This window comes from Pinus tabuliformis, chromosome 3_1 (genome assembly GCF_031772625.1).
Source record: "Pinus tabuliformis cultivar Carrire ecotype Pingquan chromosome 3_1, CPIR1, whole genome shotgun sequence".
NCBI lineage: Eukaryota > Viridiplantae > Streptophyta > Pinopsida > Pinales > Pinaceae > Pinus > Pinus tabuliformis.
In genome coordinates, this window is record NC_142301.1 from 341900858 (window position 1) to 341972946 (window position 72089).

The 72089-nt window shown below is 36.9% G+C and overlaps 1 pseudogene; it reads left to right on the forward strand.

Annotated features, from left to right (window-relative positions):
- The first annotated feature begins 20455 nt into the window (after nt 1-20455).
- On the forward strand, nt 20456-26433 carry LOC149187126 (exocyst complex component SEC6 pseudogene; annotated as a pseudogene).
- The last annotated feature ends 45656 nt before the right edge of the window (nt 26434-72089 follow it).

Below are 72089 nucleotides of genomic sequence, written 5' to 3' on the forward strand. Positions count from 1 at the left end.
ATCAAAATTTGTGTCTTCTTCAGGAAATTCATAATAGAGGTGAAGGAATCGATTAGAGAAATCCTATGTTGATTCATTAGGCTTCATTCTTAGTTGATTGATTTTTTTATAAACATCTTAGTAATCATACCTAGCAAAGTCTTGATGAAGCTCCTTGAGGAAATGATGAAAAGAATGGATGGAAGCAGATGGTATGGTATAACACCATCGATTAACATGAACTTCAAGTGTGAGGAAGAATGCAACACATGTAAAATATCCATCATCAATTTCATAATATTCACAAAATTTACAAATATCAGAGATGTGCTTGGTTATGGATGTTCCATCATCACCATCAAACTTCAATTGAGACAAGTGATAAAGAGGCTCATCAAGGATTAAGATGTTACCAAGGGATAGATTAGAAAAACACCCTGGGAGTATGATTTCAAGATGAGCCATTTAAGATCAGAGATTCAAAACAGACTCAACAGGCACAACTTGTCATATGGCCCTCCGTCCAGTGCCATTTGTTGACTGTGTTTGTAATTTGTCAACCAAGGGGGTCTTCCTAATGTGAAATCCCAATTATACCTCACATCATTTGGAATAGGAGCCCTATCTAGAGTATCAACCCAGTTGCCATATATTGTTATATATTTTCCTTAGTTGTAGCTATTAGCAAGAGAGAGAAGTGTATATGTGCCTTTGTGAAAAGAAATTAAGAGTACTTGGTGAATGTTCGGTTGTAGGTGTTTCAAGGTTCTTATACTGTAGAGGGAGGAAAGGTGAGCCTCTATGACAAAGGTAATAATACCACCCTAATAGGGGTGCACACAAGTGAAAAGATAATCACCTAACATCAGACATAATAGTCTGCATAGATGTCACGATTTTTACAACTATTACAACACATTTTCAATTAGGTAAGCACTAAAATAAATAGTTCAACTATTTTAGTACAAGTGAAAGAAAACATGAATCATAAACATTCACAAAACAACCTTACGAATTTTCATAATCCATGCATGAAAACGTTTTGGCCATTAGGCTTTAAGTATTAAGTAAAAGTCCCAAGATACATGAATACAAAAAACATCACTAGCTCCAATAGTGGAGTGTTGGAGCCATGACTTGATCCCCAAAAATACTGACTTTCTCTTTTTGATGCCTTATGGGAGAAGCCAAGGTGAAAATTCCTTTTCTTGTACAATGAGGATGTATATATAACAAGTGGGGTGATCCTTGTTGGGTGCAGGAATTACACTTAAGAAAACTCCTCAACACTTAAATTGTCAACCCGAGGGATCTGTAAACTTAGATACAAAGCACAGGCAATGCCAGAGCTGGTATGAATATTTATAATATAAATCCCTACTTTGTTTAAAGGAAAGATTGCAGAATCAAACTAAGAAGAGAAAAAGAAAACTTGAACCATCAAAATAATCTACGACTAGAACAAGGAAGAATGAATTTGCAAAAGGGATTTAGAAATAAAGGGGCAATCACTCTAGCTAACTATTGTTTAACTACTGAGTGTGTGCTTTTCTTTAGCAGAGACACTTAGCAGTCTCATCAAATGGGCCCTTTAAAAACTTGCTCCTTTAGAGATTTCCTTCTTGCACTAATCTGTCCTGCACTATCACAGTCTACTTGCACTAGTGTAGGAAGATAGATTTATGCAGAGGGTATAAATGGTGTCTTTACTAAGGCATTTTACTTCCTGCAAGGGCTTGAACTTTTCCAGGTTCAAAGCACTCAGATCCCGTGGCAAGAAACTAGTTCTTGCACCAGATCAGAGCTTCTTGCACTTAGCATTTAATTCTTAAAATAAATGCTTAGTTGCTGCAAGTGCTATTACATTGTTAAATCAAATTGTACGCATAAAAAAAATGATTTTTTTTTATTTTGACAGAGTGCAGAAATAAGGAAACAATCCATATGCGTTTATCTTGTCATAAAGTGTTTAATGAAAGCAAGAAAATTACGAGAAGTAAACTAGAAAGGCTTGCTGCATCACACCAACGTGCACTGGTGCAGGTTCATTTCTCCTGCTTGGACCAGGCGGGGAAAACCAACCAAACAAAACTGCAAAAAAGGAATATCACACCAATGTGCACTGGTGCAGGTTTATTTCTCCTGCTTGGACCAGGTGGGGAAAACCAATTTGAAATTAGGTGCAGGAAAAGGAAACTTAGCTACTTCACACAACAGATCCGCTTTCACTTAGATAGGAATGCATGTGCTAGAAATTAAATCACACTTGACAATATATAAACACAAATTACAAGAAATAAGAAATAGTGTAAATGTGTTGGGTTGGCTGGGCCCTAGCCAACCAGTGTGTTTCCCTTTCAAATAGAAATGTTGCTAAATACTTTAATCAATTCATCAGCTTCAAACACAGAAATGCAATTTATAAAACATGAGGTGGAGCTCCTTTTTTATTAATTCATTGAGGCAAATACATGCATGAATACATAGTCCAGCCCAGATTCGGGCGATAACACAATACAACAACCTGTTACCGCCTCTTTGGCTATATCTCTATTCTGTACAAAACTTCTATCAAAAACTATCTCGTCCTATTTACATTCTTCGTTATATAGATCTTTGGCCAAAGGCCAAAATAGATTGTTTAACCAATTACATAACTAAATGCATAATTTAGCTTTTTGGCCTTCAAAATTAGACAATTCAACAAAACTGGCTGTAGCCAATTTCCAGCTGTTTGTTCTTCATAAATTCGATCTTGGATGCCCTTGGATCGATCTTGCTGTCATGGATGGAGCTTGGCCGCCTTTAGATTGATCTTGCTGTTGTGGTTGAGGCTGCTCAAAACGAGACATTGATCAAGGAGGTTCGGATCTACTGCAAGGATTTGCTGTGCTGGCATTGGTGCAAGATTCGATCTTGCACTAGGATCAACGGTCACGGTAAGTAATTTGATTACCAAATAAACATTAGAGATATCGATAAGTTACAAAGAGTGATTATAAGCAAGAAATCATGAAATAAATAATTAATTAATGCTAAGTTAAGTTAAAAATATGAAAAATAATGGGCATATGAAATATGTCATCGTTCTTGGATTGGTGCAAGATGAGGGTGTATAAGAGAAGTAAAACAATGGTAAATGGTTATGATTTAGGAAGGGAAAAATGGAAAAAAGAGAGAAAATTAGGGGGCTAACATCCTCCCATCCCTAAACTGTTGTGTGTCCTCACACAACTCTTTACCTCTGCAAAAAACTTCAAAACTTTGAGCGTTCCAGCTCAATCCTGCTCTGGTATACTGTCATCAGCATACAACGTTTCAGACATCTTCTTTTTGATGTTATTTAGCTTCTTTGTCACCTTTTTAATTCACTTGAAACATTGCTCAGCTCGGTACTTCCAGACTTTAACTTCCCTTTTCTTTTTCTGGATCTCCACCATCAATTCTCCTCTATTCTGTTCTTTATCCTCTTGCGCTTTAGCTATAAGCTATTCTAAGTTCTACACTTGAAGCTCTAGTTCCACTACTTGAGCAGCAAGAGTTTACTAATTATTTTTCTTTTTTTGTTTCGGCAAGGGCTATGTCTTCCTCAGGGACCTCAATATCCCTCATGGTTACATTAGGAAATTCTTCTTCCTCTGGTCCCTCTTCTTCTGGTTCTTCTTCTCCTGCCTCTCCTTCTTCTGCTTCTTCTTCTTCGGGTTCTTCTCCTCTTGCTTCTTCTTCTTTTGCTTCTTCTTCTTCGGGTTCTTCTCCTCCTACCTCTTCTTCTGCTTCTTCTTCTTCTTCTTCTACTTCTTCTTCTTCTGCTTCTTCTTCTTCTTCTTCTACTTCTTCTGCTTCTACTTCTTCTTCTTCTGCTGGTGCTTCTTCTTATACTAGTGCAGGAGGGAATTCAACGCCCTGTGGGGACTGTGGTTCTTTGCCTACATCAGATACTTTATTCTTTTTTCGAGGCTTTTTAATGAAATCGGCCAACAGAGCATCATCTTTGACCTTTGTAAATTTTGTTGCATCCACAAGGATTGATAGGTTATCATTTTCGAGGGTCTGTGCCTGTACTGGTGGTGTAGAAGGAGTCTCTTTAGAAGGTGCGCTCACTGTCTTCTTATTTGAAGATGGGGCCTTTTCTTTTATTGATTTTTCTGATCGTTTCCTTTTTGCACTGGTGCAAGAAGGACTCCCTTTTTCATTCTTACTCGGGCCCTTGCTTGTGTTGGCGGGGTCCTTTGTCTCCTTTCCAACAGCTATCTCTTTATGCCACTTTTTCAACACCGCCTCCCAGGTCATGCCTTAACTTCTAGCTATTTCAGGACCAGAATATTTATCAGGACATGGTGATATAGCTTCATGTCAGCCTGGTCGACTCGTCCGTCCTGCACACCTTTGGCCATTTTTTCCAAGCTCTTAAGCAGAAAATAAGGGAAATCCATCCACCACCGGACGTGCTGGCCGGCTTCAAAATGTTGTAACATCCTAAAATGATATACAAGAGTGCGGGTGTATATTCCCTCATAGGTTACAAACTTCTGTAGGATGAAAAGTAGGTCTTTCCACTGTCCTAGCAGGGTACTGTGCAGAACTTCTTCCTTCCAGTCTACCTCCATCTTCTTGTTGACGACAAAATGCTGCCATCACTTCCTTTCTAGTTTCTGATTTTTAAACCACTGTTCACCAGTATTTTCCAAGCCTGTCGCTACTGCCATAAATTCTTCTGTTACTTTAAATTTGAGAGGCCCAATTCTTACTTAACCGTTTTTGAAATTTCTAGCAAACTATAAAGCCACTTCTTTATCATGCCCGTCAAAATTTTGCAAAAACTGAAGAAAGCCCGAGTCTCGCAATAGTGCGAGACTATTGTGATACTCGGCAATATGTTCTACCTTACTGAGAGATGAGGGTTCGTTTCAAATAGGTGGCATCATTGCTTAACAGCTATGAACAGTCAAGAATTTTACATGCAACACTAGGGAAATCCGCTCTTATAAATAGGGACCCAATTGTCCACCATCCTTTCCATCTTATCACCAGTTCATTCGCCGTAACTGCACGGCATCTTTGAGGTCAGGCCGGATTGGTACTTGCGGCGAAGTTTTAATGGCTAGGTGAGGTAATCATTATGAGTGAAGGACATATAGGATTATGGCGGAAAGGGGGCAATTATGTCCAAGCAATAGATAAACACTTCTGCATTCCTTCATAATTCAAAAAACTTAGCATTCATTAAAAAATGATCATGATTCCTAACTTAAAAACACCTTGTACTTTAAATAATTTTCTCCTAGTTAGTATGATAGCACAAGTACTCATCGGCTAAGTGAAAGGACTTCATATAAATTTTCATGATGACCACTTTCCTATGATGTATGCTATGAAAAGAATAAATTGTACTATGTTTCTGACAGGGTGCATGCTTGCACTGGTCTTCTTGCACCGCTTAAATTATGCTGGCACCATTTTTCTTGCTTTATCATATAGGACAACATGCTTGCACTAGTGCAAGCATAATATCTAAAAACAGAGAATTTAAATATAGGTTGGACTTCCACATGACTTCCTCAACTTATACTGGAAATTTTCTTTGCCCTTTCTTGATGCTTCAGAGCATATCCTTTTACTCTCTGTGTGTGAGATCGTGCAAAGAATTCATGAGGGAATAAAGAAGTGGGAAAAATGGAAATTTTAGAATGGGAAGGAATTCTGTTACAGGGATTCTAGAAACAGTACCAAAAGAGGGAATAAACAAAAGTGGGATAGGAAAAAAATTCAAGGGTAAAGTGGGATTTTTTTCGAAGCGGACAGGGTAAATTTAGAAGAATGTGGGAAGGTTAATCATTCTAGGATTGAAGAAGAAAAGTGAGGGAATATTACGGAAGTGGAATATGAAGAAAGGCAAAAAAATTCTGGAAGGTCTGCCTGCACTGTTGCAAGAAAAAAATAACTGCAGTGAAAATTAAGCGTTACTTGAATAAAAATGTCCATGCTAATTACCCCAATTGTATAAAGGTTGGTTCTGTTGAACCTGCTTTTACTTGGTGGTTGCTAACATATCTAAAGATCAAGCAACATTTTCTTTTTATAAGAAATTTTGATCTTCCTACCAGTAAGCTAGTTTTCAGGTTGATCCTTCTGCAATCATGTCATTGAATTGATTTTCATAATTACAGGAAAATGTTTTTTCATTACTTTTTTTCTTATTTTTTTATTTTTATTTTTATTTTTAAGAAGAAAAAGAATTCATGTTTTCAAAAGGTTGGTATTACCATTCACCACTACCTTCCTGAATTTTTGTTGGACTTGTTGTGTAAAATCTTTCCTGGTAAGTGGCTAAAAATACTTCTTTAACCTGTGTCCATTTACCAAGAATACTGAATTTTGTCCATCAATAGTTTTAACTTCTACTGCTCCATTCTCAAATACTCAGATCACTTCATAAGGCCCCATCCAACGTGTATGGAATTTGTCTTTAAAGATTTAAAATCTAGAATCATAAAGGAGCACCCAATCACCTGGTTGGAATTGCTTTTTCTAAATAGACTTGTCATGCCACCTTTTGTGTGGCTGCTAAATTAATATGTTCTACTTAACAACATCCTTACAAAATTCATCTAACTCATTTAATTGGAGAAGATGCTATTGTTGTGCCTCAAAGAGATCTAGTACTAACTGAACTGCAGTCCTGAAAGTTTTGATTTGGAATTCAATTGGTAACAGAACTTGTTTACCATATACTAGATCATATAGTGTATGTCCCATGCTATTTCTCCAAGTGGTTCTATATGCCCACAAAACCTTTGGTAATCTTTCAGCCCAGTCTTTTCGATGCATATTTACTGTCTTTGTAAGAATGGACTCAATCACTTTGTTTATGGATTCCACCTGTCCATTCGCTTGCGGGTGATACATCATGGACTTCCTGTGATGGATCTTATATTGCTCCATCACACCCTATACCAGATTAGAAATAAACTATGGACCATTGTCAGAAACAATTTCTCTAGGCACACCAAATCTAGTAAATATTTCAGTAAAAGAAAATCAACAACAACTTTTTCTATAGCAAAAGAAACAACTTTAGCTTCTACCCATTTCGTAACAAAATCTATACAAACCAAGATATGCTTTTTACTTAATGATGTTGGATTTATTGGCCATATAAAATCAATAGCCCATTTTTCAAATGGCTCAATCATAACTTGGGGGCATAAAGGCATTTCATTGGTTTGATTAGGCTAGCCCATTCACTAACAGCTATCACAACGCCTGACATACTGTTTGGCATCCTTAAACAAGGAAGGCCAAAAGTAACCAGCATGCAATACTTTATATGCAGTCCGTTTATCAGCGAAGTGGCCTCCACAAGGTTCATCATGAGCAAATTTCAAGATTTCAAACACTTCCTCCTCTCTTACACACCTACGGATAATCAGATCTGGACCAGTGTAAAAGAGATCTCCTTGAATCCAGGAATATGCAGCACTTTTATGAAAAATGCTCCGCTTTTCACGAGCGGACAAGTGGTGTGTTGTTTTCCCAGCAACCAAGTAATTAGAAATGTCAGCAAACCACAGGGAATCTATTGACATAGCAAAAAGATGATCATTCAGAAAATCATCATTAATAGGAGTTGCTTCACCAGGATTATCTAATCTAGAAAGAAAATCTGCTACAACATTAGATTTTCATGGTCTATCAACAATAGTAATATTAAATTCTTGCAACAATAGTAACCACCTAGTCACTCTACCGCTAGTCAATGGCTTGTTCATCAAATATTTGATCGGGGAATGATCAGTATGTACAAATACTTCATATCCTGTAATATAGTGTCTGAACTTATTAATTGCAAAAACTACAGCTAAAAACTCTTTCTCTGTAACTGTATAATTTAATTCAGTAGAAGACAAATTATTATTAATATAATAAATAACATAGGGTTGGTTATTTTTCTCTTGTCCTAAAGCTTCACCAATAGCCAAATCTGAAGCATCAGAGGAAATGTGAAAAGGTAGGGACCAGTTAGGACCTCTCAAAACTGGTGCATGTACTAACTTTTCCTTTAATGTTTCAAAAGACTGTTGGCAAGCTGTGGTCCAAGAAAATTCACTATCCTTAGCTAGAAGTCGGAAAAGAGGAGCAACTATCTTAGAAAAATTTTCAATGAATCTCCTATAGTAACCAGCATCTCCTAAAAAACCTCTTACTTCCCTTTGAGTTTTGGGTGCAGGAAGATGCAGAATGATTTCAATCTTTGCTGGATCAACCTGGATACATTTACCAGAAATCAAATGGCCAAGTACCACTCTTGCTTTGCACATTAATCTACATTTCTTGTCACTCAAGGCGAGATGGGATTCCTGACAATGAAGAAGTACTTTTTCCATATTTTCGAGAACTTTTTGAAAAGAATCACCGAACACAGAAAAGTCATCCATATAAATTTCTACAAATTCTAGATCAACAAAAATGGCCAAGACTGCCCTTTGAAAGGTAGCTAGGGCATTACATAAACCAAAGGGGAGAACTCTATAAGAAAATGTACCCCATGGACATGTAAAATTAGTTTTATCCTAATCTTCGAGTGCAATCTGTATCTAGTTATAACCACTGAAGCCTTCCAAAAAGGAAAAATATTTCTTTCCTACAAGGGTATCAAGCACCTGGTCAATGAAAGGGAGAGGGAAATAATCTTTGAGAGTGGCTTTGTTTAATTCTCGATAATCAATACAAATATGCCATCTTCCATCTTTCTTAGGTACTAGCATTAATGGAGAGACCCACTGACTATCAGAAATAGGATAGATAAAACCAGCATCCAAGAGTTTCTTTACTTCTTCCTTCACAATATCTCTTAGAGATGGATTCATTCGCCCTTGGGGCTATCGGATAGGTCGGGTTCCTTCCTGAATATAGATATGATGTGTAAAAGTTTTAGGAGGAATACACTTCATATCTTCGTAGCCCCATGCAAAGGCACTAAGATGGTTTTGCAACAAATTCACGAGTTGCTCTGGCTGAGATGAGTCCAAATCTGAACTAATATACAAGGATTTACCGAGGCTAATCTCAACAAGAGTAGTATCAAGCTCAGGAGTACTCAAGGGGGTGGTCAAATGCAGTGGTACAGAAGAATGAGAATCATGATTATCTTGAAAATCTAGGCTGAAAATCTGGCTCAATAGCTCAAAATTAGGCATGGTGTCTAGATTATTCAGGAAATCTTGAATCTCATCTTCTTGTGAAGATCTAGTATATTGATGGATAAGGTAAATGGGCTGAGTCTCCTCATCACTGCTCTGATCCACCCATAAAGTATCTTGAAGGTCATGAATGGATCTGGCAGGGGGTATAAGGTAACTTTCTTCCTAGAATCTCCATGCGAAATATACATATCACCGAAGCGACACCCAATATATGCATTGGCTGTAGCAAGCCATGGTTGACCCAAGATCAAGGGATGTCCTCCTACTGGGTTCTTTCACTGAAGCACAATGAAATCAACAGGATATTCCCAAGAATCTAATGAGATGATCACATCGTCCAATACTCCTTCTGGCTTAATTTTAGATCTATCTGCTAATTCAAGCACAGTGGGAGTGGGGTGAAGATGAGATAACCGAAGTTGATCCATGGTTTGCTTAGTCATGACATTAATGGCTGCCCCCAGGTATATAAGGACATTAGAGACAAGGACATTACCAATCTGAACTGAGACAACAGGGTTTCCGGGCTCAGTATATTTTTCCGTAGACACACATCTTGTCATCAACACTGCTGCCCTACCAACAAATTGAAAATTTGAATGGTTTGGGGTTCCAATATCTTCCTCCTGGGTTTCTTGAGACAAAGTTCCTTAATAATCTTGGTACAAATAAGGATCTCTTTGATGGCTTGGAGCAGAGGTATCTTAATGAAAAGATTCTAAAGCTTTGATGCCAAGCTAGTATCAGAAATAGGCTCACTTCTTTCCATTACTAGTCTCTCTGTGGAGGGAGGTTGGTTCGAAGAAGATGACAAGGATTTAGAGGGTAAGGGCTACTTAGTGACAGCTTTTGGAGAATGATTAAGAGTTTCCTCTTCTTCTTTCTCTTCAACAATCACTCTAGGTTGCTTCTGATTTTCTGATGTTACAAGCCTTCCCGATCTTAATTGAATATCATGAACCCTAACTAGAATACACTGGTACTCGAATAAAGGTGGGTTTGCTACCAAAATAATTTGCACTACTTTATTATTTTTAGGATTGGGCATAGGTTGAGCAGGCAACTGAGGAGGTCAAAAAGGTGGAGCTAAAGGTAATGGTGGAGTAGACTGACTCGGAAGTTGAGGCATTGAATAAGGTGTCTGTGTAGATGGATATGACTGCATGGGTGGCTGGTAGGAATATGGAGAATGAGTTCGCCCTCTCCAACCTTGTTGCCATGGTTGAGAAGGTTGCCCATGTTGATATTCGTTCCCATATTTCCACTACTGATTAGTGTTAGGATAAGAATATGCATGTGAATTATAACCAAAATAGTGTGGAGAAAATTCCAGAGCCATACCTGTACCTACCTGAGGCCAATTTCTTTTTGCTCCCATAGCATACAAGTATTCAGCTTCGGGTTGTCCCCCTGTAAATACAGCTTTATGTCCTGGTATAGAGGGACATTTTTCTGTGACATGGTCTTTTGCAAAAATAGCACACTTATTAGTTTCTTTCAAATTAAGAGGACACTCTTTAGGAGGATGCTTGTCTCTACATCTAGGACAAAAAATACTTAATGACTCCTGTTCCTTCATGAGTTTTTGTTGGAATTTTAAAGAGTCCAACTATTTGGTAGCAGTGTTCATTATATCAATTTTCATGTTTTCCATTTTATTTTCTAGTCCAATAATCATAGCATCAGTAGATTTGGTTTTTCTATTTTTGTTTCGAGTCCCTCTACTGGATCTATACTGATTTCTTGAAAATTTCCTGCATAATTCACAAATTTGTTCAAAAGTTTTCTGAGAAATTTCACCTTGTCCTAACAGATTTAAATTATTTCTAGCATTATCAGTAAGTCCTCTTAAGAACAAGGTTCTAATAGTACTGGAATCAAGCTTAAGTTTCAACTTTTGTAAAATATATAGAAATCTTTCTAGATAATCTTCAAGAGTTTCATCATCATCTTGTATGATTGTAAAAATCTCATCCTGCATGTCCCAAGTTTTGCATTATTCTTGATATTTAGACAAAAACACTCTCTTCATCTGATCCCAAGAGGTTATAGTGTTTCCTCCTAACCCCATAAACCAACGTAAAGTTGAGTCCTTGAGAGTAACAAGAAATAATATTAACTTCTGAGTGTCAGTTGAATAATCATAACTTCTACACAAAATATCAAACTCGAATAAAAAAGAGTCAGGATCTTCATGAACTTTACCATGGAAATGAGGGAGAGTTGATGGTGGAATATTCTTCATTTACACCATAGTATCAGGGTCCACAATTGGAAACACAAAAGTGGATTGTTCCCTACTTACCTGGTTTTCACTAGTCCTTTCCACATGATCTTCATGGTTTGCCATTATTTTCCTTTTACTTCCAACACACTGAACCACACCTGAGCTGTTGTCACCAGAATCCAGGTGGACTGTTCCTGCGTGATGGGTTTGAATTGGATTGGTCTTCCTGCTCACAAAAGGAGACCCAATATGAGAATTGTTTTCAGAATTCTTTTGGCCCTTAGTGAGCTTTGAATCCTTTCCTTTTCTAGGCATTCATTTCAAAAAAGAAAGAAAAATAACAATACAACTTCTAATAAGAAATGCTGTCAGAAATCAATCAACACCAGTAAAATTCCTTCAAAGAAGCTTTTCCAAACAATACTGCAAAAATAAAGGAAAAATTACCTCTATTGTATAATCAGAAAATTCTTACCAAATCAAATCGCCTCCTCGGCAATGGCGCCAAAATGTTGGGTGTAGGAATTACACTTAAGCAAACTCCTCAACACTTAAATTGTCAACCTGGGGGATCCGTAAACTTAGAGACGAAGCACAGGCAATGCCAGAGATGGTATGAATATTTATAATATAAATCCCTACTTTCTTTAAAGGAAAGATTGCAGAATCAAACTAAGAAGAGAAAAAGGCAACTTGAACCATCAAAATAATCTAAGACTGGAACAAGGAAGAATGCATTTGCAAAAGGGATTTAGAAATAAAGGGGCAATCACTCTAGCTAACTATTGTTTAACTACTGAGTGTGTGTTTTTCTTTAGCAGAGACACTTAGCAGTCTCATCAAATGGGCCCTTTAAACCTGCTCCTTTAGAGATTTCCTTCTTGCACTAATCTGTCCTGCACTATCACAGTCTGCTTGCACTAGTGCAGGAACAGAGATTTATGCAGAGGGTATAAATGGTGTCTTTACTAAAGGTGTTTTACTTCCTGCAAGGGCTTGAAATTTTCCAAGTTCAAATCACTCAGATCTTGTGGCAAGAAACTAGTTCTTGCACCAGATCAGAGCTTCTTGCACTTATCATTTAATTCTTAAAATAAGTGCTTAGTTGCTACAAGTGCTATTACACTATTAAATCAAATTGTACGCATAAAAAAAAATGAATGTTTCTGATTTTGATAGAGTGAAGAAATAAGGAAACAATCCATATGCATTTATCCTGTCATAAAGTGTTTAATGAAAGCAAGAAAATTGCGGGAAGTAAACTAGAAAGGCTTGCTGCATCACACCAACATGCACTAGTGCAGGTTCATTTCTCCTGCTTGGACCAGGTAGGGAAAACCAACCAAACAGAACTGCAAAAAAGGAATATCACAGTAACGTGCATTGGTGCAGGTTTATTTCTCTTGCTTGGACCAGGTGGGAAAACCAACCAAACAGAACTGCAAAAAGGAATATCACACCAACGTGCACTAGTGCAGGTTTATTTCTCCTGCTTGGATTAGGTGGGGAAAACCAATCTGAAATTAGGTGCAAGAAAAGGAAACTTAGCTACTTCACACAACAAATCCGCTTTCACTCAAACAGGAATGCATGTGCTAAAAATTAAATCACACTTGACAATGTATAAACACAAATTACAAGAAACAAGAAATAGGGTAAACGTGCTGGGTTGGCTGGGTCCTAGCCAACCAGTGCATTTCCCTTTCAAGTAAAACCACTTCTCAGTACTTTAATCAATTCATTAGCTTCAAACACAGAAATTCAATTTATAAAACATGAGGCAGAGCTCCTTTTTTATTAATTCATTGAGGCAAATACATGCGTGAATACATAGTCCAGCCCAGATTCGGGCAATAACACAATACAACAACCTGTTACCGCCTCTCTGGCTGTATCTTTGTTATGTACAAAACTTCTATCAAAAACTATCTTGTCCTATTTACATTCTTCATTATATAGATCTTTGGCCAAAGGCCAAAATAGATCGTTTAACCAAATGCAGAATTTAGCTTTTTGGCCTTCAAAATTAGATTGTTCAACAAAACTAGCCGTAGCCAATCTCCAGTTGTTCGTTCTTCATAAATTCAATCTTGGCTTCCTTTGGATCGATCTTGCTGTCGTGGCTAGAGATTGGCTACCTTTAGATTGATCTTGTTGTCGTGGCTGAGGTTTCTCAAAACAAGGCAGTGATCAAGGAGGTTCGGATCTGCTGCAAGGATTTGTTGTGCTGTCACAGGTGCAAGATTCAATCCTGCACTAGGATCAGCAATCACAGTAAGTACTTTGACTACCAAATAAACATTGGAGATATCGATAAGTTACAAAGAGTGATTATAAGAAAGAAATCATGTAATAAATAATTAATTAATGCTAAGTTAAGTTAAAAATATGAAAAATAAAGGGCATACAAAATATGTCATCATTCTTGGACTGGTGCAAGATGAGGGTGTATAAGAGAAGTAAAACATCGGTAAATGGTTATGATTTAGGAAGGGGAAATGGCAAAAAGAGAGCAAATTAGGGGGCTAACAATCCTTCACCTCCCTTGTGACTCTTGGACTACCCTCATGACTATTCGACCTCTCTATGACCTTTTGACTTCCTACATGACTTTTCACATTACATGAATAACTCTTGGACTTCCATTTTACATTATATTTCACCATTATATAATTTACATAATTGAAAACATGATGTGGCACATGATGAATCATGACACAACATGACATGACACTGATGACATGGACTACATGATGACGTGGCAGTGTCAAGTCAATCTTTACTACTAGTTTCTTTGTGTCTTCTCGATAGATAGAACGTGGTATTTTATTTCTTCTCCTCTTAACTTGAAGATAAGGAGCCTTCAATGTGGATCTTCTTTCTTTTGCTATAATCTTATGTTCCTTCATCTTCTTGTCTAATGATCATCCAGTTTCTTTAGCTCCATAAGTGTCTCTTAGCATGGTCTCCTTCTCCATCTCCTTCATCATCATCCTGTCATAGCATGAAAGAATACCTGTGACTGCAATCCACTCATGACAAGATGACATCAGTTTGATAAACCCCTAATCTAACATGCTTCATGAAATCACTTGTTGGGGATGGAACTAGTGACTTATCGAGTGATTGACTTAAGGATTCCACAATTCTAGAGGTCAAGAACCATGATTAAGGCTTGAGATTGTGCAATGCACAGTTCTAGAGGCTTGGGCAGAGGGGCTACGTAGTTGAGGGACTCAAGAGCTCAAGATGGAGGTTTGAGGCTTGAAGTTACCCAATGCGTAGTTCAGATAGGATAACGGGCTGGGAATTTGCATAGTTGAGGGGTTCAAGGGCTCAAGCATGAGGCTTGAGGCTTAACAATTGCCAATGTGTAGTTCAAGATGGACATATGACACGTGATTTCGCATTTGCATAGTTCAAGAGCTCAAGGTGGAGGCTTGATGCTTGAGACTGTGCGATGTGCATAGAAGGTTGGATGGAGGCAAGGATTGCGTAGTTATGTAGCTCAAGGGTTGGGACTCAGCACTAAGATTGAACAATGCGTAGTTCTAGAAGGTAGAAACTATGCATTATGTAGTTCCAAGATACAAGGTTGTTGCTTGAGGGCTTAGACTTGGAAATGTACATTTCAGGTTGGCTAAAGGAGGATGAATGGTCCGGTCAGAGAGTTTTCCAAATTTTACTAAATGACAAGTCAATAAAAGGAAGATAAGAAAAAGCAAGACTTGAACATGATCACACACTTAGTTGACTTGACGACACAATAAAGAACACTCAAAACACATGAACAACATTCTTTCCTCAATGTGACAACATTGCGACAACTCACTCTAAGTGTGACACCAAAGATGCACAATGCGATGACAGTGACGAAACTTGTGTGACAGTGCTTGAAACTTTGTAAATAAGTGTGATGCATGTTTACATGATAAGAAAAAATCATTAACACGAATATTACCCCCTTAAAATAAAATTACGCTTTACACAATAAGAAACACTTCCCATGCCAAAATATGGCATTTGATATATGAAACAAAACATGTAAATGACACTTTCGATATGCGAACGAAGATGAAAGCGACACATTCTAGGTTGAAGATAACATGAAAATGAAACTAATTAAAGTGAAAGAAATAAAAAGAAATAGTTAAAAACATGAAAATGACACTCATGAAAATGACAATGTACAAAAGCGACATTTTGAAAAACTCATCAAAATAGAAGTACAAACGTAGCCAGAAGTGAGAGACTGTCAATGACAATGTTCACTGACTATCAACATGAATTGAAAATTTCACAGGCATTGTCTAGATGGGTTTTTCTAGGCCTATTCAAGATTTCATGATGAAATGTGCTCATGAATTCATTATGGACTGAGCATGTGTGAGTAAATGAATCTGACACTTACAATCCAAGAAGGGAGTTTGAGGACTTGAACATAGTATCAACCTACCGAGAAGAAACTATGGAACTACTAATCGTAAAATCCACAGTAGGTTCTAAAACTCAAGTATATGCAAAATTTTGGAGGGTGTTTTTCCCAGTGATAAAAATACTGTGACATATTTACTAACTTCATTTTCTATGAGGATCAAATATATTCTCTTCTTCCATGCAAGGTAATTCGATGTCCCAACAAGTTTGTTGTTCCCCTTGAAAAAAGAGGTCATTGTAGATTGAGAAAATATAAAAATAAAAATAAATATATATATATATATATATATATATATATATATATAATACTTAATTATCAAGTGAAGATGCTTCTTTTATGATGATTCCTTTCACTAGATTCCTTCTTGATGATGTTGACTTCCACAACTCCTTTGATAATTGAAGATTCCCCCTTGATGATGTATCTTTCTTGATGATATTGTTTCTTCAGAAAGGAAATGCTTCTTTATGAGGAGAGATGTTTCTCTTCCTTCAAAGATGTTTGAGATGTTACCCTTTTCTTCAATGAGAAGGAGATCATTTGATAATGAAGTTCTCTTTCTTTGATTCCTTTGATTTATGATTGTAGAATGTGTAAGCTTCCTAAGAATGCTTCAAGTGTAGAGTCCTTCTTTGGATGGAGGTAGGGTCTTTGAGGTCTTCTTCTTCTTTTTGATGATGTGATCCTTGTGATGTGATGAATAGTCATTCTTGATGCTCCTTAGTTCTCCTTGATGGTCTCCTTATGCTTGCCCCTTATGTATCCTTCTAAATTAGATGATATTCAAGTTGTCTTTCCTTGTTGTTGTCACCTTAGCTCAGATACCATGTTGAGAAATATAGGGCAGCTATATTAGGATGATTTATCTTACTTTGATAACTTCTTGTGAATTTATTTTACTTAACTTGATGAACTTGTACTTAACTTCTTCTTTTACTTGAGTATTATTTTGTTCTCATCATCAAACAACTAGAAAACTATGAAGATAAATGAGACAAGAGAACACAAAATGAAGGATACTAGCTAGCGCTAAACCCTCTCTTCTTGAGAGGAAAACCCACAAGAATTCTTCTCTTCTTATAGAATATTCAAATGATGTGACTAAAATTTGGTCTTGTTGCAGATTGAAGATGCCTTAATTCTTCTTCGCATGTGTGGGGGAGTTAGCCCTAAAACAGTCCTTGAAAATTTTATTTTTCTTCCATCTTTTCTCTCCTCTTCTTGCTTTTTTATTCGTGCCTTTTTTGCTTCAAGTAACTTTCTTGGATGATCCTTGATGATTTCGAGTTCTTCTTTATATATAGGCTTCATATGGAGGTTGAAAATCCCTTCATGAGGTCGACTTAGCTCTTCTTAGGAAGACTTATCTTGTGTAGGCCAACTTGGTCTTGGAGGGAGTCTTTTGACTCTTTTTGATGCATAATAAATTTCTTTGACTTGATACGTGATGCCCAATAGGGTCTTTACATATGAAAATGACTCAATTGACTTCTTGACTCTATGAAAAACCCTTGAAGCACTCAATGGGTGCTTGAATTACAAATAAATTAACCTTGAGCATGAAACCCATGCTACAATAATTTGGTTCAATATATAAAAATAAAGAGTACATTTCATTTTTATGAAGACCAAACCTACTTACATACTTCAACACTTCTTCCCCAGTTCACTTATCCTTGTGTTCTGACTTATGTGATGAATATTCTACCACTGGAATTGCTTTAAATCCTCTAGAACATCATTCTAACAAATTGAATCTTAAGCAAACACAAGTAAGTAAAGTTTCATCTTTGAAAGAGGAAAAAAATGGAATTATTACACATCTTAATTGTGGTTTGCAATCTCCAACATTGGAAGGAGTTAACTCTTTAATTCAAGTTGCTCATAAAATCCCTCTGATTGATAAATCTTCATTTATGAGACCAGAAGAATCTTACATATTGAATGATAAATTTGGTGATATTGAGATATTTGATCAAACCAATGATTCTAATTGTTTCCATCCTATTAATAATAATCTTGTTGTTATAATTGATGATGGGTGTCTACATGCAGTTGTTAATCTGACCAAGCCCTTGAAATTTGATCATCCGTCATTTGAAGGTTTAAGGACTTGTGAGGAAAGCGAAGCACTTCACCACTCACTAATGGTTATGTCAGGTTCTCATGAACTCGATAAGATCCCTTAACTAGGTCAAATTAGGGTCTCATCACAATATTTTCTTCGTAGCTCAATTACAATCAATGAATGCTCATATTTGCAAGTTTTACAAGGTTTTCAAGCTGATCATTTTTTTTTTATCATGATAGAATCACCAATTGGTTGGAATATTTATTTAAAAAAAATTCTTGTGCAAGAATGTAGCCTTTCATCTCTATTGAATTAATTTAGGGTTAAACATGAATGAATGCATATTTTTGAGAGATGTACATGGTTTCAAGACCTATCATTTAGAATATCATGATAGAATTGTTGATTAGATGGAATAATCCTTTATGTTAAATTTTTTGCAAATAATTAGCCTCATATCTTGTATGCTTAGTATGAGGAAAAATGTGAATGGATACATGCCTTTGAGACATTTCTAGGGTTTCATTTTCATCATTCTATATGTGACAATATAATTGCAGCTTGTCTAGAGCACTCGTTTTTGGAAAGCTCTTTCACTAGCAGATAATACCTTCTTTCTCTTGTGCATGCTATGAAGGTAAGTATTTTTGTTTTTGCACAAGCCTCCATACTGGTTCTAATTTTTGGCATATTTGTTTTTATAGGTCAACAAAAAATCAAATGGCTCCACTGGAAGTTTTATTTCACATGATCTCAATCTCTTCAAGTTAGATTAGGTTTCAGCTTTATTTTTAATTTAATCTCGTACTAGAGTATTTATGCTCGTATTTTTCTTTCATTGCTTGCATTTTAGTTTATGTCACATGAAGTTAAAATTTACTTGCATGTAGTTAATTATCTTGAATTGTTATTTTACCCTTCAACTAGTTTCGTTCCCCTACAGTGCATTTATGTTTATTCCATTGCAACATGCATTTACATTTTCATTTAGCTTCATCTCCCTACATTGCTATGTTATATTGCATGTAGTTTAGCTCATATTGCATGGATCATTTACTTCTTAGCCAATATGATTTTCTTGCATTTCTCTTTTTAGATGCATTTAGTTTTGCATTGAATGGTTCACTTATCCTTTCATTCAACCTTTGTTCTTTTCATTTCTTCATGTTATGTCAACTTGTACATGAATAAAACTTTAGAATAGCTTCTTTATCCATCTTTCCCTATGTTGGAATCCCAACAAATGGTTGTATAAAATTGTGGTGGTCGCTTTAGGAGGTAGTCATTATAGGTCGTGGCATCAATTCTAACATCCTTAATATATGTTTATGGGTCTAATGTTTAACGAGGAAAATATGGGTAGGTACTCGTGGGGAATCCTAATCAATTCACAAGACCTATATCTATAACTTGAGATTTGTTTTTGATCTAGTCTTGGATGTTTGATTTTGTGCTTTTACTATACAAATTTCAATTGCAGACATGATATGGAGATATGGCATGAGGGAAAACCTAAGTTAGAAAATATTTTAGTTTCTGCAAAGCAAGAAACAACCTCTCTTACCCATAAACTAAGTCAGGATCCCTCATCCGCCCTGCTGCAATGAACGCTCTAATAAATAAATCCAAGTGCATGAAAAAAGAAAATAATTAAATAAAATAGGGTAAATGCATGAGAAAGGATTCCTGTGTAGAGAGGTGAAGCAAGCAACTTTGTCAGGGCTATAAATGCTCACTGGAAGTGAGTAATGCTTGTAATTTCTTGAGTGAATCCATCGGGGATATGGATTCTCGCTAGTAGAAGAGAAACACAAGAAACTCACTTTAATTTTGAATATAATAAGCCTTCTATCATGTTATCCATGTCAGCAACAAAAACTTATGGTGTGAATTCTTGGTTTGTTTAAGGGATAACAGGACCTAGCTTCAAGATAGATGGATGGAACATTTGGAAATGGTTAAGTAACTCAAAGTGGTACCCACGTTAACTAGTTCAATAATTCCTCACATCACTATTAAGAATATATCAATTGAAGGGATGAAGGAAAAGTTGTTGGATTCTACTAGTGGTTCACAAATTGTTGTAGCCATTAACACCACCCAAAATATCTACCCTATGAGTGTATAATTTTGGGTCCCCTCTTGTTTTTCTAGTTTTCATAGTTTTCTATGTCGTTCCACGCCCTTTAAAATGGTCCTATCATTATGAAATGCATTCCCTGGTGTAATATTCATTGTGGCTTATTCTCATAATAACCCCTCATCATAACCCAACTTGCGTAAGATAGAATTTCTTGAAATTGTTAATCATATATATTTTGGGAATATGCGTGTTCAAGTTTATTTGTGTAAGTTCATTAAGTAAGGTTAATATGCATCCACGTGCATGGTGTATTTCTATCATATTTTACAGGTATGGATAGATAATATTGATGTGGACGAGGATCTTGATGGCAGATTAGTGGCTCTATTAGGGTCAAATAGCTCCCCAAAAAAGGACTTTGAATTTATCTACCTTCTGAATTTTGTGGGTCCTAATGGGTTTTTCAGCATACTACGTTCAAAAGACAGTTCAGTGGCTTCAAGAAAATTTTGTTCATATTGACAGGTTGTGTCGAGAATGCTAGCCACTGATTAAAAATCATGATCAAATTAAAATTCTTAGTAAGGCACACAACAATTTTAATGGAACTCTAAAGGATGTAGAGGAGATGATGTATATGTTTTTTGAAACATCTCAAGCAAGGGACTCCCTAAATGATGATAGAGAACAGTTCACACTTTTTAGAGATTGATTGCACTTGATGGAAAAATGAGGTTTTCTTTAGTTGTAGCCTCTTCTCACAAGGAAGAGGCTAGAAAGCTGACACAATACTTTGAGAAGGTAGATTATACATGGGGAAATTGAGGAGACATTATGGGGACACATATCGAATTTCTTTAAGTTTGCTAAGGAAAGTCCTCACATTTTGGTACATACATTAAGGAGATTCGTGATCAAAAAATATCATAGGAAGTAGATAAAGTTGAGGGAGAAGGGGAAATGGCTTCAATAACAAACCATCATAGAATCACAAAAGAAAAACTTCTTTTGATTCCACCAACATCTTCAGGAGGTTTAGCCAATGAATGAATGAATGGCCAAGGAAAGTGCTACAAAGACAAATTTTATGAGGATATTAGGAAATCTATTAAGGGTCACTTTGAAAATTTTCTCTCAAATATTTCTTTAAGGATTTGAATGTTGCATTAGAAGAGGAATGCATGGTTGCATAGGAGCTCTTTGATATCTATGACTTTATGCTAACCTATTTTCCTCAAAGATATGAAATATTTCAACTTACAGTGCATATTTATACCAAGAGATTCATTTAAATTCTTAGGTTATTGAGTGAAAAAGAAAACGAGTTATCAAACATTGATATTTTGAAGGTAACAAGATGGTTTTTTGAGTACCAAGATCTCCTTGTAGGTTTGGGTGTGGACAATTATCTAGCTCAAGTATGTGTTCAAAGTGGTGCAATGGATCCTTTAGTGTTGTGTTGGACGCATGCAAGATACAATGGAGAAAAGGTATACAAGCATATTGGAAGCTGGTAAAGGGAACTTAACAAAGAAAACATAAGATGAGAAGTTATACACTCTAGCAGTGATTGATTTATTCAAAATCCTTGGTGAAAAAGTATATATTATCTGAGAGAATAAAATTGATGTAATGTTATGTTAGGCCCCTATACTACTAGTGTGACCCCTTATTGTTATTATTACAACCCACTTATTATATTGATGTACCCATGTAGTGCCCATATTGTTATTATTGTGCCCCTTAGAAACCCACTATTGTTATTATTGTTCCCTCACATTATTATTGTTATGTCGGCTCTGATTATGTTATGACCCCTTAGACTCCTATATATAGAAAGGAGGTCTTTTCATTTGTATCATCGAAGAATTGCTCATTTGTGTAATGTAAAGGAGGTTGCCCCCTCAAAGAGGCTGGATTCTAAGGCGTTGATCTCTCTTTTATATCTTTTTGTGAGCTAGTTTCATAACATTTGGTATCAGAGCTTTGGATTCTAGGGTTTCGCTGCTCCAAAAAGGTCATCATGGAATGTTTGCTATAACATTTTTTCTGTGATGTTTCAGAAGAGAAACAAAAAAACCCATTTGAGATGAAATCGTACTGAAGCTAGGGTCCGAATTTCAGAACTTTTTGTGCTATATTTGCGGAGATATGATCTGAGGAAGTTGGTCTTTTTGCAAACTCCTGAATTACATTCAAAACCGTTGACCTGGGGAAAATCGTCATAACTTTCTCTCTGAGCATCGGATTCACATTTTGTAAGAAGGTACATAAAGAGGATGGACTGTAGTTTCCTGTATATATTTTTCAATGCCAAAGGTTGAAACAATGACACGTGGCACTTCATACAAGTTCGCTCTTCTGGAATGGCCTATAATTAGGTCATCTTGGGAGATTGTGCATAACTCTTCCTTGGAGAATCCAATTTGGATCAGACTGGTGGAATTGGAAAGAGGACACAGAGGGCTACTACAGATCAAAAATTCAGAACTGGATGATCCGAAATTGCAGAGACACATTAGCTTCAATATCAAGCTTCTACAAAGTGAAAAAAGGTGTGTAGTTTTTTTTTTTTTTGCATAAGCTTGGTTTGAAAAATTAGTTCGAAGGAATTCAAAGGGAATAGTAAAGCATTATTATCGGTAATTGATGCCCCGAGGAAAGAAAATTCAAACACCTAGTAAACAACCTGAAATCTCTAGCATGACTCATGAAGAAGAGGAAGAAATGCAACATGATATATCAAAATTACGAGACCAAGTGCAACAAGTGTCACTTGCACAAAAAGCAACAGAATCTAAGATGCATGCTTTAAGGAAAGATGTAGAAGCTAAAATGGATGGTTTAAAGAAAGATGTAGAAGCTAAGATGGATTGTTTAAAGAAAGGTGTAGAAGCTGAGATGGATGGCATGGAAGCTAAGATGAATGGCATGGACACTAAAATTGATGGCATGGATGATAAGATGGAAGAATTGAAGATAAATATGAATAAGTTGCTACAAGAAATGGTCACTAATGGTGAAAGGGTAGTAAAGGAAACTCATGATGAGAACAAAATAAATGTTAATCATGATTCCATAGATTCTAATGTTGGATCGAAGACCCACCATATTCCAAAAATTAATATGAGGAAGTTTGATGGCAAGGATCCCACAACATGGATATTACAGATGGAGCAATTTTTTGATCTCAATAATGTGCAAAACACACAAAAGGTATGTATTGCAACTTTATATTTGGAACCAAATCAGTTTGTATGGTATCAATGGCTTTGCTCTCGTAAACAAATTATCACTTGGGCAATTTTTATGGAAGAATTGACAACACATTATGAGGATACAGAAAGCAACATCTTTTTTAGACAATTGATAAGTCTCAAACAAAAGGGTTCAATAATGGAGCACATTGAGGAGTTCCAAAATTGAACATAAGGGTAAAAAATATTCCAGAGGAGCATAGGATTGATGTATTCATAGGGACTTTAAAGGATAATATCCAACATGATGTCCGCCTTTGGGAACCTGATTCATTAAAGAAGGCATTCAGGTTAGCAAGAAAAATGGAAAGCAAAATTATGGTAACTAGGAATCATACCACTCACAACTATAAAGATGGAAGTGTTGTTACCCTTAGCCTTCCATAACCTATAAGGTTGACACTACAACAATTGGAAGAAAAAAGAGTAAAAGGGCTTTGTTACAGTTGTGATAGCAAATACACTAAAGGTCATAAGTGTGCTGAGAAGAAATTATTCTACATAGATTGTGAAGAGGAAGAAGAAAAGGAGTAAGAAAGGTCAAAAGAAGAGGATATACTCCAGGAACAACGTCTAGATAAATAAGAAATGAATCCGACCATATCTTGTAATGCATTGGCTGGAATTACCACTCCTCAAACCATCAAGATAGAAGGACAAATCAAGAAGAAAAAGGTAATAGTGTTGATTGATTCAGGAAGCACCCACAATTTTATTCATTATAAGGTAGCAAAAGAATTGAATTTGCTTCCTATATATAGCACCAGAGTGTCAATTGATGGTTGCAAATGAGGGAACGATAAATTGCTCTGGAAAGTGCCACAATATCAAGCTATCCATGGGAGAATATGTATTGACTAGCCCAATGCTTTCCATTCCAATGGGAGGTGCTGATGTTGTACTAGGAGTCCAATGGCTACAATCCTTGGGTACAATAACTTTTAATTTTCAAGAACTTTTCATGAATTTTTTTGCGGAAGGAAAGGAAGTTGAATTAAGGGGTATTGCAGGGAAACTGGGAAATATAATCAACTCTAACGGTATGACAAAGCTTCTAAAAAAGGAACAAAGAGGTGTAATTTCACAATTATGTTCGCTAGATGTTTCCACATCAGAATCATCTATTTCTCGAGATCTCCAAAAAGTCTTGGAAAATCATTCCAAGGTATTTGAGACTCCCAAAGGTCTCCCACCTATTTTTGATCATGATCATGCTATTCATCTGATTCCAGGAAGTGTTCCTCCAAACATCAGGCCGTATAGATATCCCTATGCCCAAAAGAGTGAAATTGAATGTATGGTTGCAGAAATGCTAGAGGCTGGTATAATTCAACCTAGTCAAAGTTTTTTCTCTGCTCCAGTAGTATTGGTACAAAAGAAGGATGGATCATGGCACATGTGTCCCAATTATAGGGAGCTCAACAAGCTCACTATTAAAGATAAGTTTCCCATTCCTGTCATTGATGAATTACTGGATGAATTGCATGGATCAATTTACTTCACCAAGTTGGATCTTCGTTCAGGATATCATCAAATCAGAATGAAGATTGAAGACATTCCAAAAACAACATTTAGAACTCATGAGGGTCATTATGAATTTTTGGTCATGCCTTTTGGCCTTACCAATGCACCTTCTACATTTCAAGGTTTGATGAATTCCATTTTCAAACCCTTCCTTAGAAAATTTGTGTTAGTATTTTTTGATGATATACTAATCTACAGCAAGTCTTGGAATGATCATGTTGAACATGTTGACAGGGTGCTACAACTATTGGAGAAGAAACAATTATATGCAAAAAGATCCAAATTTTTCTTTGGAGTACAAGAGGTGGAATATCTGGGTCATATTATATCTCATGAAGGAGTTAAGGTAGACCCTAGAAAAATTAAAGCCATTAAGGAATGGAAAATCCCCACATCCATAAAGCATCTGCTAGGATTTCTCGGGTTGACAGGGTACTATCGCAAGTTTGTTAAGAATTATGGGAGAATAGTAGCACCTCTAACAACATTATTAAAGAAAGATGCATTTTCATGGACTCCAAAAGCAACAAAGGCCTTCAAACATCTTAAAGAGGCAATGTGCCAAGCATCGGTCTTAGCTACACCGGACTTCACAAAAACCTTTATTGTGGAATGTGATGCTTCAGGAAATGGAATTGGTGTCGTTTTAATGCAAGATGAAAGACCCATCGCTTTTGAAAGTCGTCCAATCAAGGGAAATTTTTTACACAAAGCTATTTATGAGAAGGAAATGTTGGCAATACTACATGCACTTAAAAAATGGCGACCTTACCGAATGGGAAGACTCTTTAAGGATGAGGATGTGGAAGCTTTGTTTTCTTCTATTTCTATTATCCAACCAGATTGGATAAATGAAGTAAGGGATGAATGGAAGAAGGACGAAGAAGTGTGGCCACTTATTCAAAAATTGCAAAAGATCCCAATTCAAACAATATTGCCAGAAATTGAAGAGGAAGGAAAAATCATATTGGAACCTGGAGCAGTCATAGAAACAAGAACCTGACAACTACGAAATCGATCAATTTTAGAGTATCTCGTCAAGTGGAAGAACTTACCCGTTGAAGATTCCACATGGAAGGACAAGAATTTTATACAGAGGCCTCATGAACTACTCAAGCGTTGGGGACAACGCTTTTTGAAGGAGAGGGGCATGTTAGACCCCTATACTACTAGTGTAACCCCTTATTTTTATTAGTACAACCCACTTATTATATTGATGTACCCATGTAGTGCCCATTTTGTTACTATTGTGCCCCATAGAAGCCCACTATTGTTATTATTGTGCCCTTACATTATTATTGTTATGTCATCTCTGATTATGTTATGACCCCTTAGACTCCTATATATAGAAAGGAGGTCTTTTCATTTGTATCATCGAAGAATTGCTCATTTGTGTAATGTAAAGGAGGTTGCCCCCTCGAAGAGGCTGAATTCTAAGGCATTGATCTCTCTTTTCTATCTTTTTGTGAGCTGGTTTCATAACATGCTACATGAGATAGCTCTTTATGTTATTCAAGTAATCATAGATTTTCAGGAAGCTAAGAGGTAAAGTCTTGTGGAGCCAGTTGCAGAAATTGGGTTGGAATTATCATGTGCAATAGTTGTGTTGTATCTGCTACAACCCCGCTCTAAATTTTTTCCTATATTCTAATTTTTGAGCCTAGTTTTGTTCTTTTGAACCATAATGTTGAGTTTCTTAAGTCATCCTCGGTCTTACATTCCTAAGCGTAAAGTCATCTTCTAGTAATCTCAAGTGTCAGTACTTCTTGTTTTCACATGCCTAGATTGTAGACCTCAATTACACACTTAATGATGAAAATCACTCACAATTGTGCACTACCTAATGGCAGTGATTTGATATGCCTTAATAGTAGGTATTTCACAATCCTCCATGGAAGTGAACTGTGCAACTCCTTATGATAGTCAATTGTGTAGTCCCTTGTGCTAGTCAACTATGTAACCTTTTGTGTCTATTAACTACATCGTATTTTGCATTAATGAACTCTGTAGTTCCTAGAGAAAGTCAACTATACACTCTCTAAGTATAAACACTCCACACTCCCTATGGATAGGTAATGCACACCACTTGTCTATAGTGTGGGAACACTTTCCAAAGTTAGCAATGTTACAAGTGGCAGTTAACTAAGTCTAGCTCCTATATTTCTGACATGCTTGCGAAAACCATAACCCTATATATGCGAGTGCTCAACTATATAATAAGTTAGCTCAGAGCTCATTCTCACACTCATATTTGGAACTGTGCACATTTATTGAGCACAAGGAGATTTCGGTTACCTGTGTGTTTCTATTTCGAGTAATTTTCGTAACTATCGCTTTTATTTGATTTTGTCATTTTTTTCTTTTGTAAGTGTCATCTTTGCCTACTTTTGCATTAAAAGTGTCAATTTCTCTATATTTAGCTTTCTCATGTGTTTTTTTCTCTCTTGCATTATTATTTTCTAGTGTCGTTTCATATTCTAAGTCCTTTCGCATTCAGGTAATCATTACAGATGAATATATTTATGCATGTCAATCTTATCTCAAGCCTTCTTGATTATTGTTGATCACTACATAGTTAAGTTTTGATCATATATACATCCCCATCACTGCAACTACACATTTCTCCCTTCCAGGTAACATATCTCAAGCCTTTCTCTCTATCGATCTACCATGCACACCTCCAAAGATTAGTCTCTCTTCAATTGTGCATTGTACAACTCTAGTCAACAATGGTGCCATCCTTTCTCACTGTGATTTTGAACTATGCAATCCATTGCCTCAACTATGCACTGCACACTTCCAGCCAATAGCATGCACCTTTCTATCCACTATTGATGCAAACTATGCAGTAGATAAGCCATCTCCCTCAGCAAATGTGCATTGCGTAGTCATAAGACCCAAGCTTTAAACCTCACATCTTGTTGACCAATCATGCATAGTATCTATTATTTTCCATTGTACGATGTGAAATTCCAGTCACCAATTAGGTCACTCTTGCCTTAATTTTACTTCTTGTGCTTAGCGCTTGTGTAATCCTCCCTCTCAGTGATTGTTTATGTGTTTGATAGCTTGATAGAATAGGATATTTTTTGTGGAAATAACTTTATGTTTCCATGAGTGCATATCCACTTCCAGGAGTCTCCACTCAAGAGCTTATCAGTCTCACATACTCCACTAGCATGATGCCTCTAGTTATAAGACAAGGACCATCTAAGGAGGCCATTAAAAGTAGTGTTGAAGGTGATGGGGAAAGTTCTTAATCAAGGCTACCTATACTGGAAGATACTAGGTGTTTTTTGGATAAGTCTACTGCTCTATCATGGTTGGTAATAAAATATGATTTCAATAAGAAAGAGTTACTATAGGATCTAGAAAACAGAGAAATTTTCATTTATTTTAAGATATCCAAGTTCCACAAAGTTGCTTGCAGATATCCAGTGCTACCATGTGCAGAAGAAATCAGGTGGATATTGCAGGGTCTAGACTCTAAGAACATGATTCTAAGTAGTGTGAGTGGGAAAGATATATTGACATTGTTGGGTTATATTATATTCTTTCCACGACTAGCCCACGTAGTTAACCAGGGGGTTAGAGGGGGGGCGGAGCCTCCCTTTGTTGCGCCAATTGTGTAGCGGGGGGGGTCACAGGGGGTTTGAGGCGTATCTGTAGCCCCACTTTATGGGGTCCAGGGTAGCACCCGAAAAATTTTTGGTTTTGGACCCTATGTTAGGATGGGCGGACCCACCTATGGTTTTGTGCATGATTTTCGCACATGTTTTTAGACGCGATGGTTTTCGGTCCATGGTATTGGATGCGATGGTTTTCGTTCCATGGTATTCGATGCTTTGGCATGTATAAATATGTATTATAACATTGAAAGGAACATAATGAAAAATCAAGCTAGTAGTCCTGGTTTTGGGATCTAGGGGAAAATCTCTGTGTATATGTGTTTTATGTGTTATGCTCTCGCTATTGTTTATTTTCTACGTTTTAGAATTCGTATGCAGCTAATTTCTGTACGGGGTTAAAACCTACATTTGGGATCAGAGCTATTTTGGCTTCAAGGGGATGCCTTTGTTGCTGAGGGGTTTCGCTCATGCTTGTGGTAGACCCTGTTTAGTGGGAGATCTACGAGATCGATTCTAGTGGTGAAAGAAGATGGCGAGCAGTGGAAAGATAGAGATCAAGAAATTTAATGGTCAGAGTTTTGGGTTGTGGAAACTCAAGATGGAGGATCTGTTGGTGGATAAACATCATTAGATCATGGTAGATCCAGGTACTAAACCAACGGGAGTGTCCGATGAAGAATGGAAGAAGTTGGATCGGAAGGCAAAGAGCACAATACGATTGTGTGTCTTAGATTCAGTATTGCTGAATGTATCAGGGGAAGCTACGGCGAAGGCTTTGTGGGACAAGTTAGGAACTTTGTACCAATCTAAGTCTCTGGTGAATAAATTGTTCCTGTAGAAAAAGCTGTATAACCTAAGGATGAAAGATGGAGACTCGGTGACAGAGCATCTGAACGAATTTAATACTGTGGTAAGTGAATTAACATTTGTTGATATTAAAATTTCATATGAAGATAAGTGCATCAGTTTGTTGTGTTCTCTACCAGATTCGTGGGATAGTCTGGTTATTGCAATAGGTAACAATGCAACTACCTTGCAGTTTGATGAAATAGTCTCATCCTTGCTGACGAAGGAGATGAGACGGAAAAATATGGAGAGCTAGAATGGTGATGCTTTGTCTGTATGAGGACGGTCCCAGAACAGAAACAAAAATAAGTCATCGAGTGGAAGATCTAAATATAGAGGGAGATCTAAATCTCTAGGAAAACCTGTAAAGGTGGTGTGCTAGAAATGCGGAAAGGAATGGCACTACAAAAGGGACTGTAAATCTAAAGCTCCTGATAAAGGAAAGGGATCTGATGATGCTCCTTCTGCAGAGGCGAAAACCACCTCAGTTGAAGGTGGGGATGTGTACTTGGCTTCTTCAAGTACACATGTAGATCATGAGCATGGTTGATTGACTCAGGTGCATCCTTTCACTTCACTCCCCATATAGAGTGGTTTTGTGAGTATGAGAAATATGATGGTGGTGATGTCTTCTTGGGGGATGATAGGAAGGTTAGAATCATTGGTCGTGGAAAAGTAAAGTTGAAGTTGCAAGGTGGAAGGGTTAGAACACTTCCGGTTGTTCTGCATATTCCTGCATTGGCTAGAAATTTGATTTGTGTAAGCAAGATGGATGATGCAGGTGTAAAAACAGTGTTCAAGAAGGATAACTGCAAAATGGTTTGGGAGCACTGGTATTTATGCGGGGAGTTTGAATTTGAACTCTGTACAAGATCCAAGGTAGCACTATTATTGATGGGTGCAACAGTTCTATGGTTCCTGAAAGTGGAGCAGAAAATCTAATGGTCTCTGGAGAGAAGACCATGTTGTGGCATCAAAGGCTTTGACATATTGGAGAGAAGGGCCTTCAAATACTTCATGGTAAAGGTATGGTAGAAGGTATGAGTAATAGCTCTCTGGATTTTGATTTCTGTGAAAATTGTGTATATGGGAAGCAGAATCGGGTGAGTTTCGCCTCTGGTAGTAAGAGGGCGAAACAGATATTAGAACTTGTGCACAGTGATGTGTTTGGACCTGTGAAGGTTCCATCACTAGGTAAGTCTGTGTACTATGTATCATTTATAAATGACTTCTCAAGGAATACATGGATTAATTTCCTTAAGAAGAAATCTGAAGCCTTTGACAGGTTTAAAGAATTTAAGGCTCTCATGGAAAATCAGACAGAGAAGAAGATAAAGGTGTTGAGGATAGATAATGGTGGAGAGTTTTGCAGCAAGGAATTTAAAGAATTCTATAAGAAGTGTGGTATAGCACGACATAAGATTACTCCATATACACCTCAGCAAATGGAGTTGCATAAAGAATGAATAATACATTGATGGAAAGGGAAAGAAGCATGCTTAGTGGTGTCGGGTTAGGACATGAATTCTGGGCAGAGGCGGTGGATACTGCATGTTACCTGGTTAACAGTTCACCTTCATCAGTGTTGGAGGATAAGACTCCACAAGAGGTATTGATTGGTAAGAAACCCTCTCTTTCACATCTAAGGGTATTTTGATGTGATGCATATGTACATGTTCCAAAGGAGAAACGAACCAAGTTGGATAGTAAATTTGAAAAGTGCATCTTTATTGGGTATAAGGATGGTTTAAAGGGTTATAAGCTTTGGAACCCAGTCTGTTATCACCCTAAAATCTTTGTCTCTAAGCTTTGGAAAGTTGCCTTGTTTCTAGTCATAGTCTTATAATTTTTGAGTCATCTCATCACAATTAGTGTCATTCTCATTTACAAACCCTTCTTTCAGTCATGGTGTTAAAGGGTCTCTAAGTCATTTCATGCTTTAAGAGTTAGGTCATAAGGTTAGAAGTCTTTCAAGGTCATATCTCTTTTCCATCAAAGTTTGACAGCCTCATTCCATGTCCTAGAAGCCTCACCATGTGTTTAGAAGTCATATCTCACATTACTTTGGAGAAATTTTGAAAGTAGCTACGATATCACTGAACTAGGAGTTTTCGTAGCGCGCTACGAAACCCCTGTAGCAGCCTGTTTTAGCAGAAAAGCTGTTTTTACTAGTTAACTTCCAAAAGATTTCCTGAGCAGCCGAGAACTTAATTTTTCAAACTGAAAGAGGATTTTCTTCCTACCATGCTGCACTACATAAACCTCTTTCAGTTTCTTCAATTCCATTCTGAGGTGGGAGAAATTTATGGTTAAACTTGCGCTACGAAACTGCTGAAAGTCAAGCTTTGTCTTCTGGTTTTAGCAGTCTTTTTCAAGATCCGTTTCTGGTTACAAGAAGATGTATTTTGGAATTCTGAGGGAGGTTTCTCTTCATAAACTCTCCCTATACAATAACCTATCTCACGTTATTCATAAGTGTTTTCAGTTGGGAGATACTAAGATTTCATTGAGACCTTACTTTCAAAAAACGGATTTTTCCTGTTTGCCATGTTTTTTTCAAGGACAGTTTCTGGACAGCTGGAGAAATTTTTTAAAAAACCAGGAGAGGTTTTTGTTCTGGACAACATGGGCTACAAAAATGTCCTTCATTTTCATAAAATGTGTCATGGATGAAGAGATAAAGGCTCTGCCCCACGTGCCAATTTTCAAGGATCTAAACCTAAAAACAGGGAAACATGTTCCCTAATTTCTAGGGTTTGTCTTCAGTAGTCAGATGACCACGTGGGAGGCTTCATCAAATTCGACTTCTTGAGGTTGAAATTTGTCAAATAATGCTTTAAATGCTTAGATAAGGTTGTTGAATCATGATAAGGAGTTACACTCCTAGTTGTATTAGGTCTCTAGGACTGCTAGTTAGGTGTCATTTGCAATTAATAGTTAGTTTTGAGTGTCATTAGGTGTCAGGTCAGGTAGAATTCGAATTTTCCTCATCCTAGAAGAGGAATCTAAGTTGTGTAAAGAGCTCTATATATAGCAGAAGAGCTGATGTACAAAGGGTTGGAAATTTTATGCAAAAGCTTGTATTTGGCCTATGTAAGACTCATTTTCAGTAATACTTGCTTGACTTTACTTCTCAGGATTCATGAAGGATTTGTTATGTTCAGAATATGCGATATTGTCCTTTTTCTTAATTCTTACAGTGGTATGGATGTATAATCACTCAGAATTCACTGAATGTGCTCTGACTTCTTGTATACATTTATAAACTGTGTGGTCCCATATGAGTTTATGTTCTGAATGTTTAAATGCTAAATGCCCTGACTTCCATGTAAGGTTGAGTTCATTGTTATATTGAGGTGTTGTTGACTCTATAAGCCCAATGGATGCTTACTGATCATGTTCAACCATTCATATTTTTCACTTGTTTCATAGAGTTAGCCATCTAATCTTTATCAAAATCATTAACCTTTGAGAGAGCCCTCTCAGGTTGAGGAGGTTAAGCCTCAGCCAAAAGTTGGTTTGAAAGAGTTACATAAGGTCTTCCTGATCATCAGCCTATCAGGAGCATGATTTTGTGATAACACAGTCACAGGGAAGGGTGTGTACAGCCGAGATGTGGTGTTCAGAGAGGTAAAAGATGTTATTAAACATGAAATCCAACCAAAGCAACCTGAGAAGATAGAGTTTGAGCTTAAGGAGGAAGAATCAGACTCTACAACAGAGGAGGAATCAAAAGATGAAGAGCCACAAACTTCGGGTGTGAGAAGATCAGTTCGAGAAAGAAGGTAGCTAGAAAGGTATAGTCCATCTGCTTTCTTTTCAAATTTTTCTTTATCTATCACTGATGATGATCCCAGAACTGTGAAGGAAGCAGTAGATTCAGAGGATGGAAAACTATGGAAAGAGGCCATGGTTGATGAAATGGCATCTTTGCACAAAAATGAGGCTTGGGATCTGGTGGAGTTGCCGGCTGGAAGGAAACCGATTGGCAGCAAATGGGTGTTCAAGAAGAAGACAAATGCAGAAGGAAAGGTGGAGAAATACAAAGCTCGGTTGGTAGCAAAAGGTTATTCCCAGGTGCCGAGAATTGATTTTGGTGATATTTTTTCTTCTGTTGCCAAGGTAACTTCTATTAGACTACTTTTATCTGTTGCTGTTGCTTTTGATTTTGAGGTAGAACAGATGGATGTGAAGACAACATTTCTTCACGGTGATCTGGAAGAGGAAATATACATGAAGCAACCTGAAGGATTTGTGGTGAAGGGTAAGAAAGAACTGGTATGCAAGTTAAAGAAGTCTCTATATGGGTTAAAACAGTCACCAAGGATGTGGTATCAGAAATTTGATACATTTATATGGGGACTTGGCTTCACTAGAAGCAAAGCAGATCACTGTGTGTATTTTAAATTAATTGGTGACTGTGTTATTTATCTGGTCTTGTGTGTGGATGATATGTTGCTGGTTTGAAATGACAAAGAAATTATCCAGGATTTGAAGACCCAATTGTCCTCCAAATTCGACATGAAAGATCTTGGTGCTGCAAATTATATTTTGGGCATGGAAATTAAAAGAGATCAGGCAAAGAGGAAGCTCTGGTTAAACCAGAGGAAGTATGTCGAGACAATACTGCAAAGGTTTAATATGCAGGATAGTAAACTGGTGAAGGTTCCTATTCCTGTAGGTGTGAGGTTATCTGCTGAATATTGTCCCAAGACACAAGAAGAGGAAGAGGACATGTCCTGTGTTCCATATGCAAGTGCAATCGGTAGCTTGATGTATGCAATGGTTTGTACTATACCAGACATTGCACATGCAGTGGGAGTATTGAGCAGGTTTATGTCAAAACTAGGGAAGGAGCACTGGACAACAGTGAAGTGGGTTTTTAGGTATTTTCGTGGCACTAGTGATTATGGTTTGTGCTACCAAGGAAGATCAGGATTTGATAGAATGTTGGATATTCATGGCTTTGTTGATGCAGACTGGGCTGGAGATCTGGATCAGAGAAGATCTACACGTGGGTATGTGTTTAACCTATTTGGAGGTGTAGTCAGTTGGATGAGTAAGAAACAATCTGTAGTGGCACTATCAACTACAGAGGCAGAATACATGGCAGCCACTCATGCAAGAAAGGAAGCAATTTGGTTGCAGAGATTGTGTTCAAGTATGGGGTTAGTACAGGGAGCTATAAGGATAGACTGTGACAACCAAAGTGCAATTTTCTTGGAAAAGAATGCCGCATATCATTCATAGACAAAGCACTTGATGTTCAATATCACTTTGTGAGGGATATGATAGAAGACAAAAAGGTGTTGCTGGTAAAGGTGGACACTTCGAAGAATATTGCAGATGCATTGACAAAATCTGTGAGCTCTGAGAAGTTCTCTTGGTGTAGAGAGACAATGGGCATTTTAGGGATGGAAAAATGACTAAGCTCTCTTGTGGCCCCCTTTGGAAAGAAAACAACAAGTGGGAGAATGTTGGGTGTAGAGTTGTAACAAGGGCCTTTTTCACCTCTAGTTATCTCACATTACAAGTCAATCCGGGAGCGTTTTGTTATTGCAAAGGGTATCTCAATTTGAGGCTATTTGTCAGAGTAATGCTTAGTAGTATAGGCCTAAGAAATACAAGAGTAAACGGATGCTAAACTATGGCTAGATTACTTTTGCAGAAAGAAATTACACACAACAACTTTACCAGTCGAGGGTGCGGAAATAGTAACCCATCCCTCTAGAAACTGTTGAAAGAAAAGAAACCAGAGTATGGATCATGGATCTGGGAGCATAATAGCGTCTGCTGTGTCTCACGACAGCCTTGATCCTCCTCTCACACCAAACCAATGAATGCGAGTAAAAAGGAACAACAGGAAAGTAAAATGGAACGGCAATGCAGAAATGGAACAGCAGTAAAAAGGAACTAAGTCTCGCAAGTTCAACACTCTCAATCCTTTGCATCAACTTATACACAAAGAAAGAGCAATATTTTATACAAGTAAACAGCTTAACCAAATGGAACAGCAAACCATCATAAACAGGAAACGTCAATCATATATAAAAGTAGACAACTAAATCAAATAAACAGGAAACGTCAATCATATGTACAGATAATCTGACATGATCACCAGTAGTCCACCTACAACGTTAATTCCATTTCCTTATGATCGTCACTCCAACTATATGTAGCTAAAGCATTCCACTTATAAATTCTGTAACAGAAGTGAACGACTCAGAACAATCGTTATGTGACCAATTCTGGAAATATGATGTGAGCTTGTTATAAAGATTTACAATAGAAAAACTACTGATGAACGAATATGGAATAACATGTAAAATATGTCAAATTATTAAGAATGATAAACAAACCACACAAAGCCAAACTGTAATGATACAATCAGCCAGTGTCCGTTGGAGCCGGGCCCTTAGCTTCCAATGGCACACCGCCGGAATTTACTTCAGACGCAGAGGGAAAGTAATACCAAATATATTATATTAACGCATCAACGATAGTACAACAAAAACTAAGTCTCAAAGAGACTCAATAGTCTGAGTTCCAACTGACTGTGAATTCTGTAAACAGAAAATAAAGATACAAAAACGAGAGTCCCCAAAGTCTTCAATGCTACCCTTTTTATACTAGTAATGGCGGAGTTAACCAGATAACAAAATAATTGAAAGTAACGATCCCTCAGGATCAAAGATCCTGAGGGATCTGTTAAACTGTTAACTCCTCTCTTTTCTTTGCCTAGCCTTCCGAACTGACAGTCCCTTATCTCGTTCCAGATTGATTTGCCGAGATTTGCTCGCCCTGGTCTAGACTTTAGTTAGTTCCGAAGGGACAACCGTTATCTTCTCATGGAACTCCAGTTTTGCACTGCGTCTTCCTCCTTTTGTCATTTTTTGCATAGAGAAGACAACTATTAGTAATTGGTCATTCGTGCTCATTCTCATTACATTCTTCTTACTTTATAACAAAGAAAATATTACAAACATTGCTTGAAACATCACTAAATTATGCATCAAAACATACCTTTCCAATGCTCTACACACCCCCGGGCTTACTCTGTTTCATGGCCTCATGAAAACGTTATAATTAACATGGAGAGCAGTAAGAGAATAAGCGGGAGAGGGTATCTCGTGAGGAGGTCTGCAACCATGGTGAGCAAACAGATTATCAAAGAAGTAATTCAATTGATCTGCAGGCATATCATACAAGGCCTGGTATCCAGGTGCAGGGTGCCAAATAATTGGGCTACGGAACCGGTATCCTAACCAAGACGGCCCAGCTTGCAAAAGGCGCTGGCCATAAAGGCTCAACCGTTCAGCAGCCAACTCAAAATTCTCGTATTTGAATGGCTCCCTGAGCTGGATGCTTGGGGTAGAAACCCGATAACGGAATTTGGCAGCATCCAGGGCAGAATCTTTAATAGCCAGAAAAAAATTCCACGCTATTTCGGATTAAGTCCTCATGCATGGGTCCTAACAGTTCCATGACGCCCTGGGTTCTCATGAGGCTTTTGTGTGATTGCCATAGGTGAACTGGGTCTCTAGGCTCGGCCCTGACCCATAGATCTAGGCTGTGCTCCTGCCTCTGAAAGGCATTGTAAGCCCTGAGCCACTTTAACTGATTGACCCCAAACGAAACAAAGGCTTGGAGTTGTATATCTCCCACGAAGGGCCCCGGGTTTAAGTCAGTTTCCTGCTCGAGCACCATATTGTGCAAATAGAATTCACATAGCAACCGTTGAACCTTAACCCCATAATGTTTGCAACAATCAATAAAATCATTAACAGTATTAATCTGAATAGGGGCACCTGCCCTGACAGCTTTTATTTTCAGTCTTAAGTATCTTTCAAGGAGAAATAAAGCATAATTATTTGCAGGGGCCCTGCAAGTCAAAACATCATCATACAGCGAACATACAGTGTCAAATTGTTTAATAACAGCATCTAATCGACGTGTTACCTTGGCAGCCTTTTCCTGTTCCTTCTGCCATCCTTCAAAGGCCTGACTCTCTGATTGACTCATGTTGTGCAGTTGCTGCTGCAATTCTTCATATTTTGCCCGAGGGATCGTTTGTTCTTTCAACTGCTCAGCTTCCTGCTGCAACTCCTCGTATTTTTCCCGAGGGATCATTTGTTCCCTCAGCTGGTCAGCCTCCTATCGGGCTTGCTTCATTTTGTGGTGCAAGGCCTTGGTTTTTGGATCCCTTTTCCATGAATTCTCAGAGGCAGGGAGTCGTACCTGTACCTTCACGTTTCGCTGCCTGGAATTCGTGTCCCGAATTATCCCTAACGGTGATGCCTCAGTTTGGACTTCTTTGTTTTCCCTTTCTTTCTTCACATGGATAAAGGGGTACGGTGGCCCCTCTGTAAATGGAATATCGTCTTGCGGCTCGGTTTTGATTGGAATGGCAGCTGGTCCCAATGGGCTATTTGGTACAGCAGTTTGTTCTGGAACGGCATTCTGCTGTTCCATATCAGATGGAACAACATTTGGTTCCTCAGTGCTGGTCGGAACAGCCGTAGGTCTATCAGCAGAGTATTGACCCACAAAATGCCTATAAGCCCCTTGCCTTCTCTTCTGACAGGACCCTGCTGCATTTGTTCTTCTTTTTCTCCTTACGGTCCTTCTTATTCTCAGACTGGCTTTCAAACTTCTAATTTTCTGCCGAAGCTGGGCTATAATATTCAGTAGTCTCTGCTGTTTCTTTCTCAATTTCTTAATTTCTCTTGCCTCGGCAGTGGGCGTATGAGTGGCCCTCAGTTCTGTTCCTCTTTCATCGAGGGTTTCTTCTGGCATTCTGGGAACGGACTGTTCCCGATAAGCATTTTCATTCCCCACATCATCAGCAGGTGGGTTTTCTTCTGGTGTCTTGGGAACGGATTGTTCCCGGTCGGTATTTACATTCTCTCCGTCAATAACAGGGAGGTTTTCTCCTCCCGCTATCTCTTCATGCAATTCTTCATGCGCCTCTTCCCCAGAGGGTCCCTCAGGAGGACTTGCTGGACTGGAAGGTGAAGTATAATCTCCCAGGCTAGCCAAGATAGTGGCCAGCTCTTCTTCCTCCATGGCGACCTGTGGAGGGCTACCCCCCAATTGTTCCATCTCCTCCTCCTGAATTGGCTGCTCAGGGGCTGCCTTCGGATAGTCGGCTTCGGCCTCAGAGTCAGAAGGTTTCTTTCCTTCCTCGACTTCTGCTTCGTCCTCAATTTGTTCCATATTTTCCCTCGAAGGTTCCTGTTCTGGCACCGGCGGCTCATCTGTTATTTCGATCGGCTGATCAATGCTTGGCTGGATCTTCTCCAACCTGCCTTTTATTCTTGCCAGCCGAGCTGACTTCCTAGGTCTCTCGGGTCGCTCAGGTGTACTGGCCACCTGTTCTTCCACCACCACCTTTTTACGTTTTTTAGATTGTTCTGTCGTGCCAGAGGAATGCCTACGTTTCGAGGCAGCACGCTCTTCTGCGGCCCGTTCCTTATGTTTTTCTACATGTCCAGATGCCCTAGAGGAACGTTTTCATTTTAATAACTCCGTGCGTTTCTTGGGTTGCTCGGGTGTATCCGAGGGACGCTTAGGTTTTGGTGATTCTCTGGGCTCCTCGGGTGCTTCAGAGGTACTAGCAGGGTGCTTAGCCTTTGGGGATGGTGATGCTCTGGGCTCCTTGGGTGCTTCAGAGGTACTAGCAGGGTGCTTAGCCTTTGGGGATGGTGATGCCACTCCCCCTCCAATTGCTGTAATAAGCTCCCCCCAGCTACTCTGCTGCTGAGTGAGATTGTAGCTCACTATCAGGCGGATCAACCCATGGTGGCTAACTACTGTGTCTTCATGGTGTGCCTTTTTCAGGCTCCGAGAGGCATCATGCAATAATGAATTTAACAATGCAGGGAGATGCACGGAACATTTTCCTTTTAACACAGCCAAGAGCTTAAGGTGACGCGGTCTTACCACATCCTTTCGGCCCTCGCAGGTGATGTAGCTCTGCACTACTTTTGCCAATTCGCTCCAGGGTTCTCCCAACGTTGCCGGCAGCACTCCTTTTCCTTTTACTGTTAGATTCTGTCCTTCGTCTTGGAAAATATCTATGATCTTCTACAGCCTCTCCTTCTTTGTCGTCCATATTGGTCCTGAGGCTGGTAATCCTATTACCTCCGCGATTATTTCCTCTGTGACCGTTATCTGCTTTCCACCCACTACGGAGTGTTCTTCCTGCAAGTTTTGCAGAAATTCCATGGCCACAGTTTCATTTGATTCACGCAGGCGGCTAAAATAAGTTAACCACCCCGCCCTTTCTAGGATCTCCCAAGCAGCTTTGGAGACTACTAGCTCACTAGGCTCGCTTCTGATAGCCTTGCCTCCCATGGTTCTGTTTCGGGCTCCTAGATGGAACAGCAATTACCTGTCGTAAAGAACGTAATCGCAGCTAGAAAAAGCACAGAGCATGCATGAAAAATTGATTGTAAATAACAACTTATTGGAAAAATAGTATTATCATGCTGTTAGCCCATATCGTACCTTCGTACCATATCATTTCCGAATGGTGTGTTACCACGTGGCCGGCGGAGTAATGAGGTCACCTCCCCCCTCGCAACATGATAGGTTGTCCCAGCCGTCAAATGGAGGAGGAGCCGCCATCCCGTGACCAAGTCATAAAGGAACAGCATGTAGATTTTTGCCATGTTTCAGATTAGACAAAGAAATACCGAGATCGAGGCAACAGGTAGATCGCGTTTTTCATAAGCCTTTGTGATGTGATGCAAAACAGGAGGATAGGACGTCTGGCACTCATATAAAGTCTAAGGTAGTCATAGTCAATACCTCTGCCATGATTGGTAGTGATAGATATTCATGTGACGTATCCATCAAAATATAAGATATCATTATTACAAGGATAGAAGGAAGTATTTAATATTATCCAAATTGGTGTATATATTACGACTCCGATACCACTAACAGAGCTCTGCTGCCGACAGGTGTTCATAACCTTGGCAGAGTTGTTTATTTCACCCTGGAACCATGGTTCTTTGTGTGTTTTTGAAGAGCAATTCTTGTCAAAATGCAGGCCATCATGCTGGCTTGGTAACCAGATAACCATGATGCTATTCACCAGAGAGGCGCGAATCGTGGGCAGGCCGGCTCGTGATGAGACCCCCTGTTCCAAGGTTTGTTTATATAGTGAACCTGTTGGACCATATCCCTGGTGTGGTGGCCATGATGGGAATGCCACTTCGCTTCCAATCTTATGATCATAGTAGGCTGGTTCTTTAATGAAACCCCCTATCCTGCATTTGACAAATATATATATATATATATTTTCTCTTTTTCTCTTTTTTTTTTTTTTTAAATAACAGATTGTGCTCTTGTATAATTACACATAAGAGTGGTTCAACCCTCCTTAAGAGTGGGAATGGCGGAAGAAGTCTTGTCCTCTCAATTTGGAAGATATAAATCTTCTGTTCTTATTTCCAAGTAATAATAGAGAAAATTGTAGGAACTCGACATGATAAAAATATCCAACAAGGCAGAGGAGGTGAGACTATGACAGCAAAAATTATGAGTATGTGGATCCTTCCTTTGTTGTTGCATCAATACTAGGGCTTGTTAAAGATAGCAATTCATGATATTCTGATCTCGATATGTCCTGACTTTTATGTTCATTGCATAAAGGTATAGCTGCTACTTATGACCTTGGAAAGAGGATGGACAACACATCCTTTATGTGAAAGGGACAAGAGCATACTACTTGTTTTTGAAAGGAAGGGTGAGGAGGAGTTCATTTGATGCATTGCCTAAAAAAAATCAGCAAAAGCACACAAATGCTGCTTCCTTTTCACAAGGAGCAGCAAAAAAACAAAAGTGTTGTTCCTTTTGAAAAGGAACAGCAAAAAACTCAAGTGTTGTTCAAACACACAAATGCTGTTCCTTTTGAAAAGGAACAGCAAAAACACACAAGTGTTGTTCCTTTTGAAAAGGGACAGCAAAAACGCAAACAGTGCTGTTCCTTTTTTTAAAAGGAACAGCAAAAACACACCAGTGCTGTTCCTTTTGAAAAGGAACAGCAAAACGCAAAAGTGCTGTTCAAACACACAAATGTTGTTCCTTTTGAAAAGGAACAACAAAAACACACAAGTGTTGTTCCTTTTGAAAAGGGACAGCAAAAACGCAAACAGTGCTGTTCCTTTTTTGAAAAGGAACAGCAAAAACACACCAGTCAAAACGCAAAAGTGTTGTTCCTTTTTGAAAAGGAACAGCAAAAACACACAAGTGTTGTTCCTTTTGAAAAGGAACAGCAAAACGCAAAAGTGTTGTTCCTTTTTGAAAAGGAACAGCAGAAACACACAAGTGCTGTTCCTTTTGAAAAGGAACAGCAAAAACGCAAAAGTGCTGTTCCTTTTTGAAAAGGAACAACAAAAACACACAAGTGTTGTTCCTAAAAGGAACAGCAAAACGCAAAAGTGCTGTTCCTTTTGGAAAAGGAACAGCAAAAACCCAAAGGTGTTGTTCCTTTTCAAAAGGAACAGCACACACAAATACTAAAAACATATATACAAAATTTACAATTTTATATACAAAATGTGGTAATAAAAAGTAAATTCTTACTGATCTATAGGTGAGGAAGTTTTTGCTTCCTCGCCCATAATCTCAATGTTAGTATCTTGGCGTAGCTGCTGACAAAAAGATTCCCGAGTGAGCGGTTTGCGATACAGACGAACTCGATGACCGTTTACCTTAAATGTATATCCAGACCCATCGATTGTGGTCAATGTAAGGGTCCCATTGTCATGGACTTTTTGAATCTCGTATGGTCCCAACCAACGAGTCTGAAGCTTGCCCGGGAAATCCTGAAATCTAGAATCATATAACAGAGCCCAATCTCCTTCATGAAATATCTTGTTTTTGATAAGCGCATCATGCCATTTGGCTCGCTGCTGTTGAATGAGTGCTGTATTCTGTAATGCAGAGAGCCTTATTTCATCTAATTCATTAATTTGGTGTAATCGATTTTTCTGTGCTTCACTTAAATCCAATCCGACTTCTTGGGCCGTTCGCAGCGTTTGGATTTCGAATTCTATAGGGAAAATGGGCTGCTTTCCAAACACTAAGTGATATGGTGAGTAGCCGGTGGTGCTTCTCCATGTGGTTCGATAAGCCCACAGTGCCTCGGGTAATCGGGCGGCCCAATCACGCCGATGTGAGGCAATTGTTTTTGTCAAAATCGACTCTATTACCTTATTGCTGCTCTCCACTTGCCCATTTGCCTGAGGATGGTATGGGGTAGTAATTTTATGCTGGACACGATAATTATTGAGTGTTGCAGCTAATTGGTGCCCTACAAATTGTGGTCCTCTGTCTGTAATTACTTCCCTTGGGAGACCATAACGTACAAACAAATGGAGCAAGAACTATATTACCAAATCTTCTGTAGCCCTAGTCAATGCCTCCACTTCAACCCATTTGGTAACATATTCAGTTGCTACCAAAATGTAGGTTCTTTGATTTGATGGCGGGCTGATGGGGTCGACGAAGTCCAGAGCCCAGTGTTCGAAAGGTTCGATCACTAATTGGGGTTGCAAAGTCATTTCGTCGGCTGGACCAGGTCGTCCTGCACGTTGACAGCTATCACAGGCCTGGACAAATTTTTTCGCATCTTTGAAAATTGTAGGCCAGTAATATCTCGTTTGTAAGACTTTATGTGCTGTTCTTCGTTCAGCAAAGTGTCCTCCACATGGCCCGTCATGGCAGGCTTTCAAGATATCAAAAATTTCGTCCTCCCGAATACATCTTCTGATTTCCATATCTGCTCCTATGTGAAACAAATAGCCCCCAACCCACGAAAATCGATTGCTTCGCTGAACAATCTGTTTCCGTTCATTGGGAGTTAAATGTTTTGGAAGCTTACCTACTGCAAGATAATTAGCAACATCAGCGTACTAGGGAGTCTGAACAGCGACAGCGAATAAGTGTTCGTCTGGAAATTGGTCCTCGACTGCTGCTGCTTCAACTGACTTTGGTATTCGTGAGAGGAAATCGGCTACAGGATTCTCCTTCCCCGGTCGATCTCTGATTGTAATGTTGAACTCCTACAACAAGATCAACCACCTGGTTATTCTTCCATTTGTAACAGGCTTGTTTGCTAAGTACTTAATAGCAGAATGGTCTGTATACAAAATAACAGGATAGCCTGTAATATAGTGTCTAAATTTATTAACAGCGTGTATCACAACTAAAAATTCTTTTTCGGTGACAGTGTAATTTAATTCAGCTGGAACCAAATTCTTGCTGATATAATAGATGGCGTATGGTTTTTTATCCTCTTCTTGGCCCAGAACTGCACCGATTGTTGTGTCTGAGGCGTCGGTTGAAATTTGGAATGGTAAATTCCAATTAGGTCCTCGAAGAACTGGAGCTGTAGATACTAGCCTCTTTAATTCTTTGAAGGCCCGATCACATTTCTCTGTCCATAAGAAGTCAACATTTCCAGTTAATGCATGTAAAGGTGTGGCAATATGTGAATAATGTTGTATGAATCATCTATAATAGCCAGAAAAACCAAGAAAACTGCGTACCTCTGTCTGATTAGTGGGGGTTGGAATAAGCAAAAGTATTTGAATTTTAGCCGGGTCTACCTGAATACCAGCTGCTGAAATATAGTGTCCCAGAATGAGTCCTTCAGTCATCATCATGTAACACTTTTCGTGACTCAAGCAAAGTCTGGTAGCGATGCAGCGCTGTAGGACTTTTTCGAGAGTATCTAGAGCTGGATCAAAGTCCTCTCCATATGGTGTGAAATCATCCATGTAGACTTCCAATCCATCATTAATTAGATCTGCAAAGATGCTAAGAACAACCCTTTGGAATGTGGCTGGAGCATTACATAAACCAAAAGGTAAGACTCGATAAGCGAACGTTCCCCAGGGGCAAGTAAAGGTAGTCTTATCCTGGTCTTCAGGGGCAATCTGAATCTGATTGTATCCGCTGAAGCCATCCAGGAAAGAAAAGAATTTCTTGCCTGCTAAGGTGTCCAGTACCTGGTCTATAAATGGAAGAGGGAAATGATCTTTTTGTGTGGCTTTGTTTAATTCTCTATAATCCACACAAATCCTCCATTTCCCGTTCTTTTTAGGTACTACCACAAGTGGGGATACCCATTTGCTGTCAGAAATAGGATAAATGAAATCAACATCTAAAAGTTTCTGAAGCTCATCTTTTACAACATCTTTTAAATGGGGGTTGAGTCTTCTTTGCGGTTGTCGAACAGGTCTTGCATCTTTTTCGATATAAATATGATGTGTACATAGCTGGGGATCAATCCCTTTCATATCGGGATAGTCCCATGCAAATGCCTCCTGATACTTTCGTAACAGCTGGATGAGTTTTGTCTCTTGATCTGGTGTCAGATTAGCGTTAATATTTAAAGTTTTCCCCGGTTCAATTTGCACTACTTTGCTATTAGCGACAGAAGTCACCGGTATATTTTGGTCATGTTCGTCCTTCAGAGGATCCTCCTCTAATTCGTTGTCAAATGCCGCCTTTATCATAAAACATTGTGTATACGATGTGGATTCTGTTTGATTAATGAATTTATTAATTACATCGTCTTCGGTTTGATCTTTGAAATCTAGCGCTTCCTGGACTGTTAATGGAGGTCTAATGTTGTCTGTGATATATGAGGCAGGGCGCAGGTTGGCTTTCATCATCGTGATGCTTGGCTGAGCTGGAGGGTACAAAATTAAATTTTTGATATCCGGCCCTCTGGTTATGGTCATGTTTCCCTGCCTGCAACCAATGTAGGCGTCAGCAGTAGCGAGCCACGGTCTACCTAGAATTAGCGGATGTCCATCTAGTCGGGTTTTCGGATTAATTATCAGGAATTCGGTCGGGTATTCCCAGGAATCTACTGAAACCATGACATCATACAGGGTGCCTTCTGGTCTAATTACTGATCGGTCAGCTAGTTCTAACAAGGTGGAAGTAGGTTCTACCGATGTAATTCCGAGTTTCTGGCAAGCTGATGTTGTCAGGATGTTAATTGCAGCCCCTAGATCAACTAAGACGTTGCTCAAGGTCTGCCCATAGATTTGAACAGTGACAATTGGGTTCCCAGGGTCCTCGTATTTAACTGGTGTTTCTTTTCCTGATAGGAGGTCAGATAAGGTGCCGACTACCTGGACTCTTGGGTTAGAAGTTACATTTCTTTTTGGTTTTCTGCTACACAGGTCCTTTATGGTTTTTGCATATATGGGGATATCCTGTATAGCTTGAAGGAATGGTATTCTTATATACAAGTTTTGTAGTTCTCCCAGAATATCAAAGTCTGGATATTGTGTTGGTCGTGGAATGGCTAATTGTTCTGGGAACGGTGGAGGAGATGTAATTACTTGTTGATGAGCCTGGTCTTTATTTACATCTTCCTGTTGTGATGGCTGTTCTATAGGTAACTGATCTTCAATGTGAGTTGTTCTATGTCCCTCAGTTTCTATTATTCGCCCAGATCTTAGCTGAAGATCGTTGCACTCCCGCAGATCAGATTCAATTTCTGAGGATTCTATAATTTGAAGAGATTAAACTAGTCTATTATTTGGATTAGGGTTGGGTAGGGCTGGGAGCTGCGGTCTCAGATTAGGCTGGGGGTTTTGTTGTAAGGCTGGCAGAGTCGGTTGATGGAATGGAATTGATCCTGCTGGCTGATATGTCGATCTTGGCCAGCTTGTCTGTCAGGATGAGCTTTGCGGAGTAGAAGGGGTCCACTGCGGAGGATATGAATTATTCTGCCAATATGGTGGAGGATAAGGGAAGTTTGGCCAACCAAATTGGGACATCCAAGGATTCGGAGTAGGAAACATTTGAGGTGACCAATTTGAAAACGGGGGTTGAGACTGGTTTTGCCACATATTCTGTTGCTGAGTATTGAACTGCGGGGGTTGAAAAGAAGAGGAGGGGTCTGAAAAAATACCTGATTGCCTAGGCTGCCATTGACGACGCTGATTAATAAAATATGCTGATTCTGGTTCCTCTTCTGCTTCTTTGTATACTGCCTTCAAACCAGGAAGTGAGGGGCAGCTTTCGGTCAGGTGGTCCTTGGTACAGATAGCACATATTTGGACTGTATCCAGCGGGCATTCCTTGTGGCTATGTTTCTTCCTGCATCGTGGGCAAAAAACTGCTAGATTCTGTTCCGCCTCTGCTTGCTTCTGTTTAGCCTGCACAATGTCAAGTTGTGTAGTTAATGTCCCCAGGATATCAGTTTTAAAATTTTCTAGCAAATTTCCAAGTTCCACCCGTGTTACTCCCTCTGTTGATGTTCTGTTATCTCTGGTGAAGCGATCATATTCTGCCGGTTTTATCCTCGTGCTGCCTCTTGAGCTCCTGATACACAGATCAATGATATCAGCAAAATTTTCCTGATAAATGTCTCCTTTCCCCATAATGTTTAACGTTTCAATCCATTGTTCTTTCATACCTCTAATTAATGCAGTTTTCAACACGTTATCAGGCAGAGGTAGCGATGCATAAGGAGATCTTTGCAAGTTGTATTGGAAACGTTCCACATATTCTTCTAGGGTTTCGTTTGGTCTGGCTGACATTTGAAAATTTTCATCTTTTAGTTCCCTTGACCTACAGTAATCTTGATATTTCTTTAAAAAGGCTTCTTTCATTTGATCCCAATTGTTAATAACCCCACCACCTAAGCCCATAAACCATCTTAACGCAGCCCCTTTTAATGTAGAGGGGAACAATTTCTGGGGATCGGTGGTGTAATCGTATCCTCTACATAATACATCAAATTCGAACAAGAATGCGTCCGGGTCTTCTGATGTAAGGCCATGAAATGTGGGGATATGCTGGAGAGGGATAGCTTTCATGGGCACATTTGCTGCAGAATCTACTATCGGATATTGCAATGTGGAGGTCTGGGTGTTTGGCTGATTCTGCGCCATGGGATCGAATATATGCCAGTAATCTTCAGGAATTTCCAAGAGAGTGTTCCTTGGTTGAGGAGGGGTAGTCTTAACAGGGATTGTCTTGACACCACTCCCTTGATCAGGGATGATAATGGCCCCAACTGTCTGTGGTGAATGGATTCCTTCAACGAGGATTTTTGCAGCGCTTCCCTTGTCCGGGCTATTTAAAGGCTGGTTTAATTCAATAGGAGATCTAGGTTCCTCGATTTCCCCTGTTTCTCCTTCTCCTTCACAAAGGTTACTTTGGGTCCCTTCGTGCAATGGTCCAGGAGTCAAATTTTCAATTTCTTGAAAATCCTGCTCCTCTGTTTGACTGTGCACTTCAGCAAAGGCTTCAGATGGTGATCCCGAGGCCTGAAGGGAACTAGTAGGCTGTTTAGAATTGACTTTCTTATAACCTACCGATGGCTGAGAGTTGGCTTTCTTATAGATTTCGTCTATGAAGGTCGTTCGTCCAAGGGTCACCGGCCCCTTGGCTTTGGATGGAGGCTTTTGATCTTTCTCTAACTTTTTCTGCTTAGTCATGCACTCCAATTAAACTGCTAAATCCTATTTAACCAATCAATTCTGCTAGGAAAGCGGACGGTGGAGCAGGGATTTTACATGCTCCGTACGCAGGTTCTTACCTTTCGTTTTTAAAATCCAACTCTCCCCTAGCAGATTCGCACACTACCCTGTTTAAAAGACAAATGGCTATACCCTTCCCCGGCAACGGCGCCAAAATGTAGAGTTGTAACAAGGGCCTTTTTCACCTCTAGTTATCTCACATTACAAGTCAATCCGGGAGCGTTTTGTTATTGCAAAGGGTATCTCAATTTGAGGCTATTTGTCAGAGTAATGCTTAGTAGTATAGGCCTAAGAAATACAAGAGTAAACGGATGCTAAACTATGGCTAGATTACTTTTGCAGAAAGAAATTACACACAGCAACTTTACTAGTCGAGTGTGCGGAAATAGTAACCCATCCCTCTAGAAACTGTTGAAAGAAAAGAAACCAGAGTATGGATCATGGATCTGGGAGCATAATAGCGTCTGCTGTGTCTCACGACAGCCTTGATCCTCCTCTCACACCAAACCAATGAATGCGAGTAAAAAGGAACAGCGGGAAAGTAAAATGGAATGGCAATGCAGAAATGGAACAGCAGTAAAAAGGAACTAAGTCTCGTGAGTTCAACACTCTCAATCCTTTGCATCAACTTATACACAAAGACAGAGCAATCTTTTATACAAGTAAACAGCTTAACCAAATGGAACAGCAAACCATCATAAACAGGAAACGTCAATCATATATAAAAGTAGACAACTAAATCAAATAAACAGGAAACGTCAATCATATGTACAGATAATCTGACATGATCACCAGTAGTCCACCTACAACATTAATTCCATTTCCTTATGATCGTCACTCCAACTATATGTAGCTAAAGCATTCCACTTATAAATTCTGTAACAGAAGTGAACGACTCAGAACAATCATTATGTGACCAATTCTGGAAATATGATGTGAGCTTGTTATAAAGATTTACAATAGAAAAACTACTGATGAACGAATATGGAACAGCATGTAAAATATGTCAAATTATTAAGAATGATAAACAAACCACACAAAGCCAAACTGTAATGATACAATCAGCCAGTGTCCGTTGGAGCCGGGCCCTTAGCTTCCAATGGCACACCGCCGGAATTTACTTCAGACGCAGAGGGAAAGTAATACCAAATATATTATATTAACGCATCAACGATAGTACAACAAAAACTAAGTCTCAAAGAGACTCAATAGTCTGAGTTCCAACTGACTGTGCATTCTGTAAACAGAAAATAAAGATACAAAAATGAGAGTCCCCAAAGTCTTCAATGCTACCCTTTTTATACTAGTAATGGCGGAGTTAACCAGACAACAAAATAATTGAAAGTAACGATCCCTCAGATCTGTTAAACTGTTAACTCCTCTCTTTTCTTTGCCTAGCCTTCCGAACTGACAGTCCCTTATCTTGTTCCAGATTGATTTGCCGAGATTTGCTCGCCTTGGTCTGGACTTTAGTTAGTTCCGAAGGGACAACCGTTATCTTCTCATGGAACTCCAGTTTTGCACTGCGTCTTCCTCCTTTTGTCATTTTCTGCATAGAGAAGACAACTATTAGTAATTGGTCATTCGTGCTCATTCTCATTACATTCTTCTTACTTTATAACAAAGAAAAGATTACAAACATTGCTTGAAACATCACTAAATTATGCATCAAAACATACCTTTCCAATGCTCTACATTGGGTTGTGTTATATTCTTTCCACGACTAGCCCACGGAGTTAATCGGGGGGTTAGGGGGGGGGGGCGGAGCCCCCCTTCATTGCGCTGATTGTGTAGCAAGAGGGGGGGGGGGTCATAGGGGGTTTGAGGCATACCCGTAACCCCACTTTATGGGGTCTAGGGTAGCGCCTTGGAAAATTTTGGTTTTGGACCCTATGTTAGGATGGGCGGACCCACCTATGGTTTTGTGCATGATTTTCGCACATGTTTTTGGACGCGATGGTTTTCAATCCATGGTATTGGATGCTTCAGCATGTATAAATATCTATTATAACACTGAAAGGAACATAATGAAAAATCAAGCTGGTAGTCCCGTTTTGGGATCCAGGGGAAAATCTCTGTGTATATGTGTTTTATGTGTTATGCTCTCGCTATTGTTTATTTTCTGTGTTTTAGAATTCGTATGCAGTTAATTTCTGTACGGGGTTAAAATCTATAGACATATTGGTCACATGATCTCCATTCATACTATAAAATGTTGAGGCCTGAAGAGTATATGAATTCTTAGTATTATGCAGTTTGGGCTCTTTTGAATACAAAGGATGTGATCAAATCATGGTGGCAGGAACCAACCAAGTTTTGCCAAAAGACATAGGGGATCTACATGATAAAATCATTAAAGAATTTTATTAATACGTCATGGAAATGTTCTACAGACTGTATGGATGGGAAAACACTGATTTTATGAATCAGGATGGATATACATACTTTACTCGGTGGTTGCAGAAGGAAAGATCCTGAAATGGTCAGATATATTTTCCCAACAGCTACATATTAATGTGTCAAAGGGGAAGAAGGATACACAACGTGGGAAAACTAAATTATTTATGTCTACATACTTTCTTTATGGAATATGTGCTATAAATGAGTTTTTGGGGCTAGAATGGAAGTGGACTCGACAATAACTCTTTGTTAACATGTATTGCAAGCTACTTTCAGAATTCAGTTACAGGGGAGTTTGTGAAAAATTAGTTGAGCACTTATTTGTTGTCTTCTATCAGATGATCTTCAAAGTTGAGACTCCTTTCGTGACTGACCAATCTAGAGAAGAAATTAGTGAAGTTGCATATTAGTTCGCTTCTTCTTCGGGCACTTATATCAGAGTCTTCAGATCCCAAAAGCCACCACACCTTTTACAAAAGTTTATGACTGATAACATGATCATGCAAGAGATTGGATATCATCTTTTCTCAAGAATATCATGGCTATTTTAGAAGAATAATTAGTCACCATGTTCTCTCCTTCCCTTGCAAGTGGGGTCTTATGTGCTAAATAGTCTGAAGGTAGTGGAAGTAGAAGTTGTAGAACATATATTGTTATGCAACCAACTCACAAAGTAGAAAAAAAGATAGATCAAAGACTTAAACATTATCCTCTTTAAGGGGGGAACCTCCTTTACATTACATAAATGAACAATTCTTGGATGATACAAATGATAAGAACTCATTGGTATATATAGGAGTTTAAGGGGTCACCATATAATCAGACCCTACATAACAATAACAATGTAAGGGCACAATAATAAAAATAATGGGCTTCTATGGGGAACAACAATAACATGGGGGATACATGGGCAAAATAATAACAATTGCAAGCTACACTAATAATAACAATAAGGGGGGTACACTAGTATTATAGGGACCTGTCATGCCCCTCTCCTTCAAAACCGTGTTGTCCTCAATGCTTCAGTATTTCTGGATGCTTCAATAGAAAATTGTCATCCTCCCATGTGAATTCTTTCGAGGGTAAGTTCTTCCACTTAATGAGATACTCTAAAATTAATTGATTATGTAGTTGTCAGGTTCTTATTTTCGTGACTACTTCAGGATCAAATATGATTTTTCCTTCTTCGTCAAGTTCTGGAAAACATTGTTTGAACTATGAGCTTGTCACTGCTAACCTTCTTAAACCATGAAACATGGAAAATAGGATGTACTCAAGAAGATGCAGGAAGCTCCAATTTGTATTCCATAGTACCAATATTTTTCAACACCTTGTAAGGAACATAGTACATGGGTGATAATTTATTATCCTTCTTAGCTTGCCTAAGGGAAATTTGTCTATGTGGTTTTAGTCGTAAAAATACCTAGTTGCCTACTTCAAAACTTCTTTCACTGCAATATTGATATGCCTATTATTTCATTTGTTTCTTCTCCAGAGTGATATTATCCTTTAAGAGTTGGAGAATGTTTTTTTGATGTTATGAATGGTGGATGATATCCATAAAGTGCCATAAATGGGGTCATTTTTGCTATTGTATGGAAGGAAGTGTTATACCACCATTCATCTAGAGGTAACGACTTGACCCATTTTGTTTGTTTATCATATACAAAGTAATGAGGATATCCTTCCAAACATTTTTTTCACTATCTCAGTTTCCCATCAGATTGGGGATGATAAGATGAGCTATGAGCTAATTGAGTACCAAGACATGAAAATATGTTTGTCCAAAAATTTCTAGTGAAAATGGGATTTTTTTCTTTTGAATTGTTTACGAAAATGCAATAGTCTATCAAGTACCACCATGATGACACTCTTTCCTTCATACTTGGGTAAACTTATGATAAAATCCATTAATACCTCCTCCCAACACTGACTTGGAATGGCTAAAGTTTGTAACAAACCCGAGGTCTTAATTGTCTCAACTTTATTTTGTTGGAAAACCAAAAATTCTGCCACAAAATTTTGAATATAAGATTTAAGGCCATCTCAAAAAAATTCCTTCTTGACCCTGTGGTAAGTTCTTAAAAATCCTGAGTGCCCTCCTAAGGGGGAGGATTGCAATTCCAAAAGAATGTTATTATTGAGTTGGTAATTCTTACAAAGTTATAAGTGATATTTTTACCATAATGAATAATGTTTCCAGCTAAATGTATTAGATGTACTAGGATCTTGCTACAACTTTTGAATGAGTGCCCATACATCTTCATCATTCTCCCATTCATCCTTTGCTTCAGTTATCCAATCAAGTTGGTTAATAGAAATGACACAAATAAATGCTTCCACATCCTCATTCTTTCTTGAGAGTCCATCTGTAACAACATTTTCCTTCCCTTTTTATAGATGATTTCAAAGTCACAATCCAACATCCTTGTGACTCATCTTTGCTTCTCTTATGACGATAATCTTTGTTCCCAAAAATATTTAAGGCTATAATGATATTTTTTTAACTTGAAGTGTCTTCCCATTAGGTAAGGTCACCATTTCTTTAGTGCATGTAGTATTTCCAACATTTCCTTCTCATAAATAGGTATTTGTAAATACTTCCCCTTGATTGGATAACTTTCAAAATCAATAGGTCTTCCTTGTTGCATTAAAACGACACCAATTTCATTCCATGAGGCATCACATTCCAAAATAAAGGTTTATGTGAATTATGGCATGGAAAGAATGGTACTTGGCACATTTCCTCTTTAATATGTTCAAAGGCCTTAGTTTTTTATGGAGTCCAAGAAAATGCATATTTCTTCAGGAATGTTTTTAGAGGTGCTGATATTCTCCTAAAATGCTTTAACAACTTACGATAATACCCTGTCAGCGTCAGAAATCCTTGAAGATGCTTTATGGTTATGGATATTTTCCATTCTTTAATGGATTTAATTTCATTAGGGTCTACCTTAATCCCTCATGAGATACAATATGACCCAAATATTCCACCCTTTGTACTCCAAAGAAACATTTGGAGGTTTTTGCAAATAATTATTTCTCCTCCAATAGTTTGAGCAGCCTGTCAACATGTTGAACATGATCCTTCCAATACTTGTTATAGATTAGTATATCATCAAAAAATACTAACACAAATTTTCTAAGGAAGGGTTTGAAAATGGAATTCATCAAACCTTGAAATGTGGAAGGTGCATTAGTAAGGCCAAAAGGCATGACAAAAAATTCATAATGACCCTCATGAGTTCTAAATGTTGTTTTCAAAATGTCTTCAGTCTTCATTCTAATTTGATGATATCCTGAATGAAGATATAACTTAGTGAAGTAACTTTCTCCATGTAATTCATTCAACAGTTCATCAATGATAGGAATGGGAAATTTATCTTTAATAGTGAGCATGTTGAGCTCCCTATAATCTGGACACATATGCCATGATCCATCCTTATTGTGCACCAATCCTACTAGATCATAGAAAGAACTTTCTCTAGGTTGATTTATACTAGCCTGTAGAATTTATGCAACCATACATTCAATTTCACTCTTTTGGGCATAGGGATATTTATAATGTGTGATGTTTGGAGGAACACTTCCTGGAATCAAATTAATAGCATGATCATGATCAAGAATAGGTGGGAGGTATTTGGGAGTCTCAAATACCTTGAAATTATTGTTCAAGACTTTTTTGAGATCTGGAGAAATAGATGATTTCGATGTTTGAACCTCTGGTGAGCATAATTGTGTAATTACACCATGTTGTTATTTCTTCAGAAGCTTTGTCATGCCATTAGAGATGATTATATTTCTTGGTTTCCCTTTGATACCTGTTAATTCAACTTCCTTTCCTTCCCAATTTTTTTTAAGGAAAACTTCTTGAAAATTAAAATTTATCATCCCCAAAGACTGTAACCATTGGACTCCTAGTAAAACAGCACCCCACCCATTGGAATGGAAAGCATTGTACCATTCAATACATATTCCACCATGGTTAGCTTGATATTATGGAACTTTCGATAGCAGTTTATAGTTCCTCCATTTGCAACCATCACTTGACAATCTGGTGCTGGATATAGGAAGCAATTCAATTCATTGGCTATCTTACAATGAATAAAATTATGGGTACTACCTGAATCAATGAGCATTATTACCTTTTTATTCTTGATATATCCTTCTATATTGAGCTTTTGAGGAGTGGTAATTCCTTCCATTGCATTACAATATATGGTCGGATTCATTTCTTATTCCTCTAGGGTTGGTTCTTGGTGTATATCCTCCTCTTTTGATGTTTCTTGTTCCCTTTTTTCCTCCTCTTCACAATCTATGTAGAATAATTTCTTCTGAGCACACTTATGACTTTTAGTTTACTTACTATCACAATTGCAACAAATCCCTTCTGCTCTTTTTTACTCCAATTTTTGTGGTGTCAACCTTGTAGGTTATGGAAGGATAGGAGCAACAACACTTCCATCATTATAGTTGTGAGTGGTACACTTCCTTGTTTCCATAATTTTTCTTGCCACCCTGAATGCCTTCTCCAATGAATCAGGTTCCCAAAGATGAACCTCATGTTGGATGTTATCCTTTAAAGTCCCTATGAATACATCAATCCTATGATCCTCTGGAATATTAGTTACCGTGATATTCAATTTTTGAAATTCCTCAATGTGCTTCACCATTGAACGCTTTTGTTTTTTATTTATCAATTGGCTAAAGAAGGTGTTACTCTTTATATCATCATAATGTGCTATCATTTCCTCTGTAAAAATTGACCAAGTGACAAGTGGTTTATGAGAACAAAGCCATAGATACCATACAAATTGATTGGGTTAAAAATATAAAGATGCAATGTGTACCCTTTGTGTGTGTTGCACATCATGGAGATCAAAATATTGGTCCTTCTGTCATATCCTTGTTACCAGATCCTTGCCATCAAACTCCCTCATATCGATATTTGGAATGTAGTGGTTCTTAAACCCAAAATTGGAGTCTCTAAAATCATAATTCATATCCCTTTTTCCTCATCATGATTTTCATGGATTACCTTGACACCACTGGGAAGCCTTTCCTTAGCAACTTTTCCAAACCTTCCTTTAACCCTTCTATCTTGACATTCATCATTGCTTCCATGAACGATTTCAAAACGTTGTTAAAAACTCGCATGACCATTTTTATACCAACTATCTTAACATTCATCATGGCTTCCAGTTCATTTTTTGTTACTTTTTGTGAGAGAGAAATTTGTTGCACTTGGTCTTGTAATTTTGATATATCATGTTGCATTTATTCCTCTTCTTGACATGTCATGAAAGAGCTTTCTAGTTGCTTACTAGGTGTGTCCATATTTTTGTTTTGATGAATTTTGGAATAAAATAATAATATCTATGCTTCACTATTCCCTTTGAATCACTTCAAACTAATTTTTCAAACAAAAGTTATGCAAAATTTAAAAAAAAATACACACTTTTTTATTTTCTTTTTAGGAGCTTGATATTGAAACTCTTGTACCTCTGTAATTTTGAATCTCTAAGGTCTAAAATTCCATCCTATGGTAGCCCTCTGAGTCTTCTTCCCAACATCATAAGTCATACCAAAATTGGATTCTTCACGATAATGTTATTCCCAATCTCCCATGGTGACTTGATTATGGATTGGTTCAGTAGATAGAACTTTTAAGGAATGCCACATGTCACTGTTTCAAAATTCTGCCCTAAAAATGATACAAGAAACACTAAATTTTGTGCATTTTCAGTCACTTTTTATGAAATTCGAATATGATGCTCGTGGAGGAACCTATGATGATTTTCACAAGGTCAACTGTTTGAGATTGAATTTTGCAGCATGCAAAGACCCTAAATTATTCAGGAAATATCTCATAAAATATAGAGAACCAAGATCTAAATTCTTTACAGGAAGTTCATCAAGATTTTGGTTCCATGTGGTTGCCATTTCAACTTCTGAAACTTTGTAGAAAAAAAGTTATAGTGAAAATTTGTTAGGTCCCTATAATATTAATGCATTCCCTTTATTTTTATTAGTGTAGTTGTTATTGTTGTGCCCGATAGAAGAACTCTATTGTTATTGTTGTGCCCTTACATTATTATCGTTATGTAGGCTCTGAGTATATTGTGAACCCTTAGACTCCTATATATACCAAGGAGGTCTTACCATTTTAATCATCCAAGAATTTCTCATTTATGTAATGTAAAGGAGGTTTCCCCTTTGAAGAGGATAATTATTAAGTCGTTGACATATATTTTCTGTAAGCTGGTTTCATAACATTTGGTATTAGAGCTTTGGATTCTAGGGTTTCACTTCTTTAAATAGGTCATCTTGGCATTTTCGTTATAACATTTTTTCTGCGAGGCTTTAGAAGCTCAACTTTCAACCCCATGGAGCCGAAAGTGTGTTGAATTTTGTGTACAAATTTTCAATCTTGGTTCACTATATTTTCTAATATATAATTCGGGGAAGTTAGGGTTTTCACAGGCTCCAGAATTCCATCTCAAATGGGTAACCTAGGGAAAATCATGATAAATTTTGTTTTAGGCATCAGATTGGAATTCTATAAAAAGTGGCTGAAAGTGCACGAAATTCATATTTTTTTGTAGCAATTTCATTGTAGAATGTTCAAACAGTGACACGTGGAATCTCGTAAAACTTCGCTCTACTGAAGTAGTCCATAATCAGGTCATCGTGGGAGATCTGGCATAACTCTATATTAAAGAATCCAATATTGGTCTCAATTGTGGAATTCAAAAGATGATTCATAGGGATACCATAGGACCAAATTTCAGACCTTGGAAATCCAAAATTACAGAGATAAATAATTACAATATCAAGATCCAGAAAAGCAAGAAAAAGGTGTGTATTTTTTTTAAAAATTCATAAATTTTGTTTGAAAAATCAGTTTGAAGTGATTCAAAGGGAATATTGAAGCATAGATATAATTATTTGGTTTTAAAATTCCTCTAAAACAAAATAATTCTACACTCATTAAGCCCTTAGAAATCTCTACTATGACAAATGAAGACGAAGAATTGTAGCATCATATATCAAAATTACGGGACCAAGTGCAACAAATTTCACCCTCACAAAGAGTAGCCAAAGATGGCATGGATGGTATAAAAGCAGACATGGAAGGTTTTAAGGATAGTATGGAAGCTAATATGGATGGTTTTAAATTATACATGGAAGGTTTAAAGGAAGGTTTGACAAAGTTGTTGCAAGAAAGGATTCCTAGTGGTGACAAGGTAATCCATGAAAATCACGATGAGGACAAAAGGAATATGAATTATGATTTCAGAGACTCCAATATGTAGTTTAAGAACCACCACATTCCAAAGATAGATATGAGGAATTTTGATGGCAAGGATCTGGTAGCATGTATACTAGAGATAGAGAAATATTTTGATCTAAATGATGTGCAACGAACACAAAAGGTACGCATTGCATCTTTATATTTAGAACCTAATCAATTTGTATGGTATCCATGGATTTTTTCTCATAAACCACTTGTCACTTGATCAATTTTTATGGAGGAAATGATAGAACATTATGAGGATATAAAGAGAAACACCTTCTTTATCCAATTGATAAATCTCAAACAAAAGGGTTCAATGGCGGAACACATTGAAGACTTCTAAAAATTGAATATTAGGGTAAATAATATTCCATAGTAGCGTAGGATTGATGCATTTATAATCAATTTGAAGAATAAAGTCCAACATGATGTTCGCCTTTGGGAATCTGATTCATTGGAGAAGGCATTTAGGGTGGCAAGAAATGTTGAAAGCAAACTTATGGCAACAAGGAAGTCTACCACTCACAACTATAAATATGGAAGTGTTGTTGCTCTTAGTATTCCACAACCTACAAGGTTGACGCAACAACAATTGGAGGAAAAAATATCAAATGGGATTTGTTAGAGATGTGGTAGAAAATACACTAAAGGTCATAAGTGTGTTGAGAAGATATTATTCTACATAGATTGTGAAGAGGAGGAATAAAAGGAACAAGAAACATCAAAAGAGGGGGATATACACCAAAAACCAACCCTAGAGAAAGAAGAAATGAATCTGATCGTATCTTGAAATGCATTGGTACGAATTAACACTCCTCAAACTCTCAAGATAGAAGGATATATCAAGAAGAAAAAGGTAATAGTGTTGATTTATTCAGGTAGTACTCATAATTTTATTCATTGTAAGATAGCAAAAGAATTGAATTGCTTCCTATATCCAGCACTAGAGTGTCAAGTGATGGTTGCAAATGGAGGAACTATAAATTTCTCTAGAAAGTTCCATAATATCAAGCTAAACATGGAGGAATATTTATTGAATAGTCCAATTATTTCCATTCCAATGGGTGGTGCTGATGTTGTACTAGGATTCCAATGGCTACAATCTTTCAAGACAATAGCTTTTAATTTTTAAAAACTTTTCTTGAAATATTTTTGGGAAGGAAAGGAAGTTGAATTAAGGGGTATCACAGGGAAACCAAGAAATATAATCAACTCTAATGGCATGAAAAAAACTTTTGAATAAATAAAAACTAGGCATAATTGCACAATTATGCGCACTAGGGGTTCAAATATCAAAATCATCTATTTCTCCATATCTCGAAAAAGTCTTAGACAATCATTCCAAGGTATTTGAGACTCTGAAAGGCCTCCCACATATCTGTGATCATGATCATGCTATTCATTTGATTCCAAGAAGTGTTCCTCTAAACATCAGACCTTATAGATATCCCTATGCCCAAAAGAGTGAAATTGAACGTATGGTTGCATAAATGTTAGAGGCTTGTATAATTCAACCTAGTCAAAGTTCTTTCTCTACTCTAGTAGTATTGGTGCACAAGAAGGATGGATCATAATGTATGTGTTCGGATTATAGGGAGCTCAACAAGCTCACTATTAAAGATAAATTTCCCATTCATGTCATTGATGAATTGTTGGATGAATTACATGCAACGATTTACTTCACCAAGCTGGATCTTCATTTAAGATATCATCAAATTAGAATGAAGACTGAAGACATTCCAAAAACATCATTCAAAACGCATGAGGGTCATTATGATTTTTTTGTGAATCCTTTTGGACTTACTAATGCACCTTCAACATTTCAAGGTTTGATGAATTCCATTTTCAAACAATTCCTTAGAAAGTTTATTTTAGTAATTTTTGATGATATACTAATCTACAACAAGTCTTGGAAGGATCATGTTCAACATGTTGACAGGGTGCTCAAATTATTGGAAGAGAAACAATTATATGCAAAAACATACAAATGTTTCTTTGGCATACAAGAGGTGGAATATTTGGGTCATAGTGTGTCTCATGAGGGTATTAAGGTAGACCCTAACAAAATTAAATCCACTAAGGAATGGGAAATACCCACAACCATAAATCGTATTCGAGGATTTCTGAGGTTGACAGGGTATTACTATAGGTTTATTAAGAATTATGGGAGAGTATCAACACCTCTAACAACACTACAGAAGAAAGATGCATTTTCTTGGACTCCAAAAGCCACTAAGGCCTTTGAAAATATTAAAGAGGTAATGTTCCAATTACCGGTATTAGCTACACCTAACTTCACAAAAACATTTACTGTGGAATATGATGCCTCAAGATATGGAATTGGTGTTGTTTTAATGCAAGAAGGAACTCATTTCTTTTCAAACTCATCAAATCAATGGAAAGTATTTACACAAACCTATTTATGATAAAGAAATGTTGGAAATACTACATGTACTAAACCAATGGAGACCTTACCTAATGCGAAGACACTTCAAGGTAAAAACTGATCATGATAGTCTTAAATACTTTTTGGAAAAAATGTTATCTTTAGAAGAGCGGTAAAAATGGGTCACAAAGATGTTGGTTTATGACTTTAAATCATCTACAAAAAAGGGAAGAAAAATGTTGTTGCAAATTCGCTATCAAGAAAAAATGAGGATGTGGAAGCATTTATTTGTGTCATTTCTATTATCCAACTTGATTGGATAATTGAAGCAAGGGATGAATGAGAGAATGACGAAGAGGTCTGGGCACCCATTCAAAAGATGTAGCAATATCCTAGTACATCTAATACATTTAGCTAGAAACATTATTAATTATGGTACAAATATTACTTATATCTTTGTAAGAATTCCCAACTCAATAAAAACATTCTTTTGGAATTGAAAACATCCCCCTTAAGAGGGCACTCGAGATTTTTAAAAACTTACCACAGGGACAAGAAGGAATTTTTTTGAGATGGCCTTAAATCTGATATTCAAAAGTTTGTGGCATAGTTTTTGGTTTGCCAACAAAATAAAGTTGAGATAATTAAGACCTCAGGTTTGTTACAAACTTTAGCCTTTCCAAGTCAGTGTTGGGAGGAGGTCTCAATGGGTTTTATCACATTTTACCCGAGTCTGAAGAAAAGAGTGCCATCATGTTGGTAGTTGATAGACTTACCAAGTATGCACATTTTTGTGCATTATCTCATCCATTTAAAGCCAGTACAGTTGCTACTGCGTTTATAGAAACAATTCAAAAGCTACATGGAAACCCAAAGATTATTGCAAGCTACAAAAATCCCATTTTCACTAGAAATTTTTGGACAGAATTATTTTCTAATTTTCATACTCAACTAGCTCATCGTTCATCCCATGATCCTCAATTTGACAGGAAAACTGAGATAATGAACAAATGTTTGGAAGGATATCTTTGTTTCTTTTTATCGGATAAACAAACACAATGGGTCAAGTGGTAACCTCTAGTTGAATTATGGTATAATAGTTCCTTGCATATTGCAGCAATAATGACCCCATTTATGGCTCTTTATGGATATCATCCACCATCCATGACATCATATTTAAGAGAAAATTCTAAGGTTTAAGCAGTGGAATATCACATCGAGCATCAACAACAAGTTCTCCAACCCTTAAAGGATAACCTCACTCTAGCGTAGAATAGTATGAAACAATAGGAAGATGAGCAACATAATGAAAATAGTTGAAAGAATAACTTCGGCGTAAATCACATGTAGACAGACATTTGTCGACGCGTTTCGAACCAACTAGTGTGGTTCATCGTCAGGACAAGTTGAAGAAACAGATCCAGCTTAGCATGTTAAATAGTCTGAGCAGAGTCTCCAATGGCTAAATTGACTAACGACTAATTTTGACCTTAGGACCCAGATCAAATTATTATTCATTAATTTAATATTATTATTATTTTTCTTATTATTATTTATGGAAATAAGTTAAATTTGGTAAAAATACATAAATAAATAAAATAATTTTAATGGTTGGTTTAAAAAAAGAATTTATTTATTTATTTAAATTAATATATATATATATATATATATGTATATATATTAAATTAAAGTTATAATATTAGGTTATTAAGATAAAAGTTAGGATTAATAAATAAAATAATTTCAATGGTTAGTTTAAAAAGATAATTTATTTATTTATTTAAATTATTTAATAATTATATTTATATATATATATATATATATAAAATCATAATATTAGGCTATTAAGTGACGAGTATTTTCATTCAATAATAATTTTAATGGTTAGTTTATTTTTATTATTATTATTTATGGAAATAAGTTAAATTAGGTAAGATTTCTCGGATCCTTAAAAGGTATGATATTCCCTCAATCTTAAGGCCCCTCAACACCATTCGCAATTCCCTCAGATCGGTGAAAGATCCCGTTAACTCTAAGGACATGAAGGGTGTCTACTTGATCCCTTGTTCTTGTGGGACCCCCTATATTGGGGAAATAGGGCACTCCATCCATCAAAGGATCTGCGAACATGCGGCCGACCTAAGACATGGGAGATCCAAGTCTTCAGCATTAGCTGAGCATGTGGAAAAGACCAAGCATCAGGTGTGTATTGAGGAGGCCAAGGTTGTTGCCAAAGTTGCTCAGTTCCATCATCGTAAATTGAGGGAAGCTATTGAGATTGAAAAGAGGCCGAGCAATCTCAATAGAGATGATGGCTGGAAAATTAGTAGGTGCTGGATTCCAGCACTCTCTTCTTAGTCGGTTTTTCTGCCCCCTCCTCGTTTTTGAGCTCTCTCTCTCTATCTATATATATATATATATATATATATATATATAATTATTATTATTATTATTGGTTTATTTATTTATTTATCTATAATTTTTTATTTTTTTATTTTTTAACTTAACAACCTAATATTATAATTTTAGTTAGAATATATATGTATATATATATATAATATTAACAATATTTAATAAATAATTTAATTAAATAAATAAATTACCTTTTTAAACTAACCATTAAATTATTTTATTTATTTATATAGTGTTTTATCCAAACTTTATAATTTTAATTATAATATATATAAATATATATGTATACATATATTTGATTATTAATAAATAAATTATTAAATTACTTTTTTTAAACTAACCATTAAAAAAAAATTATTATTAAATTAATAAATGAAAATTCTCGACCTAATATTATGATTTTAATTAATATATATATATATATATATATATATATATATATATATATATATATATATATATAAAATTAAATAATTTAAATAAATAAATAAATTATCTTTTTAATATAACCATTAAAATTATTTTGTTTTATTTATTAATCCTAACTTTTATCTTAATAACCTAATATTATAACTTTAATTAATATATTTATATATATATAGATAAATATTATTAATAATTAATTTAAATAAATAAATAAATTACTTCTTTAACCAACCATTAAAATTATTTTATTTTTTTATATATTTTTACCTAATTTAACTTATTTCCATAAATAATAATAATAAAAATAAACTAACCATTAAAATTATTATTGAATGAAAATACTTGTCACTTAACAACCTAATATTATTATTTTAATTAAAATATATATATATGTATATGTATATGTATATGTATATATATATAATTTTCATCACAAGCTCAACTGGAACCATAGCATTGAGAAAAGGATTAATGGGGGGTGGAAAGCTTACTTTGGTCTTGAAAATAATTGTAAAATAGCAAACCTTGTAATGTGGGATAAAAAGAAGTTCCTCTTTGAAACTTTAGTCACTCCTGTTATCTTATATGGCTGTGAAGTTTGGGGTTGCAGCATCTCCAGAGAATCATGGAGAAAGATTGAGAAAATCCAGAAGCGTTTTATAACTTATAACCTGAAAATTAAAAGTAATACACCCTATCCTATTCTCCTTATAGAAGCAGGTCTTTCCCCTATTGAGAGCCTAGCTATGCTTAGGTTTCTGTTGTACAAGCACAAAATCAGTAACATAGACGATCATAGACTTCCTAAACTAGCTTTAAATTCTAGCCAAAACCACCTAAGGCTCAATCGAGGGTGGCATAAAGACACAAGGGCCTGGTTAAACTATTGAGAGATCAATGAAAATGATGCATTGCAAAACATAAATAACATTAAAGATATTGTTACTTCTAAGTTCAAAGAAAAAATGTGGTGTGAGAAAGACTTAGCGGCTAAAAGAAAATTAAGTTATTATAAGAAGGTCATCAACCCCACCCTAGAAGATCAAAAGTATCTCTCTATTTTAACTAGCTCAAAGAAGAAAATTAATATAGCAAAGATTAGAACGAATTCTCATGAGCTCCATAGTGAAACAGGTCGTTGGGTAGTTCCTAAAACGCCATGGACGGAAAGGATCTGCCATATATGTGAGAATAGGAACATCGAGGATGAAAACCACTTCCTCTTAGAGTGCCCCGCGTATAACCACATTAGATCTCAGTTTCACAATCTTTGTTACAATACTGACCTTCCTAGCCTTTTACAATGTCAAAATTATAGTGAGCTCGGCAGGCTTCTCTCCAAGCTTTTTTAGCATAGGAATAAAATCTTAAATCAAAATAGATAATTTGTTTCTTTAGGTCCGATAGACCATTATTTGGTCTAAGCGGACGTTAACCATCATCATCATCATCATCAATATTAATAATAATTATTAAATAATTTAAATAAATAAATAAATTATCTTTTTAAACTAACCATTGAAATTATTTTATTTATTAATCCTAACTTTTATCTTAATAACCTAATATTATAACTTTAATTATATATATATATATATATATATATATATATATATATATATATATATATATATATATATATATATATATATATATATATATATATATAGATATATATATTTAAATAAATAAATAAATTCCTTTTTTAAACCAGCCATTAAAATTATTTTATTTATTTATGTATTTTTACCTAATTTAACTTATTTCCATAAATAATAATAAGAAAAATAATAATATTAATATTAAATTAATAAATAATAATTTGACCTGGGTCCTAAGGTCAAAATTAGCCGTTAGTCAATTTAGCCGTTGGAGACTCTACTGAGACAATTTAACATGCTAATCTGGATCTGTTTCTTCAACTTGTCCTGACGATGAACCACACTAGTTGGTTCAAAACGCGTCAACAAATGTCTGTCTACATGTGATTTACACCGAAGTTGTTCTTTCAACTATTATGGATCACAAAAGCCTCAATTCAACTATAATGAAAATAGTTTTGATTTAGGTGACCCAAGTACTATGGTCCTTACAAGGTGTTGCAAAATATTGGTACTATCGCAAACAAATTGGAGCTTCTTGCATCTTCCCGAGTACACCCTGTTTTCCATGTTTCATGCTTAAAGAAGGTTATCGGTGACAAGATTCTAGTTCAAACAGTGTTTCCAAAACTTGACGAAGAAGGAAAAATCATATTTGATCTTGAAGCAGTCACGGAAACAAGAACCCGAAAACTATGGAATGGATTGATTTCAGATTATCTCATTAAGTGGAAGAAATTACACGCTAAAGATTCCACATGGGAGGATGAGAATTTTATATAGAAGCATCTGGAACTACTCAAGCATTGAGGACAATACTTTTTCAAAAGAGAGGGGCATGTTAGTCCCTATAATACTAGAGTGTTTTTGTTATTGTTATTAGTGTAGCCCCCTATTGTTATTTTTGTGCCAATGTATCCCCCATTTTGTTATTGTTGTGCCCCATAGAATCCCATTAATATTATTGTTTTACCCTTATATTATTATTGTTATATAGGCTTTGATTATATTGTGACCCCTTAGACTCCTATATATACCAAGGAGCTCTTATCATTTGGATCATCCAATAATTTTTCATTTATGTAATGTAGAGGAGGTTTCCCCTCAAAGAGGATAATTTTTAAGTCGTTGATCTATCTTTTCTGTGAGTTGGTTGCATAAATAAATTCCAATATGACCTATTTGCAACATCACACCCCTAGGATCCAAATCTTTGATGCCAAATTTTATGCAACTAGATCACAAATCAAAAGAAAAGATAGATCAACGGCTTAAAAATTATCCTTTTCAATGGGGAAACCTCCTCTACATTACATAAATGAACAATTCTTGGATGATACAAATGACAAGAATCCTTGTATATATGTCTAAGTGCAAAAATATAATCATACATAATAATAATAATGTAAGTGCACAACAATAAAAATAGTGGCGTTCTATGGGGAACAACAATAATAACATGGGGGGTACATGGGCATAAAAATAATAATAGGGGGCTACACTAACAATAAAAATAAGGGTTATACACTAGTATTATAGGGACCTATCATATATACCTCAAGTTTGGTCAAATGAGTTTTCATATATATGACCCTAGGGGAGTATGCAAATGACATTGTGTTAAGTTATATTTCACCTGGTCATATGTTCCTATTACTCGGGAAGATGAGGAAAATATTAAGAATTAATAGAATTATTCTAGAGAAACTAGGTCAGGTGATGAGGTAGGCCCTTCTAACACATTTTAAGTACCAGGTATTGTTTAATAATGAAACTAGAAGGAAGTGCCTACTCAAGAGAGTATGTTCAAGCCAAAGAGGAAGATTATACATGATCCAGAAGAATAGAGGAGAAGAATATTTGAAGCATATCCAAACACCAAAGGCGCAATTGAAGCGGAGAGGAAAATAAAGGAATTAGAAGAAGCATTGAAGAAGTGAGAAGAGGAGTAGAAGCAGGAAGAAGAATGCAAGTAAAATGAAGAAAGGAAATAGATAGAAGAACAGAAAGGAAATAAAATAGAAGATATGCAGAAAAGAAAGGAAGAACCGAGAAAAATAAAAGAAGAGGAAGCTAGGAAGAAATAGCAAGAAGAAGAAGCTTTGTGGAAACAAAGGGGAGAAGAAGAATGACAAAAGCATTTAGAAGAAGAAGAAAGTAGGAGGAAACTAGAGGAATATTTGTAGGCCCAGTAACTGGATGATGAACAAGCATATGATGATCAAGAAGCAGATATTTTTTAATTATAGAATAAACAAGCTATTGGCCCCCACTTCCTCTTAATGGGGGTCATCTCCCATTCAATGAAATGGGAATAGTTCCTCCACTGGATGACAAGGTCATGGATATTTTAAAATTTACCTTCGACCAAATAAAGAATATAATAGTATAGGAAAGAAGAAGTTATTTTTTGAATGACCCTCATCACCCTATTTCCATCAACATAGAAAGGGTGATTATGTTGAATACTAGGAAGAATCCAAGAGCAATTGCAATAAGGAATGCAACCTATGTGAAATCCACTAAGGAAAAAATTGATTTCTTGATGCGAGAAAATGAACAATTAGCAAAAGAATTGGATACTGCAAGGAAACATGTTGATCATATCATGGCCGAGAATCAAATATTTTCTTCCACTAGTGCTAGTAGAAAGGAATTCAAAGTGGCAATACTTGAAGAAATGAAGCCACTGAAAGACACTACAAAATAGTTATATGATGAGATGTTCACTCTCCATGAATTAGTGGTGGTCTTACATGAAGTGCAGAAAGGATCACAGAAGATGGTGAAGGTCCTAAAAATAGCTTACACATCCATAAATGTGATCCAGGGTAGGGGCACCAAATATCTGAATACACCTATGGTGTTGGTCAAGAAAAATAGATAGGATGTTGAAATGGATGGGGAAGAAATAGGGGTGTTTATATAGATTTATGAGAAACCCCATAATTTTTTTACCAGCACCATAATTGCATATTTGCAATTATATCATGGATTAGTTGCATTGGTAAGGATGCATAGGATATCTTTTGTTGGCACATTTGCTGAAGTAAAGGGTGAGAGCATTATCAAGCAAGAGATAGCATATTTCTTGAATAATATCAAATAGGAAACCACTCAGGATGAGCTTAAGGTGACCAAAGAATCTATTTTGCAATAGTGATTGGGCCAACTATGATACACATGAAGTTAATCATGTTGTTGAGAAACATTCAAACATATTCCAAGACAATATATCCAAATTTGTTAGAGGGTAAAATCATATATAATCTCGATACGCCTCTGATGGTTGAGCACATAATAGTAGATTGCAAAGCTTCGCACCAACATCTTACAACAAAGTTACATGTTATCGTCATCGAGTTACAACTTCCATAAAATTTAGCATGATGTATTATTTTATCTAATATTTTATCATATTGTAACTTTGTATTTTGGAAATAATAAGAAAATCTAAAATGTGTAAGTGGAAGTCCAAGAGTCACATAGGGAATATGAAGATTCATTAGGTAGCTCAAAGGTTAAAGAGGAGCATAAAAGGCAAATGGAATCTCAAGATACATGAGGGAGCTCAAGAGTCACAAGGGGGGGTGAAAATTCACCTCACTTGTTATAAATAAACCATCATAACTCAAGCAAAGGGCTTGGATTTTTTGAGAGCTAGCCTTGGCTTCCTTATTTTAGTGTAGGAGAGAAGATAATTATTTGGAGAAGCAAGTAGTAGCTTCAAGTTCCACTATTAGGGCTAGTGTTTCATCTTGGTAATTGTGTACTTGGAACTTTCACTTAATCATAACAAACTCACAGTGCACTTTCATGCATGTATCGTGAATGTTGTAATACTATTATTTTAATGTTTGAAATATATATTTATGTTCTTACATACTAAATAAAATGAAATATTTTGTTGGCTTTGGTATATATCTTGTTGAATGTACGTTTTTATTTTCTTCCATGATCATTGTTATCTTGTGAACTATTTTGTAGGTTAATTAATAGGTCTTTGTCTCTTACGTGTCTCTTTTAGAATAGTACTATTACTTTTATTTTATAGGCTCACTCTTTCTTTCCCTTATGTGGAAGTGCCCTTTATGCATTACAATTAGTGTCTCATAAAGATTAATCACTTGCTGACCTCAAAGTTATGTGTATGATCTCTTATGTTGTTTGTTACAACCAAGGCATATCCTTAAGATCATCATAATCGTGATTGAGACCATATTCCTGATGGGACTCCTCTCCCAAATGGTGTGAGGTATAATTGGGACTTCATATTGGGGAGATCCCCTTACTTTTGGCGACATCTAACACCGTTAATAGGTTGATTTTGAAGAAACTTCAAAAGTCTTTCTTGAAGTAGCAAAGGTCAAGTCAGAAGATGCAAATTGTATAATCAGACATCGCATTGGTAGAATACAATGAGATTTCAAGTGTGATATGTGATTGCGACTTGCGACTCAAAAAATATCACTGTAATCCAAAATTGTATCATTGCATTTCAACCTGTGATTAGAAGGTTGTCCTCTCAATTTTCTATGATTCAAAGGTAGCTTTTGTATTGGGAGGAAAGGTAGAAGGATGTGAGAATAATCTATAATTTACATCAAATATCCTAGGTGACAATGACATGTATATTGCACAAGTGATCTTTCTTCAGTGTCGATACATTAGTAAATTCACTATAAATATGTTTGAAGAAGCATTTGATTTCCAAAAGCATTACAACGATAGTTTTATTGAAGTCGTTAATTGGGTGGATGGGTTTCTTATGTCTCTTTGTGAACATAAATGGTATCCAATAGGAAGCCATCAGATGCTATTAGAAGTTAAGGAATTTCTAGAATCATCCCTACAAAGGTCTTCATGTGAAGGAGAAGAATGCAAAGAAGTGAAAGCCATGTTCATTATATGAGAGGTGATGCTTGGAAACAAGGAGTCACAAATGTAACTAGGGCCCTAATGGTTGTGACTCTAAAAGTCATTTCTTACTAAAATAAGGTAGCAGTTTATCACAACAATCTATGATTTATCTTAGATTGAAAAAGAAACTTGCGACCCCCTTCATTGTAGATTGCTAGCATAGTTCACAAAGGAACTCATCCTCATTTGACTTTGTAACTTGCGATTGTGATATGTGACTAATGAAATCACATAACATCTAGTCTCATCACATGTTAGAAATTGACTTACCTCCCTTATCGCATATCATCAATGCAGATTATAGCAGAATACAGCCTACCCTATTTTTACAATCTGTGATGGCAACCTGTGACTAAGACAATCACAATTTGTCTTTCAAATTTGTGACTTATCCCAAATACATAACACGTTAGCAGTTGGTATCTTTAGCTTCTAATTGATTATCAACAAATATATAATAGTGCATACAGATCACCCTCAAACTTTTGTTGATCCCATTTGCGAGTTAAGCCTTTGCATAAGGTGGTTTTCTATGTACTAGGGAGCTATGAATATTGGAATCCTATTTGACATCCATTGAATTGATTTGGAAGCTACCACTGAATTGTACACATCATCATAGATAGAATTATTATGCTCTCATGTGATAAAATAGTGGGAAAGAAGGGTAAACAATGTAGTAGTTACAGGGAAGTGAATGACAGTGAAGTAATAGGAAAGAAATGTGGTTATTAAGGCCTCTTTAGCCTAGCAAAGTGATGCAAACGTCTAAGAAGGGTTGGAAAAGGGTTAGGTGGTTAGTTTCTCACTATCATATATTCATGTTGGATAAGAGAAAGGATATTGAAATAAAAGGAGAAAAACTATTAAAGAAGCATGAAACAAAAACTGAACAAATCACTAAGAAAATTTAATGAATGGTACAATCTAGGAACTATGCAAAATTCCCATGGTAAACAGGTCATGGAAGAATCTTTAACCGCTAGGACCCTTAAAAATAGAGATGAATAATCATAGGAGTTCACTAACAAAAATGAACAAGGAACAATTAGGGTTGAAATTCCACTTATTACAAGAACTAGAATTAGATCTGGGTGTAAACACTTCTTCCCAAATTTACCCACTATTACAAGCTCCCCAAGATAAACATGAGATGAGTACTACTATTACACGACCCAACCTCCAATTTCTGGTAATATAAGTGGGGCCTACAAATTGAAAACGTCCTGACATCTCTCTAGGACTACAGACCAATCGGGAGCTAGATAACCACCCCACGTTATCAATCCTTAAGTTGGAACCCTTTTTCATTGACTTAACTCCATAACCGCATCATTAACACATCATACATGTGGTTATGAGGCTATAACCTCACTCATAATATTGATAACATATGGTTATGACCCAAAAAATATAGTTTTGTGCCAGTGGTTCCGAGATCTGAACTACTTTTTTGGGCTAGCCTCCATACCACTGCCCAGAAATACTTGTAACTTTCTAGAAACATAAACAAGATGCTAACAATGCTAATAATTCATAATTTGAACAATAAATTGGCCTATCCATGCCTAATCCATGATAGACATTCAGCAAAAATATGATAAACATATAAGTTATTGGTCATGAATGCATATCTGATCATAAACTTCGAAACTTCATTCGATAATCACTAAGAAGGCTCAATGCCCTCTCAAGCTAGTTGCAACAAACTTGTTATCACATCCATTCATCAACCATCCATTAAATTATATAATCGTGAGCAAGAGCCATAGTTAGAGCACATCATAGAACCATGCATATAACCAACATATAACGAGTTTAGGAGCCATGAAAAATATGGCATATACTCAAAACAATAACAGGGACATGTGCTCTATAATCACATAAAGAAAATAGCTAATATTGACATATAAAAAAGGCATCCAATTCAGGGACTTCCATGTACCACTCGACCATAGATTGGATGAACCAAACTTTCTTTCATCCAATCACCCCTATGCCATATTCCAAGCATGAATGTGGGATATCATGGCATAAACCAAGATGTAACCAAACAGGGACACCATAAGTTAAACAACCTCCACCCTTAAGCTATTCTGATCTCACCTAAATCGGTCCTGAGATAACAAAACAAAACCAAGCTTGGATTCCTCAGAATTCCTTCACCATACCTTGAGGAATTATCCTATCTCCACCTACCTGTTAAGGGCTTCCCGGAGAAAACCATCCCCACCCCCAACCCTTGGGATTTTCTTGATGCCACCTCACTCGATTCCAAAACCTTCTCGAAATCTAAATCTTAACCAAGAATTAATCTCATCACACCATGGCTATCCAGGAAATGGCAAGGAAAGGATGAAACCACTATTAAATCAAGAAAAACCCATGCTAATGAAAGAAAATAAACCAAATAAACAAATTCATGTACCATGCACTCATGCCTCAGCTAGGAAAACACACATGCAACCTGTTACCTAAAAAATCTTCTTGTTGAAGCTGTTAATCCGACCTTCTCCTTGTGCTCCCTTGCTTTCCTTTGCTTGTCCTTTTATTTCCTCTACTTTTCATTTTCTTTCGTTTGCTTGCTTTCTTACTTTTCTCCAATTCCAAGTGAATGCTAAAGTGCTCCACGAATTCTCTAAGTGTGCAAGAGTATGAGAGAATGAAAGCAGAGAGCCAAAACCGATCTAAAAAAAATTATGAACTATTTCTCAGATGCCTTTTTATTATTGATGTCTCATTTTCTTCATTTTCCTTCATTTTTCCTCTAATTTCCCTTATGTGCAGATTTGTGTCTCTTCACCTTCCTTTTCTCCTATTTTCCTTTATTTTTGTAATTAAATGTCAATTAATGCCTCTTTTCCTT